This window comes from Gymnogyps californianus, chromosome Z, assembly GCF_018139145.2.
Source record: "Gymnogyps californianus isolate 813 chromosome Z, ASM1813914v2, whole genome shotgun sequence".
NCBI lineage: Eukaryota > Metazoa > Chordata > Aves > Accipitriformes > Cathartidae > Gymnogyps > Gymnogyps californianus.
This window is the reverse complement of record NC_059500.1, coordinates 32,610,614-32,682,702: the sequence shown is the minus strand read 5'-3', so window position 1 is coordinate 32,682,702 and position 72,089 is coordinate 32,610,614. Positions and strand designations below refer to the sequence as shown.

The window sequence follows — 72,089 nt, the reverse complement described above, 5'->3', positions numbered from 1 at the left end:
TATGCAATCATGTGGGTTTATTTCAAGGAATTAAGGAAAAAAAAAAGAAGTTTTAAGGGCATTTGTAAGGGACTACACCTGCCTGGACTTTCTGGGTTTTTTTGGAAGTGCTTATGGTTTTACTGTTATACGTTCTAGGTTTATTCTTTCAAGTTGAGTGAAATACTGAAACCAGCCAAAAAAACAGACTATTGAGAGGAATGGCTAGAGCATCGGTTTTCAGCCTCACAAGCAGCCCTCCATGTAGATACTTCTGTAATCATTCATATTTAACAACACAGTATTTGAGAACTGCTCAGACCAAATGGACTTTGATCTTATAAACCCTTTATTATACAGGGAAATATTATCCCCACTTTATATAAATATGGAGCCACACAGGAGGAAGAGCAAAGGCCCAATGCCCAATTATCCACTTAAAGTCCCTCCAGTTTCACTGGGAAAATAATTTTACACGTCTGGGCATAAGTGGCAGAGCTGGGGTGTCACCCTGCCCTGCTGCGTGTCAGTCTGCTCCCCAGCACCAGAGAAGCATCTCGTGAGTCACTTTCACATGTCTTAAGTACAAATCTGTTGGATGGGAGCCAATTCCTTCCTTCCTTCCTTCCTTCCTTCCTTCCTTGTTGATTTGCCTAGAGAGGAGAGGCAACCGCAGCATCAACTCTTCCTGCACGAGGAGCAGGCTGAAATGTTCTTCAGCTGGGAGACGCTGTGGACGGCAGCTGGGTAATTCAGCCTACCGAGTGCAGCCACCTGGATTTATGGATGCCTGCCCTGGCACCCACGTCCTGAAGCAATTCCGAGCTTTTCTGGAAACTGGCTAAACCTCTGGCTTTGTCCAACCACATGGAGTACCACCAAGGTTTCAGGGACTTAATGGGGACGACAGCCATGCTTGCATCACCAGGCTGGCTGCTCCCAGCCATTTTGGGTGCTGGCGGCAGGGGAGCAGGACATGTGGCCGGGGAAATCCATGACCTCTTGGCCTCCCTGGCAGGAGCAGCAAGGCTGGCCACGTAAAACCAACTCATTAGTCCACCAGGACCACTGTCACCCTCCTCCAGTGCTGGCAGGCATCCCCTGGTGAATCTTCCTCCAGGCAGTTAAGGTGTCATCAGCTTCAGGCCCCTTCCTTTCTTGCTGCCACGGGGGTAACGGGAGCTGCACAAAGTGTAGCGCACATGCCCACAACTCGCAGTCATCCCTTCATGGGATGAAGGGTTTTAGCCTTCCTGGAGGGAGAGGAACTGCCCAGATAGCCCCAGCAGATTCAGCAGATGCATCTACTTGCACGAAGGTCCACCCAGGTGACAGTGAACTATGCAGGGAAATCAGGCTTTGGAGGCACCCAGCCCTTGCACCACTGCACATTTCCATCTGCTGTAGTTTGGATAACCCACCTACCATGGTATCAGCATATTGAGCCACTTGGCATTAAACAATTTCATCCTGGGCTGCCACAATCATGTGAAGAGGATGGCAGGCGGGGATGTGTGTTTGGGTGCTGTCATGCAGCCAAATATTCTCTGCAGCAAACACAAGCCGGCAAGTTTCACATGCTTTGGAGTTTCAGAACAAAAGTTTCACACAAATTTAATTGGCCCCAGATTTTTAACACTAGTAAGTAGTTATAATGCCTCAAAAAGAGCTATTTCTTATTGACTGTTTCCCACTGATACATTTTCCAGTTGGCGCTCCCATCACACCTTTACTAAATGAACAAGAACTCCAAAACCCTCAACGCTTAAGCCATTTCTCTTTTCTTTTCTTTCACATGTAGCTTGCCATGTTGTTATAATTAAATTTCAAAGCTGAAGTCTCTGCAGTTGTTTTCTTTTTCTGGCGTTGTTTTTCATCCAGTAGCCACTACAGCCTAGCAAAAACCAAAGTCACCCATCCAGAGGTTAACAGGCCTCTCTTCTTCCCATCAGGTGTCCTGGTGTGCTGCTGAAAGATAGAAGTGGATGCTGTTGGATCATGTGAACATGAATGGCAGTGTAGCAGGGCCCTCATTTCTATTTACCCTGATACTCCATTTACCCTGATATGGTAAATATCAGGATACCTGGCTTCTCTGCAACTAATCACCTACGTAGCCTTGGTCATAACACTTAACTTCTGTGATTTGCCTTTGGCCACGTTTGCAACCATCTCCAGGCTGCAGACTCTGTGGGACAGGTCTCCCTCATGGTCTTTTTCACTCTGGGTGTGCACCAGCACAAGAGAGTCAAATCCCACGTAGGACCTTCTCTTGCCACAGCCAGCCACGATGGTTTGGAGCTGCAGTTGGCTGCCCAGCAGGGTAAGGGAGCACCCCTTGTTACCGAGTGGGGAAGCCTCTGCTCCCCCTCAGCCTTTTTTAAAGAAGCTGCATCTTGGAGAAGTCAGGTTTGTTTTACCCTACTGACACCACTGTGATTTCTCCCTTTATTGCTCCTTTCATGCTTCGAGGCAGAGCCCAGCCTCCTTAGCACCTCACCTTTAGAGAAATTAATGTTCTTTGGCATGAAAGAGCTGCTGTGCTCAGTCTCCTGTAATACTTTCCAGCTGAAGGCAGCCTGAAAACACATCTAGCCATTTCAGTGTTTCTCCCCAAAGGTGGCAAGCGAGCAGAGCAAACTCCCAGCCCTTGCACATCCATACCCTATAAGGAACTGCCTTCAACCATCATAAATAAAACAAAGGTACGGTCTTCAGCTGATCTCAATTACTGGAGCTCCATTGAATTGAACAGAGCTAGGATAATTTACACCAGATGAGCATCTGCCCTCAACATATGTTACATTATGGTTCAACAAGATGGTCTCAGTTTGCCTTAGAGGAGGAGCTGTTGGAGGGGAGAGTTAGGTTTGCTCATGTCTAGGAACGATGGGCTGCAAAATCCCCGAGAGTGAGGAGGTAAATAGGGAAAAGAAGGCATTTGGTTATTAGGCCTTCTTATTTCCAGTGATTAGGGTGGGAAAGAGCAGACTGTGTGGGAAACAGGCTTCCCTACACCAATTTTGGCAGCTTTTGATTGGCCCCTGACCAGACATTTATTAAAACAGCGTCATAAGTTGCGGTCTCACTAAAGAACAATACAAAACCAACCAAATGTTAATGTATTCAATCTGTTCCTGCTGAGATTTCTGCCTCCCCACCTCCCCGATTATTAGAGAAGAAGGGGGGGGGAAAAGGAGAAAGAGGAAAAAAAGAAAAAGAAAAAGAGTTTGTATTCCCAGCCTCAGCTGACAGATCTGCTGTAGCCTCCTGGAGTTTTTGTAATTAGAACAAAGGGTCCTCGGGACAGGAACTATAATTGGTTTTGAGTGTTTGTACATTTTAACTCAGCCCAGGTTAGGCATCCAAGCAAACTCAAAGCACTGACAGAAGGAGCTTGAGCCCTAGGAGAAAAACTCCAAGGGGGGATTAAGGGCCTTCAAATGAGGGTAGTGGATCACATCTGATACTTTAAAAAAAAAAAAAAAAATTAATGTACTCAAGATTGTTTTCCTCAGCAAGCCAGAGGAAAAGCTGTGCTGCAAACACTTGTCAACCAGAGGTCTGGGATAATCTGAACTTCAGCAACAGGAGCAAGGAACAGGGAGGAAATAAATATTTCGGCAAGCGAAAACCCCAGGGCAGGATATGTAACAGAGCTTCTGAACGCTGACGGGGAGTGGGAGGGGTTTTAACCCACCCCTCTTGCTGAAATTTATGAGAGCTGCACACCCCAAGCCCGCTGCCAGAACAGGTTTCATGGTTCAGCTTCTTCAAACGCCTGAGCCTGCTCCGGACAGCCAGCTCTGTGGTGGTAAATCAGAGAGGCTGGGACTTTCCCTCCGGCTGCAGCTCACATCCACACATCCAGCCACATCACCGTCCTCGTCCCTGCGTCCCTCGGAGAGCCCCCTCCAGACAAACTGTGCCTGGGCATTGTCTGGAGAGGGCTGGCTGGCAGCAAGCCCGCACCATGCCAGGGCATGTGCTGGCAATTAAAAAATACAGATGATCATGACAAGTGCTCAAGCCCATGCTGGGGCTCCATTGGCTTTACCGGTATAGACACATGCAGCAGCACCAGCTGCAAGCAGCCTTTCCATGGGAAAAGGATCGGACCCAGAACACACAAGGAGAAAAATGTATTTGCAGGCAGTGTCTCTGGTAACAGTCTGGGGCTCTTTTCTGTAAGGTTAATATTCACTGCTTGAGAACAACAATGCTTCTGGAGATCTGCAGGCGAGATGTGGTTGCGGTGGGTCATCCGGATCCACAAAAAACAGTCCCTTTTTGGGTGGGATTTTCACAGCTGTTCTTCTCTGCCCTAAAACCGATTTCACTGGGACAAAGCTCGGACAGCACTAGGCGCTTCAGAAAACTCTTCCATCACTTCCCAGCTCCTGCGACAGCAATGAGCTCCTTGCATGGAGAGCACATGAGTGAAGGAGAGGGTGCAGGACTGGGGCCTACCTCCATTTTGTTATGAAGAACTACTTTTTTTTAAAAAAAAAAAAAAAAGCATTTGCTGGGGCAGATATTACTGAAAACAGTTTCTGTAAACAAATCCATGTGGTGAAGGCAGAAGCTGGGCTGAAGGCAGGAGCGATGTCCGTGCTGGAAGCCATGTAGCTCTGCAGAGGGGTCTTGAGTGTTCCTCTAGCTTTTAATTGGGAAAACTTTCCCGGTTCAATCAGTCAGTCAGACGCCTCGTTTATGCCAACTTTCAGTGGGTGCTGGGGACTTTCAAGCTCATCATGTCTTATTTATTAAAAGGGTCTGATCCTGCCCACCATACATTAATAATTTTGCCCCTGCCTCTACGCCCTGGTGTGAGGCAGGGGTTCACAAGAGGAAGCAATTGGGGGCAGACTCCTTGGTGGTTCAGCCGCTTCTCCCTGGCTCCCTTGTATACCTGTTTGAAGTACTTTTTCAGCCTGAGGCAATGGTGCTTTTTGGTCAGTGAGGAACAGTACATAGAAGTAGACAGCTCACTGGTATTAGTGCGGTTGGCATTTGCTCAATCAACAGATCCCAAAACCCAGCCTCCTGAGAGAAGAGCTCATGTTAAGCATGTAGGTCCCAGTCCAACCCAGAATTTTCCCATGCTCCCAGTGGGAGCCAAGCTGAGTGGTACTTCTTCTATAGGAACAAGGCTTTTAAGAGCTATTGGGGAAGGAACAAGCTAGACGAGCTAATGTCTTTTACATGTGGATGATGGTGGAGACATGGAAATAACTGTAAACAAATGGACAAAACACACTAGTCCTTTACAACATCCTGCCAGCAGCAGGTACTAAAAAAGGAAGTGTTGCCTTCCTACAATAAAGATGGGGTAGACACAGGCAGGGACTTAGGCATGTGCATTACCTCTAAGTACTGCGAGTTATCCCCTTGATGAAAGAACAAAACTGAGAAACAAGTCTTATAGGCAACCAGTCCTTTGTAGGACCACTGCCTTATCTCCTTGCTGCCATCCCAGCCCGCATGGTAAGTACCTCCCCTGAAATCACAGGGGAGAGTTAGAACTGCTGTCTCCGGCACGGCCGTGATCCACGCTGCTCTCAAAGCAGCCGCGAGCAAAGGCTGCACATGCCTGGCCACATGCATGGGTGCCCAGTGGCCACTGACCTGGTGGTCCTCCTCCTCATGTAAGGAGTGCATGGTCTTGCACCTGTGCAGATGGGGCCCAGAACCACAGTCAAGCTTCCCTCTGCCAGGCTTTCAGAGCCGGGCAACTTTGAGCCACGGCAACTGATAGCAGGTTTTCTCCTCATCCATCCCATCAACAAGGGAAAACACAGTCATCTGGAGATGCTGCAAATATGCACTGCCATTCTTTGGTTACCAAAAAGTCAGTCAGACAGCCGTGAGGATGGTTTAAATGAGTTTATTTTCAACTGCTGCGTTTCAGGATCGCGACTGCTGGTGGATCGTAGGCCGCCATACTGTAGCATCTGGACTGCTCTCAGCTGGATGGCCCCTCCATAGATCTTGTATTAGCAGATTACAAAAAAACAATTTCTACTCACTTTCTACAAGGAAAAAATCACATGCTAGCCACCACATGTATTTTTTCCCATAGCCGAACTATCCAGTTCTCTGTTATATTTGGCAAAGAACAATGGCTCTAGACAAATATGTCTTATATAGAATAAATTTGCAAAAGTAACACCACTGAGTGCAAAAGCAACAGATCTTGACCCTAAAATGCAAATCAAGCAGATGTCAAGGTAAGAAAATGAGCTAATTAGATGTTTAAGCCTCTTGCCAATATTTTGCTAAGCACAGAGTAAAAAGCAAATCTGTTTACAATATTTTGACTGTTCCTGCATGTTCCAGCCACAGCATTTAAGTCAAAAGCCTCTTTATGTATACAATAAAGTTCTTGATGTCTCCTGAAAGTTTTGGAATAACACTCCCTATAGAAACAATTGTGTTTATATACCATAATTCCTCATTCCACCTCTTCAGTTGAAGTCATGGGATGGATGCATCTCGTTATTCTGTGGGATCAGGTGCAAACTGGCAGTAAACACACTGACTCCACGTAAGGTGGCCTGAAATGATGTAGGAAGGCAGGGCAAGAGGGAGCAGTAGACCTCCCTGAGTTGCTAGCAGCAACTCCACGCTCGCTAGGACTGGTCGTGGAGGCTGAAGGAGGGAAGTAGCTTTTCCTGTGAGCATGTTGCCCTTGCTACAGCCTGGTGGCCACACTGGTGGCCACACTGCCACATTACTTTACACTCTGCTTTGTACAGCCTAACCCCGGTCTGAAACTTCTACCTGCAGCCAGGCGTGCAATGGCAGGCAGCCTCTTAAATAAAAGGCAGGCTTTAGGAGGACCAGGCAAGCTGCCAGCTGGTCACCACAGCAAGGATGGCATCTGAAGCATTTTATAGAATTCCTCACCACTGGAGGAGTTTTAGAGCTTTAGACAGTCTTTTACTGCTAAAGTTCAAGAAGGTGGGGGGGACGGTGATATGAATCCATTGTTTGGGGGCTTCTTCCTTGGAAGTTACTGGTTTGGGCTTGGGTCAAGAATGGAAAACAAGGCAAGAAGGGCTTTGGGTTTTGCCCAGTCTCATAATTCCTTTTGAGGAAAATTTCCATTTTCCATCTGTTTTATTCTCTTCCTCCTTAGAAGAGTGCATTTTAAGATTCTTCCAGCATCCCGCAAAGTTTTGTTCAACAGCAGGAGAGAGTTCTCACTGTTTGCATTTGAGACGCGACAGGGTGCGCCAAACCCGAAAGCTGAAACAGGCCATACCAGCACCTCCAGTCATGGAGGTCTTCTCACATGGGCTGTGGAAGCATCTGACTACAGACTACAGCATCTGATTTTTGGGGCCATGTTTGCCGAATTCAACTATTTCAACCACTGGTTGCACCTCGGATGAATTTCTGAGTTATCAAGAACCAACAAATTGTTTCTCAGAAGACTGTTTTCTCCAGACTCCTCTTTTTGTTTGCCCAAGGATATTGGCCCTTCTTGAAGAACCGGACATATAATTAGAAATTAATGTCTATTTGCTTTGATGGATTTTGCCTCTTTTCTGAATCCTGAATTATCCACAAAGCTGTTACCAACAGAATAGAATGTATTTGTTCATCAAAAAAATGATTCACCCGTTTCTTCAGGGATTAATTCTCAGTTTTGTTCGTGAGTGGCTTGTTGCAAATAGTCATAAATTCTACCATGTTGGGTTCCAACCCCGGAGTGATCTTTGTCCGGACTTCAATGGGGCTTTGCATGGGGGGGGCCTGGCCACACAGATCTCATTGCAGGATTGGGCAATGGTTAGTTACATAAGTCATATGATGTTGTTTCTGTTCTCTGACTGGCTGACTTATGTAACTGCAGAACAATAGCGTGTATTTGAATATAAAGGCAAAAATAGTCCCTCATATTTGTTCTTCGTGAGAGTCTGTTCAAAGGCTGGATTCTGCTGTCCGTGCAAGCTATAAAGATATTTTCTTTGACAGTCTTTTGTTTGGTGAGGACATCTGGAGTAGGTGACACTAACAGAGCTACTGAGATGCTCTGTGTGGGTTCATCTGAGGACTATTTGCAGACACTGGGCTCACGTATTCTCCCCAGTAGCAGCTGAAATGAAAAGGAACAAAACCAAAGAGAACAACTCATGAAACTGGGCCATCCAGTGACCCAAGTCCTTGACTGCAATGCAAATGCACACATTTACACCTTATAAATGTCTAGCCGTTGAGTTTAATGTTTTCCTTATTCCATTTCAGGGGAATAAAAGGGCTTAAAAGCATGGCCAGGGTTAAAAATGGAGAGCTTAGGGCAAAACATTGTAAAGTTAATGTTTGTGTGTTTACTCTTAAACATGAATTTTTTCCCCACTTGTTATTTTTGTTAAAATCTGAACGTGATTTCTATTGAGAGAGGGAAAATAGGAATCCGCAGCTTTTGTTTTCAGCTGATGTTTTATTTTTGTTCATCTATACGATTCATCTGCAGAAGATTTTATCACAATCTCCTCGAGATTTTATCACAAGTTTTCAGTTCTGGTTTGGTTTTGGTTTTTTTCTCCTAAGGTCTCAGTTCTTGGAGTCATGTGATTACACAAACATTCCCTACTTCCAGTGTTTTAAAAGTAAGTTTCTAGCCGGCATTGTTGCAAAGAAAAGACTGAAAACATAAACCCTCAAGGCTGAGAAAAAGAACACACAATTTACAATTTTTTTTAAACCTCATGATTTCTCAATCTTATGTTTTTTGAGGATAGCCTAACTAATAAGTTTTAAAAGCCCAGGGTTGACAATATTAAAGCAGAATCAGGAGGAGACCATTGCTTAAGTTCATATGAGATGACCTGATAGGAGATGTTACCATGCAGTGAGCAAGTACTTTTCCTAAGTCGCTTATGAAAGTATAAGACCATCATAGCCTATTCAAAGTAATTTTGTTCTTTATGCATGCCGGCTTTTAGCACAGTCCCAAAGTACACATTATTTATGTGGCAAGCTTCAACAGCTCAGAAAGCATCATTGCAATCCACAGTGTAAATACCTGTTCTCATCCTTTACAGTCTCCAATGTAAACATGGGTTTTGACATGGACATTGCACACAGCAAGCCAAAATTCAAGAGGTCACAGCTGATGCTCTCATGCCATCTTCTAGCCTCTTTGAATCTGCTTTACAGATAATTTCTCACCCAGTCAGTTCCTAAGTTTTTGATTTCTAACTTGAATTCACAAAGGCATGTGCAGCAGGTTGTATCTTGCAATGTGCAGCACGGCCATGGAAGTGTCCCCCTTCATCTCCTTGGTTTTTAACATACTTGGAAACACTCTCATGTTCTGGAACTTGGAATTTGCTGAGAACTTGCTTTTTAACATATTTTATTCAGATGCCACTAACACAGATCTACTTAAGCCACTCTGCTGGTGGCAGAAAACGTAAGTCCGGTAGAAGCTCGGCACCTTCTTCATGGCTTAAGGAAGCTTGCACCAGCCAGAGTCAGAGTGAGCTGTGTACATTGTGATGGAAGGACTTCCATTGCTAAATATAAATAGGGCTATTCCTGGAGATCCCAAGTGCTGCTGAAAGCCAGGACAGGGAGCAAGCAGCAACATCTCATGGGTTACGTGCCTGCCCCTTTGAGGGTTTCTCCTGTGTAGTATCTCCCAGAAACAGTACCTCTCACCCTTGCAGAAGAGGGGAAAGCCTTTGCCAGGTGCTACAGGACCTCCATGCTAAAACCAGCCAGTGGAGACCACTATACGTTTGAAGAGAACATGGCTATGTGAATAGGTGAAGAATCAGCTAACAGCATTTCTTCACAGCTTAGACATGCAATCAAGCTACTGCATCTCTACCAGCTACCCTGATCCAGTTGACTCCATGCACATATATACTCTGCAGCAAATGAGAGGCAAAGCATGTTAGCTAAAACCTTTCATTAAGACCAAGCTCATTTTGTGGGCGTCTAAAACCATGCTCTGCTAACACGCCATTCTCCGTCAAGTCACAATAGCACATGAAGCCAAAGTCCCAAGGAAAGTGAGCTGCAACAGATGCATAGCTAATGCTGTTTAAAGGACAGTATCATGTGTTATGGGACTAGGATGAGTGTTGGTGGCAGGGGAGTTGATTGATACATCATTTCTGGACACTTGTGAGGCACCATGCAGAAGAATGAATGACTTTCCCCACCTGAATGCTATTTTAATAATTTTGAAACATCTTCCTTAGATGTCTCATCATTATTCCCGTAGTTAGAAGCTGATTAATGGCATGCCCCTCAAACACATATCTGGGCACATGTACAAAGACTTTTTAATAGTCCCTAACAATGGCCAACAGCTGGCCACAAAACCAGATGATTCTCCACCCTTGTAAACCAATGCTCGCCAACAATAAAAACCCCTTCTGGCTACTAAAAAGCCTGATGGAACAGATGAATCTTGTTATGAACTGGATTTTATAAATAAAAATTAAAAAGAGGAAAATAATTTAGGTTGTGCATTCATAGGCTGAAAACAGACATACGTTTCCCATTCTGGAGTAGCCAACTGCAGAGGTCTAGTTTTCGGAGCTAAACTTCATCGTCCAAAAACTTCTTTAAATACATTGCTGGGTTGGGTTGTTGGGGGTTTTTTGTTGGTTGATTTTTTTTTTCCCAAATTTTGCTGCAGACACTTCCTCTGTCCTCTGAGGCAGGAGTGGTGTGTCTGTGCCACTCGCAGGCAGAAATCTTGGGAATGATCTGAAAGGCTTTGTTCTCCAGGCCCTGCCATAGCATCACAGGCAGGCAGTCCGGGCACATCAGCCCAATCATACATTATGCCCACATGCTGCAGAAGGTATGTGCTGGCCACCGTGAGTGCCAGGGTTTCTCCGTGCCCCTCAGGAGACGGCAAGGTGAGTTTGGAAAGCTGCCCAACACAACGACCGAGGCATGACCCTGCAAGGCAGGAGACAGGGGAGCCAGGCCAACCCTTTTCTCCCTGCAACTTGCAATAAATCTCTCGGTTGGATCTATTAGCTTTGCATCCAACACGGCTACATGGTTTCTGGAGCGGAGCTGGCCACCCCGGGCTGGCACTGGGAGCCTGGCCACACACCTCGAGCCATCTGCACAGACATTCCCCGGCGGCGGTGGCCCAGCTTCACGCAGGAAGCTGTAGCCGCGCCAGCAACAAACACAAATCTCCACAGACGGCACCTTCTCTCCAGCACAGTCTTTCTGTCCTGCTTCCAAGGGACAGGGGGAGAGGCTTCCTTTCCCTTGTTTTTTTTCCTTTTCTTTGATTTCACCCCCACTGCCACTTCTCCTTAGCCCTGGAGCTGGTGTGCAACCCGAAGAGCGCAGAGCCAGGGAGAGGAGCAGCGGCCAAGCCATTTGAGGGTGAGCAGATTCACAAAAAAAAAAGATAAAGGGAAAAAAAAAAACCTCTAAAGAAGGTCTTTTTATTTGTTGTTAACAACTATTTAACGTCAGGGCTAATTCACAAGTTTAATAAAATCAGGCTTTGTTGAAGATTCAACACCTTCAATTATGGCATTAAGAGCTCACAATAATTACTCCTCAGACTTTCCAAAGATCCTTCAACAAAGTGTGTGTGTGAGGAGGGGGAGGCCAGTCTTCAGTCCCTAATGTCTTAAAGGTTTAAAAAAAAATAAACAAAGCAAGCAGAAAAACCCTAATTCTAATAATGATGACGACTATGATGTCAGGCTCTCATTATACAACAAAAAGCAGCAAATGAAAGAGACAAGCCTAATTCTTAGTTAGTCACCTTAAATATGACTCGTCTGTTAGTGGATTTCTGCAGGGATAAACAAGGGATTTTCACAGCCCAGGTATGCCCAAAACAAGATTTCTAGAAGTAAGGAAGTGAGGAATTTGACTGAAATCTTATAACAAGCTTTATTTTTACTGCCCTGGGCAGGATTTGGAGAAACATCAGCCCCCGCTTCATCAGGTCCTGGCATAGTTGAGCCCAGCACCTCATCACACTGAAAAGACGCTTATTGATAGAGAAAATGACTGATTATGTACATTCCTGGCAACCACGTAGGTAGTGGCTGATATGGTGAGGAGCGAAGGTTGAGGAAAAAGACTTTGCTCCTGTGGAGAAGGTTTCCTCCTCCTACAGGGACCAGCCAAATTTTCTTTAAGCAATAAAAATGGACAGGGAACAGTTCAGCTGCGTTAAGGCATAGGTAAGATTGAGCAGTGCCCCATTCCTTCTTCCCATGAACACAAGGGGAATCTTGTCCTTTGTAACTGGAGAGACTAGGTTTGGGTTCCTGTTCTGCAATGCTCAATCCAGCCCTTGTAGTTCCTTCAAAGGTATATCCAAGGCTCATTTAACAAGGGTTAAGTAAGGGATTTCCCCAGTGCAGGAATGGGACTCTTTAGCTCTCTTTAGGGTGAGTAGCATGCAATGCCATGGCTCATCTGAGCTGCACTGCACTTCAGAAAAGCCTGACATACATTAGAGCAGCCCTGGGATCACTCTGAATTACAGCAGGGACACTGTCAGCCTCTGCCAATCCCCAACAGTACCAATAATGATGTCAGATCACATTTGCTCCCTCCTGCAACGGATTGCCATTCCCAAAATTTCATTCAGTTTGTGAAAGGTACCTTAGAATGAGTTTTATATCACACAACATTTTTTACATATCGAAATGCAATTCCTCTTACACGGCAGAGGCGGATAACCCAGGGTGTTTACAGTTCCTCATTGTACTTACAATTGCCAAAGAACGAGTTTTAAGTAAAACAGTTGGCTTTTTTCCCCCAAGCAATACTACGTGGCTACACTGGTAGAATTTTGTCCAATGTTTGTTTGCTGGCATGCGCTAGCTTTTTCTAATCCCGACTCCATGCACTGCCAAAGCACCTGTGCATGCAGAGAGGGTTCCTAGAAATAGGGATTTACTCTAAAATGCCCTGGAAGGGGTTTCTCACTTGCTTCATTTACGCAGTGGGAGTAAATGCAGGATGAGCATTAAGCACACTGTGCTCCCATCCCTCGTGCACAGTTTCACACCATGCTGACAATGTCACTGAATGCAGGGCAGTTATTGCTGACTCCCTCCAGGGTAAATGAGGTGGGAAGCAGACTTCCATGGAAGCGGCATATGCTGAAGGTGAGGAAGACATCACAGGTTCCACCTGCGCCATTTGGTCAGAGGGAGACCATGTTGAGAGAGAGTCTTGCAAGGCACCTGGTAAGAAAGGGAAAGCCACCCTGCCACATGCCCTCCAGAGAGCTCCTTTCCTGCCTGCAAGAGGCTCCACATGCCCTGGAAGAAAGGGGCAGGCTTTGGGGCCAGGGGTGAGGGTGGACTGGGAGGAAGGCCCCTTTTGGTAAGGCCTCACGGAAAGTACGAGTTGGTCTCAGCAAAGCCGGATTGCTCGCCCGGGCGGGTGGCAGTCCAGGGCAGCAGTGCCATTTGGCCTCATGGAGCTGAAACAGCTGCCAGAGCCCCAAGGAAAATTCCTTACCACAGCTGGGCCAAAATCCATAGCGTGGGATTTCTGACCTCCTCAAACCTGTTTTTCGCTCCGCTGCCCTGCTGCTGCGGAGGTACTGCTTCAAGTGGTTTTCTTCTGCCGGCGCCAGCAGGCTCAAGGCTTTAGACTTTTCCCACTGCTGCTGCTCCTACACTGAGCTGTGCTTTGGCAAAGACATGGGCATTAAGAACACCACGCTTTCTATCATCAGGCTTGGGTGAGAGACTCAAGGGTTGGACAGATCAAGTGAGATCTTTTTCAATTAAGCACTGAATGGTACCTCCAGGGATTTGGCTTCATCAACCAGCTCCAACACAGGCTCCACAGTGACCTTTAAAGTGTCCCTCAGGGCAACATCCTCCTAAGTGCCTTGGTCGCTATCTCCTGTGGAAATCTCTGGGAATTAGGCACCTCAGCGGTGTTTACATGATTAAGTACCCTTGCACGTGTGATTCTCACACTCATGCAGTTTCAAACCTGAAAAATGGAGGTGGTGGTGCATTGTTTGACACTCTCATCCTCTTCACTCTTTAGTTAGATTTCCTCCAGTTAAGGACTGGTACCACACTTAGGACACGTGGTCTGCTGCTGGGTTGCTAAGAATGAGGAGAGCTTCTTTCACCTGCACCAAGTTTGCAGCATTGCAACTTCAATGTTAAGGAAGCTACCTCTGATGTCCAAAAGAGGAGGAGGAGGAGGAGGTGGCCAGGGTAATGCCTCTCTGATGCAACCTTACATGGGCTGGTTTACAGCCAAGCCATGAACACCAAAATAAAGGGTCAGCTAGCTGTACCTGCAGGTACCCTTCAAGTTCAGCCCATGCTTGTTGGACCTTTGCATCATTCTAAATTAGGTGCTGATGCATTTTATTTACACCGAATTTAACTTAATGTGCTTGCTTGCTAACTTCCTGCTTATCTGGATACCACATAAGCATATGCCCAATCCAATTATGAAAAGAATGAGAAATACAGTGAATGCTATACATTTTAAGTAAGCATAATAAATTACCAGAGTTGTGGCACATACCTGTGCATGTGAGAGAAAAAAAGAACAAAAAAAAAAAAGGAAAGAAAAAACCAACCAAACAAAAAATACAGCTGATTTCCCCAGCCATTTAGTTAGAAGTAACACCATCTCACTTGCAAGACTCACACAGGGCTTCCAAGGTGAAACTCATCCTTTAACAGCAGCTGGAAATTTCCTGCCACATTAAAAAAGGAAGAGCTGTGTTACAGAGGAGTGAGAAGAAATATGGAAATATTAGCAATAAGCAGACTTCTGTGGACTGTGCTGGGTATTGATGAACAGCTAGTTGAAAGGCACGGTAAACTATAATGAGCAACTGCAGCTCCCAGGTCTCCTGAAAGAAAAAATCCTAGTGGAGAGTTTCTCAATTTTCCACCACGTGAGTAAACTGTTTTGGATAGCAGTGAGGCAATACTACTTGTATGAGATTGGGAGTGGCGGCTGTACGTGCCTCCAGTGAAAGGAAGAGGGTAACACTCAGAGGCTTAAGTGATTCTATCGCTAAATGAATCAGACTTGGAGGGAAGAGAAAAGATAAGTGAAAAAGCATTGAAAGAGGGCCAGGGAAGGTAGACAGGGAGTATGAATAAAACAGAAGAGGAGAATGTATGATTCAAGCTGTTACTTATGACACCTTTTTTTATCCACCAGAAACAATGCGAAATATATATATATATTTCTGATATTTATATGTGTGTGTGTGTGTGTGTGTATATAAAAATCTATATATATTTCTGATATATATATAGGCATAAGCAGAATCTTTTATTCGTGAGGGGTTTATCATCCATAAGTCAATCCATTTCACAGAGGCACTGCTTGTAAGCGCCTTGCAGAGGAAGTTGCTCCGACCAGGGCACAGGGACAGGCTTTGACGGCTGCGCCCGCGAGGCTGAATTCACCAGTGAAACTGCCTGTCCTGGAGAGACTGGGCCCTGGCTTGGCGTGTTTTTCAGCCAGACTTACGGGCTGAAGACAGGCAAGGAGGGATTTCCTGCAGCCGCAGTGCCTGGCTCGCACAGGGCAGCAGCGAGGAAGCCTGGGCAGGCGGAGCAGCCTTGTTGTGACAGCCAGGGCCTTTGTGCAGATCTGTTTGCAGAGAGGTTAATAAGACACTTGTGAGAGCTAGACACCCACTGCTCACAGCAATTTCACCTCCTCCTCCCCCCCACCTCAAGATCAACACCAGTGGTGCTGCCAGCCTCTAATTACATTTTTAAAATCCTGTCAGGTCGTGAGGACCTGATGAGCTCTAATTGTGGAAGAGCGTTTAGGGAGACTTGTAATTACGCAGTCATTAAGCCGGTTAAACACACCATGGTCTCTTTTGCAATGCTGTGTCAATTGGCTCTCCCCCAGCAGTGACACAAATGCGGGATTAATTAGTAATGAGCAGGTATGAAACAATAACTCCCCACTCCGCCGACGAGTGAGACTCCTCCTGGGCCGGGGCTGGCGTTGCGGCATCCCCCGCCGAGAGGTGCCCTGGGCCCCCACGGGCAGCCGGGCGCCCGGACAGACGGGATGTTTGCTGGTGTTTCCCAACCAGAGCAGCAGCCCTTGTGTTCACGGTGCTGCCCAAAATCTGCCAGTGCACGGATGTTATTCTCCTGTTTCAGAAGTTTGGGAACGTTCTTGGCGCCCTGCGAAACCCAAAAAGCTTGCACGAGGAAAAGCAGATGATGAGAGGTACAGGGAGGTGCGAAGCCCTTCCAACTTGCTCCGCGGGAGTTACACCCAGGTGAGGGACCCCAGCATCGAGCCCCTGCTCCTCCTGACGGTGCCATTACCTGAGGTGGCAGATCCTGCGTCAGGGTAAAGCAGGGACCTGCAGGTGGTTCTCACCCCGTGCCACCTATGTGGCCTCCCGTCTCAATCCTCCTCCACCACAACCTTCCTGGCAGACTTTGTTGAAAATCGCTTGTATCCTTAAAAACACTCTAGGTTGACTAAAAATGGCTTTTTTTATTCTTTTGGTTTCTACCAGGAAACCTTCCCCAGCCATTTTTTTAATCACCTCATTTACTAACTGAAATGACTCTAGAGAAAACAAACAAAACAAAACTTCTCCTGCTGTGTGGGAGGAGTGGGGAAGAGAGGTCATTAGACCAAACTCTCCTCCGTCTACATCTCAGACCTTGTGAACCACAGCCCTTGGGTTTTATTCAGCTCTCAGTTTCTTTGAAGTCTATTTTCATAACTGTTCAGCTCATAAAGGTCAGTTGTGTATCTAGGAAACATTTTCCAGATTCAAGCTAGGATGGAGGAAGAGCTATCAGGATGCAAACCTCAAGGACAGTAAAAGCTGCATACAGAGAACCTCCAGCAATGAGCAGCTGAGGAGGCTTTTTCTGAGATAGACCAGACTATCTAATACTGTCAACTCATAAAAACTGTGATGCTTACGTAAAGAGAAGAAGTGGAATGAGACCAGCTTGGATGTCTGAATTAGCCCCGAAGATTTGGTCTAAAGGCATTCCAAGCAAATTGTTGGCTTTCAGCTTCACATCCTAGAGGAAGGGAATGCCCTGGCAGCCACTGCATCCCAAGCGCTCAGGTTGTGAAGTGAACTTAAGTCTGAGGAGTCTGCCTTTCTGCCTCCTCACAAAATTAAAGGGCAAAGCTACTGCAGCATCGTGGGCCCAGAGAGGCTTAGCAGGTGAAGCGGAATGTCCCTGAGTACCCTGAGATGCCCAGCCACGTGAGCAGGGAGGAGTTACCCAGCCACCTCTGAACAGATGATTGTGGTGCCCTTCTATCTGCACCGCAATGCAGATACTTAGGGGGGCAAGGGACGTGCCCTAGGAGGGGGACGGATCCTGGAGATCTGGGCCAGCCACTGCTCCTCTCTGCAGCCCGGCCACACAGCACTGCTCGCAGCCCTGCCTTGCTGCACACCACGGCACCTTCCCCAGGGAATGGGAGCTGCAAGGCTTGTGCGTGGGAACTGCTGCTGGGGAAATAAGTAGCAATGCCCTGCCAAAAAGGCAACATGTCTTATGCATCATGCAAAAAATCCATCTGGCCAGTCAGTCCTCAGGTAGACTGAAATTACCCTTTATCCTCACTGTTACCTGAGGTGGGAGCCCTATGTACGACTCCAGCAGTCCCGTAACACAGAAAAAGTGTCACGTCATTTTATTTGTTTACTCTGTTATCACCAGAGCTGCCTCACTGAGCCATGCCAGGAGGAAAGTCCTCTTTTGATGTAAACCTGTTATGAACAAGAGTAGAAAGCTTGTAAAAAAATGACTGGTTCCAATCCAAACTCACAGAACAGAAAGAGAAAAAAAAACCAAACCCACAGGAGATGCACATTATTCCCGCATGTGTAAGAGGGTATTAAATCGACTAGTGACAAACTTGAACCAGAACCACAGTATTACTCAGAGCAGCTTGTCCAAGCATGCAGCAATCATGGTCAGAGAGTCTCCCAATCGGTCGAGGTGGACAGGGATGCCAAGAAAGACAAGTCTTTGCTGGTCCTGCTTTATGTGGAGGATCCTCTTATGAATGGTTTTAATAAAGACTTAATTGATTGTTCTGGAGTCCATCAGGCTAATAAACGTTTATGGTCCTGACTCAGTCATCTAGAACACATTCCACAAGGCACTTAGAGGCAACTGTACAAGACAGCCAGACGCATGTTTGTCATATGCTGATGACGTCCATTAATCATGCACTAATCACGTGCAAATCAAACCTTAAGAGAAAGTGGGATCTCTGCATCTTTTTAACCAGTCGGGAGGTGGAATAATCATTTTGTCCTTGTAGCGCCATGCCAGCATTTGGGAGATGTCTGTTCAAATCCTGATTCTACAGCAAGGTTTCCATGTGTGCCCTGGAGTGAATCACTTAAGGATGTCACCACAGTGCTGATCAGACCTTTCAGCTCTCCTGTTTCCTGGGCACAGACAGAAAGAGAGGCAAATACAGGGAAGACACAACCATAAAAATACAAATTAAGATAAAGCCAGATTCTCCTGCTGCTTAATCATGTAAATGTACAAATATAGCTTGACGACAATGACTCAAGGGAAACAATGACCTTATCAGCACTCTTAGATAGACTTGAGCCATAAATGAAAAGAAATGATCTACTGACATTCCTTATCATCTCCCTAGCGTCTATTGGAGAACTCAATTTACCTCCACATATCTATTTCCTCTAGCACACTCAGCATCAGGAGAGTCTGTTGTCGCTCCATAGGCTCCCTTTGCTGCGCTGGCAGTGGTCTACAGGATTTCCAGCCATTGCACCAACCTTACCTTGGCTTTCAGATAGCAGCTCTAGCTCTGCACTACCCAGCAGAGCACAGCCAGCACAGAAAACCATCGTGCTCTGTTTTTTGCCTCCTGAGCTGCAGCCTTACCTCCATTTTCAATCACTCCAGCATTTGTTTGCACTCCCAAGAAGCAGTCCTGGTGGAGTTTTATCAGTCAGGTCCCCACGTCCACTGGGCAGTGTCTGGGAAGAGCTCCATCTCTTCACATTTAGGGCTTGGGAATTCAGGGGGGTAGAAGGAGTCACCCAAAATCTCTTTACATGCTCAGATTGGCCCCAACTCTGCTGATCCTGGCACAAGCATCTGCAGCTGGTCAGGGAACACTAATACAGTGGGAAAACCCACTGTGAAAGGGAAACTGCTGGGACAGAACGAGCTTTAGACCTCCAGCTCGTACGTGTTTGAAGTTAAGACAGAGGACTTAAGGGTCCACTTTTCCTATCAAGATAGAGCGATTTTTTCTGTTTTACGGACAGGTAGTTGTTGAAATCAATTCTTGGGGGAAAGAAAAACAGCACTTGTAATTGCTTGGCAACTTGTGCTAAACTAAACGTGGGCTTCCTAGTTCATTGGAAGTTCGAGTATTTGATATGTGCCTTCATTTTCATTCGGAATTGAGGCAAACATATTTTTTAGTTTCCTGAGAAAGGCTAATTCTAAAATTTGCTATCAAGATTCAGAAAATGTGTTTAAAAACAAAAAGCATACCTCCAGAAATCTTCCAGAATGAAAACTTCTTTTTTTCTTTCTTTCCAGGGAAGAAGTTGCTTAGAGTCAAGACATTTTAAAAATATTTTTATTTCAACAGAAACAAAAATTGACCCAGCATTTCCCGCTAGCCCTATTAATAATCATAAATGTGAGACCATGAAGACCTGCATGGGAATTTTTAAAAAGAGGCATCAGGAAGAGACTTGCTTGCTTTCTAAATGATAAACCAAGAAAAAAAAAGCCCTGGACCTTCCTTAGAAGAAAAATTTAACAGAAAGGGGGAAAAGTTCTCTGAAACAAAGCAATAATAAAAACTCCCAGTTGACTGTGTGTTCAGTCGGACTTTGTCAGTCACAGCAGACCTGAGCTGGTGAGGCTGTAAGGGTTTTAACAAGGGCCGGCTGACAAGCCTGGCTTCGTTTTATGGTGTCACATACCTCAGCTAACCACCCTCATCCCTCTGCTACGAGACATGGCTGAATGGAGCAAGCATCTTCTCCCCAACCGCTCTGGTCCAAGCATGGTCCCAGGGGATGGGGTGTTCCCCCAGCTGTTGTGCAGACACACGTCCACGTCTCCTTCCTCTGGCACAGCTTGCTAGCCTCCCACGAGCAGAGAAAACACTGGCTGCACCTTGAGCTGGCACAGCTAGGCTGAGCACAGGATGAGTTTGGTAACCTTCACAACAGTTCAGCAACACTCAAGTCACAGTAGGTGCAACGGAGTTTTTTTTCTCCGTGCCAACCTGCTGCATCCGCAGTGTTGCTGGTGCCCTGGAACCCTGGTAAACCCTGCTTTACCTTGCCGGCACAGCTGTGCATGACATACCTTACACTCGTTTAGGCATTGCACAACCCTCTGGCAGGATGGTTTATCTTCTGCAAGGATATCCACGACAACCAGAAATTCTAAGATTTTGGGTGTCTGCAGTCACTGCAGATGGCAGGCTTACTCACGCAGGGCTCGAAGCCCTTCTCCCTGTCCATGCCAAAACACACTGTACCCCAAGGGTCCCACAGATTTCAGTGGGGCTCTTCCCAGAATCGCACACTGAGTCACTGTGATAAGTGCAGCATCTGCCCCTCACTCTCCGCTGGTCCCGTGGGCCTCCTGGCTTTGCTCTTATGAGTAAGGTCTCCATCACCAGACCTGGGTCAGAGCCAGGGAGCTGGTCTGGGTACCCCAGGCACACGGCAGTGCATCCTGTGAGCTTAGCAGCCGGCGTCAGTGGGGCCAAACATCCCAGCACTAGATTTCAAGAACAGAGGAGAGGGCTGCACTCTCTGGGTCTGGCTCCTGGCGAGACACCAACAGGGGATTTCAACCAGCAAACCCCACGCCAAGCCCAGAGCGGCCAGCGGGGCGAGACTTCATCCTTCTAAAACTTGTTGTGATCTCCCGCACCTCCCCACCCTCTGCCTGGGAAGAGAAAGCGCTGAGCTGTGTTTTCCCCCCAAATTCCTTTTGTGTCCAGCAATATCAGTGCTTTGCAAGAAAGCAGCGGGAACAACGAGTTACAGAGATGGCGAGCGGCACACATCCCAGGCTGCGAGGTCAGGTTTTCCCAGGCATTTCAGCACCTCATAATACCCGAGGAAAGTTAGGCGTTTATACCTCTTCAGCCGTATAAGCCCTGGCTCCTTCTCATCAGCTGCACGCAAAGTGCCTTTTCTATAGGCAGGCAGGAAGAAGCAGTTCACCAGCACCCCTGAAAGTTTGTGTTGAAAAAAAAAGCATTTTCCCAACTGGCTACTGCTTGCAATGCACCTCTGCTGTTGCTTTATCCATGTTTTGGTGGTACCTATGGGATTTGTTCCGGCTGTGTTTGGCACCACGAGAAGCACACAAGGACAGGTGATGGTCGGAGAGCAGACTGGAAGTGAATTCACTGTTTCTTCCCGTGATTTCTTCCCCTTCCACCTCTTTTTTCTCACCTTTCCACAGAGGAAAAAGCAATGGTTGAAATATAAGTTTGATCTGGGAGAGGGACAGGGATTTTATTTTTTTTTTTAAAGATAAAGTACTCCAAAAGAGATTCCAGTCACAGAAAAAATTTCACTTTCTGTCAAAGAAGTGTTTCGGCCAGAACAGTTTTCACCAGCTGTGACCCATGTTTATCTCAGTATCTTCTTCCCCATCTCACAGTATTTTTAGCTATATTTGCCAGAGACATGTTTCAGTAGCAGCATTGCCTGTTCCAGGATTAACTCCCTGCAGACTGCCCTCCTCCCCCCATGTATTTGGCTTCATTGAACGTGATCCTAATTCGATTAGGGGCAGCTGTTTGTCAGGGTAAGCCTGGAGAGACCCCAGGGAGAATAACTGTTGCCTGAGCTCAGGGGGAGGTGAGCCCGAGCTGAGCCCTCGGGGGCGGGGGGGAAGGCAGGGGATGTGCCTTGGTGCAGAAGCAACCATGGCATCCACGCGGGATCCAGCCGAACCTGGAGCCGGCAGCCGAGTTCTGGGCAGGCACTGGTGCTGGGGACTGTCCCCGTGGCAGGGCAGGGAAGGGAAGGGAAGGGGAGGAAGAGGGTCCATCACCCCGCAGGGCATTGGTTGCTCAAGGGGGCTGGCCGGGGTGCACCCTGCCTTCCTCAGCACCCAGCTGCTGCTCGCCCACGGACCTGCAGCCGGAGCCTCTGTGACTGGCGTCAGGCACTGGCTGCCCCTGCCTACCTGGCTAACATCCATTCAGGCCCCTGACATGCTAAACAGAGAAGCTATTGTTGAATGGCTATTGTTGAATACCACCATTTGAGGCATGGGCTTACGGCTTTTGTTCGATTGGGTCTTTTGCAATGTTTGGGGCACAGATAAAGACTCGAGTGCTGCTTCCACACAAGCAGATGCAGGCAGATGAAGCCAGTGTGTACTCCTTCCTCCTCAGTGCCGCCCTGTCCCTCCGCTCACTCGTGCCCAGTTGTAGATGTCAAGGAGAAAATAAGATAAGTGGATGCATGCAAATAAAAGAAAGGGAGAGAGTAAAGAAAGGAAACACCCTGAAGACAGAAGTCTGTGTGTCTGCTGCCGATCATTATAACAATAATGGCCATCAAGCACAGACACAGATTACTCTCCCCCCTGGCTCCCTGCACGGTCAGGACTTTAGTCCAACACATCAGTTAGAAAGTCAAAGACATTGAACTTGGGACCTCAGTTTCTCTGATAAGAAGAAAGTGCTACAGCCAGACCAAGAGCTGGGAGCCAGCTACCTTTTACACACTGCGACTAAGCCCAGTTTCGTGCTGATATTTAAAAGATCTTTGCCCTTTAGCTTGAACAGGAAATCTTAAAATGGAAAATATGCAGCTTAAAGGAAGGGGTGAGGCTCACTTGAAACATAAGAATGTACATAAGGACAGGAAAGAACAGGTTGTTAAGAAGCTACAATTCAGTTGTTAAAAATCGAGGCCCAATACAGATTTTATTTCCCCTCATTAGGGATCAGCAAAAATTATTTTTCCTTGTTTTTTTTAAGGTTTTGCCATGAGCAAAGGAAACTTTCTCTTTTCCATGTTCTGAAGTGTTGCCTTATTTTGCCAGCCACTGCAGAGCTGAGGGAGTGAAAAGCCCCTTCCCCGAGCACAGGGAAAGCAGCTGGAGGGCAATGCTAAGCAAGGAGTGGAGCAACAAGCCGCTGCCAGAGGCACGGTGGATTCAGAGCTGCACAGACCACCAGCACCTCCTTTTTAGGTGATGCCTGTGCTTGTAAGCTGAGCGATGCCAAGGCACGACAAGCTCAGGGGCTTTGCTGGCTACAGCAAAAGAGTACATACAGGTCAGTCTGAGACCTCTTGAGGGATGAAGGTAGAGATTTTCAGATCCTCAAAGGCTTCCCGATTCAGGCACCCTACAGCTAAGGCCAGGGTGCTTCTAGGTACAGCAGAGGTGAAACTTTTACTGCATGCATGGCTCTGAGATTTGGTGCCTTCAGGGTTAAGTAGCAGCAAAGCAAGGTGATGTTTTAGCGGCAAGTGCTGGACTGGGGCACCTCTTCTCCTCCCAAGTCCTGCCCTGGCATCCAAAGTCTTTTCTATACAGTCAGAGCTGCTTATGTAAATCAGCAACTGCTCTCCCACACGCAAATTTCCTCCGATCACTGACTTCAGTGGGGTGGGATGCCAGCCCAAATGCCAGCCCAAGATGTATGCAGAGGTCAGTCCAAAGGATCGATCTCCTGTCATGCAGTTGCTCAGTAGCTTTAATGCCACCAATCCGCCTGTGCCCCAAACGGCATCACTGATGTCAGGTTAAACTCACCTGCCCCGCTTCCATGTTTAGTAAACATTTTCTTTCTTTATAATATCCCCAGTGCCAGATGGCAAGAGGGGAAAAAATTAACTCAGTATTATTAACAGTATTACAGCCTTACAGCCTTGCCCTTTAAGTCTAATTAGAGAGAGAGTTACTGCCAAGACATACAGTGTCCGACAGCCAGCTGGGCTCACCCCAACACATTGGCAGGACCGGACTGCTGGTGCAGTGGAAAGCCTCCTTCTCCAGTCCCCAACAATGACACTGAACTTGCAAATGACTGCTCTGAACTACCCAACCTCTCTCTTTGAAATACTGCTGATGGATAAGTGCCAGCGTACTGGTGATGCTGCTGCGCAGACCTCTCTCGCACTCACCCAGCTGCAATCTGCAACAGGCTGGCAGGATGAGTGTCCCTCTCTGCCTGCGGATATGAGTGGCTTCTGAGATGCGTGACACCTCAGTTTTCTCCCCCAGTTGTGCTGGGCCCCTCAAAAACTCACTGCCTCCTCAGAAAATGGGTGGTTTCTCTCCTTCCTCCCACCCCTGTCCAAAGCCAGATTCCCACAGGGAGCAAAGCTTGAGGGGTCCCTGAAGGCACAGAGGAGTTAGGCTGAGTCACATCAGTGTGGGGACATGGCACCTTATTTCACTCCCTCCATCCCATCGTCATGGGGGTAGAGGACCTTTCTGGCCTCCCACATACTGTCCCAGGCTTTCTCCAGGACACTGAATTTTCACAGCTTCACCAGTTCCCAGGAGGAGCCCCAGGCTTGGAGTTTGCACTGCACAAGGGCAGGCAGCTCTGACCTTTGAATCGGGGCACGAAACCCAAAACAGGGGATATGCCTTTTCCTGTGTGTCCCGTGTCTTGTATTGTGACCTGACACTATTTCCAAGTGTCCGATCCTGACATGAGATCAGCTCTTCTCTTGCTTACCCCTGATGGGCACCACTATAATTCCAACAGTGTCCAGCAAATGACTATTTTCTCACCATCATTATGGCCAAGAAAAACCCCAGCACTGAAGTGAGAGAGTTCTGGGAACTAGGTAAGGAGCTGAGCAGAGCCAGCTGTGGGTCTCTCAGCAGTGTAAGCAAACTCAGATCTTACTGTTCAAGACTGATTGCAGCTGCTCCCACTGCAATCAGAAAGGTGACAGCGTACGGGAAGAAACGGCTGCTTTTAAGGAAGGTCATCTCCACTCAGCTGCAATATTTCGCCCCCTCTCTGCACCACATCACTTGATTGCAGTCTCCATAAGCAGCCTGAAATGAGTGAAGGCAGCAGAAAGGGCACCTTTTGGCAACACAAGCAACCCACAGCCCAGGCAACACTTAATTTGCTCAGCTCTGAAGCTGGACCTGAATGCAGGTCCTTCCTTCCTCCCTTCCCATGCTAAAGGACTACTAGCTGATTCTACCAGGGGGTTTCTCCTCTCCCTCTGGCTTGGACTGGACTCTGGGCAATTGCTCAGGCTGTTCACTGCCTCTGCTGTTAAAGCAGTGGTGGTTGGGGAGAGAGCAAGGAAAGAGCAATAAAATTACATCAATGGGCTTTGGCACCTGCTGTTGCTGCAACAGCACTGCCAATGACGCTATATCAAGAGTTCATTTGCATGGGCGTAAATTGCAAGATGCTCCTCAGTCTGTCTCACCCAAGAGAGATGCAGGCAGGCAATTCCTTGTGTTGGGCAGGTACTCAGGCACGGATGGGAGGCAGGTGGATCACTCTGGAAAAATAACTGTGCAGAGACAGCCAGGTGTTCACCAGTCTTTTCTCTCTCTCTACTACTTCCATTGCCAGCAGCAGCTTCTCAGCCAAGATGGAGGAACTGTGGCGCCTGCACCCCAGTGGGCACCACCCGGGGAGAGGCAGGAAGGTGTCTCCACTCAGGCCTGTCGGGAGGCAAATCCTGCAGTTGGTTTACAATGCTTGCCCAATTTTACCAGGGAACATATATGGATCAGGGTTCTGCAAGTTCATTTGTCTTCCACAAGTTTTTTCCAGTCATTCGCTGTTATTCCTCCACGTATCCAAACAATATGCAGGGTCTGCCGGCACAAGAGGGCTGAGGCACAAAGCAGGCATCCTGAAGAGCATCCTCAGGTTGGAGAAGATTGTACTGTGGGGGAGGATGTAGTCCTGGCTGCAGGCTGCACAATACAACTGGGCCTGATTGCTCATCGGCCGTGGCACCAAGGCCAAGGTTGTAGAGCATGGCTTGTGGTAACAGCTGTTTATGGTCGACTCCCTCCAATGCCTGCAAAGCTGGGATGTGTCAGCACAGTTATTCCTTTGCCTACTAGGTCCCAGATGGCATCTCCACAGGGACATAAAATAAACAACAATGGCCTGCCTGGTGTGTCTCTCAGACTGGCACCTGGACTCTTAGGAGAAGCAGTCACAAAGCGGAGATGTCTAGCAGAGGTTGTGTGTGGAGTAATTCAAAAGCAGGTGCTTCTTGGCTGTAAGCAGAGATTACTGAAAACATTCCAGCTACCTCGCAGTAATATGTGCTCTGCTAGCTTGCACTAAGGCAAACTCTGAGCCTTTTGTCTGAAGCCAAATACTGTTTTTTCCCTCCCAGGGAAGAAGTAACCCATCTCACAGCATCATTACCCTGCAGCCTCTAGCATTCTGTTTCATTTTACAGGCTGTACAAGACAGTAGGGTGTTCTCACCCAGATTAATAGGGCACTTAGAGATGTTTGCTCAATGGGAGAAAAAAATCCCAAACTTCTTTGTATGAACATAGACTGCCTTGAGCAAAGCTACTGCTAGACTGCTGGACGCCTTAGGTCAAGGTTAGGACCTTTCTTCTACCTGCACATTGGATGATTTGCCCTCATCTTTTTAGCTTAGTTATCATCCCCATCCCTGCGGCTGTGACTCTGTCAGCACCCAGTCCTAGAACCAGATCTGGCCTTGAGCAGGTATTTTAAGCTGTTGTTGTTTGCACTAGGTGTTAGTGACATAATTCCAGAAGCCGTGGTTTGTACCAGCATACACAAGCCTTGTTCCTGTGCTTAACTCCATCGGTGCAAAGAAAATTGCTCCCTGCTTGCCTACAGGTGTGCACTGAGGAGGATGGGTCAGGAGCTAATGAGCTGCTGGGAGCAATGGGACACGCGCCCATCGCAAGGCAGGCTCCTGCCAGCTGACCTGCAGTACCTGCAGCGAGGCTCATTTTTCTAGGTAGCTGAAGGAGTAAAAACGCCTCCAGGGTAAATGACTGTGTTACCATGTGGCTGGATATTCACTATGGGATAGATTTCCAAGCGCTGATCGCGCCCTCCAACAAATTTTATTAAAGGCCAGAAATTGTATGCCACCTAGCCTCCCGTGGGACATATGTGGCTGGATTTTCCAACGTGACATCCCCGAAGTACATAGCATGGCTTGAAAATCTGGTGAAGACCTGTTGCTGGCCTCAAATAAACTGTCCTCCTTTGAAAATCTAGCTGGGCAGGTTCTGGAGGATGTCACAGAGTCACACAACGTAGAAGTGGAGTCTGAGAGGCTCAAAAATAAGTTGGCCTTTGGAAGAGAGAGGTCACCACCACTGGGCTACCAAAGAGTTGGAAGGCAGACATCCCCAGGACCCAGAGATCTCCTCTGGGTTGGGTTGTGCCTTTTTAGACCATCCAGTGTGGAGTGTCCCAACAGGTCCTGTAACACACAGATGCCTCATCCCAGGAGAGGACTGTCAAGAGAGAGAAATAAGACTTGGAGACACTGTCTGTTGGAGGGAGGAGGAAGCATGCTTCGTGCCTGTTCTCACGTGGTGATTGCCTCACACCAGACTGTGTGGTTGGCGACTTCTGGTACCCAAGACGACATCAGGAAAGGGATGGACCAGCCCAGAGCGGGCCAGCTGACCCACAGCTAAAAATTTCACGTGGTCCTTATGCCCTCACAGCCCTGAATGAGGATTTGCCTCTTGAGCAACTATTTCAAACAGGATGGTGGTTTCCAGAGGGCCCATTACTAGATGAGGGGGTGGTCTAAAAGACAGTTTTACAGTATCTGCCACGGCCAGTTATTAACCCCACACTATGTATCCTATGTTAGGAAGAACAGCCCTCTTCTCAAATAGCAAAAAAGAAAAAAACTAGCAGTGGCCATATAGCTTTCTGTAATGGTTGTTTCAATTGCAGCTTGCTGTGTGTTGAACATTTCCAGGGAATTAACTATCTTTACATTAGTTAGTCAGATTGTCTGTATCATTTCTCATAAACCCAACAAAATGTTAAAATCTGTTGCTGCTCTTCAGTCAGATAAAGAAGAGCAAATAACTTCCCCCCCCTCAATTTAATGCAAACCTAATGAACTTTTTAAAGGTGTTTTGAATACATTGTAAGCTGGGCTTGGTTTTAAGCTACATACATTTTGGCAAGCCATCTTTAAACATAAATAAGAAGGAATATAGGACTCCTAAAAACTTTTGGATCAAAGGTTTTAATTAAAGCCCTTAGATTCGTTTGGTCTACGTGATACGATAATTATAAGCACTATAAGCTAGCTGATAGATCCAACAATGATAGTGATGATGGCTGTTAAAAGTACAGCTCAAGCATTATGCAAAAGGGAAATAAACTGTAATGTAATCAACTATAATAAAGTGACTGAAGTGTAAGAGACATTCTGAGTTAGTGATTTTAAATCACTAACTTCGTAGCCAGCATCAAAGGAAAAAAATATATATACATCTCTTTCTTTCAGTCATTCTATGTTAAAGCTCAACTAACTCCATCTGTTAAAACTTATTTTCTCTGAAGGATAATCCTGCCTCTTCCTAGTACATTTTGTATTTCTGTCCAAAATTACCTGTTGCACCAAAGCTACTCAAAATTCCGCTACCAGCTGTTTGAATTAAACAATGCCTGAGCTGTTGACCTACCTTGCCTGCTGTCAGAATAAGAATGCTGATTACAATACAATAATAACTGGCTTAATTATCAATCAGCTTTTACAAATGTAGCCTGTACACACAATTTTGATGGAGTTTAACTGTATGAAAAGTATGAAGGGTGTGGTTACTACCACAGCTCTTCAGGACAAGGAAAGATCCCCTTGCAGAATGCAAACTAGGTCTAATCGCTTTGGGTTTTGACTTAGGTATGTTACGAAAAACTGTATCTTCCGAAGTACTCTCAAAATTTTGGGCAAACCGAAATTAAAAAAATATATGTTACAATTAACCCAAACCAAAATGTCTCTGTCTTTTTACTTGGGTGTTACTTTAAATTATTTTCATAAAAGAAGAGGAGATTTACAACAAAGTTCATTCACATAAATGTATCTTCTAATAAGTACAGTTTAACACAAAGAGTTCGGTGAAAATGCAACAAAGTCATAAAAAAGATCAGTTTTGTCAAGTCTGAAAAAAAAAGTCCGGAAGCAATTTCCTCAAAGGGCCCATCTTTAAGTTAACTTTAACCCCCTGGTGGTGGGATGTATCTGTAAGTTGCCCAGAAGGGCATTCACTGATTCCATAGTCATCAGTACCAGGTAACCGGTACCACAAAGTCAGTCTGGATCAGACTTGATTGCGCTCAGTCATGCCGCTGTTTCTGTAGCCAATGTACCCAACAGAAAACTTAACCCCCGCTTGAATTTTTTTGATAGTTCAACATCAGCTGCAGTGGGAAAGACCATACCTTAAACCTTTGCCTGCAACATTAACCCACCAACCCTTCCTAACAGATCTGAGCAGCAAGGTAGGTTTATGCTGGATCAACACACTGTATTGTGCAGCCACAGAACTTCTGATCTGATACTAGGACACCAAAGGAGCTGAATTTGCTGCATCAAAACGCTGCCTCAGAGATGATCTTATTAATTTGGCAGAGAGTGGATTCTTCATAATTACATTTCTCTGTCTTACAGGAGCTAAATGCGTTATCATTTCTCCCCTTGCAGATATCCCCCTCTGCTTTACAGGCAGTAGCTGACTCTTCCCTCTGCTTGTCCAACTAGTTAGCGTAATTGAATCAAATCTAGAACAACTGTTATCAGCTCATACTTAGTCTGAAGTCTGCTGCTTCAGGCCTGAAGAGCATCTTGTGTGCCTGATTTTTTTCTGGTTTTCCAGCTAATTTAGTCCAATAAAATGGATTATCTCTCACCACAAACCTTAGCTCATTTACAGCCTTAGACCGGCACAGCTATAACCCAACAGTTACTTCTTTTGAAATAGCAACTTAACCAGACCTGTGCTTTTACTGCAAAGTGTCTTAATATAAAAGAAGCCTGGTGTGCTTCATTGCTGCTGATCTTTGCATTGTGCCCTTGAGCATGCAACAGCGCCTGTACGATATCTGTGCTGCACAATACTGCTTTGATGGGCTCTTCTCACTACTTCAGACACTTTCAAGCCAAGGGAACACTCACCAAAGGATGACTGCCTCTCAGGGCAGACAAGGCATCACATGGGGCCCAGAGGAAAGCTAAGCACAAGCACTATGTAATGTGGAAATAAAAGCTGGATGGTTTCTAGAGTCATTTTAGACTCTGGAGGCTGGATGCAGGCACAGAGGATGCAGGCTGAAGGACATCCAGCCCCTTCTGGAGAAGCAGCTAGAGACCAGGTGGGACACCCTAACGTGTCTCGAACGATGCCTGACATCTCTTTTCGAACAGCTGAATTCCACTTGTCCATCACCCCTGCAGCACTCAGCAGGCGCAAGCCTGTTGTCACTGCTTGGCCTCGGCGCAGGAGAGCACTCCCAGCCCTTTCTGTTTAGCAGTGCGGCACAGTTGCCCAGGGGTGACTGAGTTCATTTCTCATTCCCGGGCAGCTGCGTGTTTATTGTTATAAAATGACTTGCAAGCAGGAGTCTGCATGTGTTTTGTTTTGCCTTGTGACTTACACCAGTATGAAACAGGCAAAAACTGTTCTCCTGTCACCCTCTTCCATTTTGCACCAGTTTACCCTAGCTGAAAGGTGGGACAGAGCTGAACCTGCTTTCTTTAATTTTAGCTTCTTGTTAAGAGTTTTATTGCCACTCCAAGTGACAAAGTTTAACAGCCTCTCACAGGAGTCTTCTAACTACATCACTGAATATTTCTGCTTATACATCCTCATTGTAATGAACCTTGCCATTTTCAGCATGTGATGTATGTTTACCAAAGGCCAGTGTACCACCTTGCTTTTCAGACTGAAAATGCCAGGTCTCATTTTCATTTTTCCCATGGAAATTAATAAGGAGCTCCCACTTGTTGCAGGCAGATATGGCACAGCACAGGAGCTTCCAGGAGCAATCGCAGAGACCACGCCAGTGCTCTGATATGCAAAAACACTGGGATGAATTGCAAGAAGGCATTCACACTTCCAAATGTGGCAATGTTACCTTCTCAGATGAGAAAGACCAGCTCTGCTTGTGCTGGAGGTGGGTAAGTCAGGTCATTCACGTTCATGCACGCTCACCTCTTACAATGCTGGGAGGTGCTATGCTCCTAGCCATGACTAGGCTCCTAGCCATGTTGTGGATAAGGAATAACGAAACAATTTAGCTAGCTGTTGTCCCACCACCTTGATTATCATCAGTCTTCTGAGGCCCGTCTATCAGCTATTAGCTTTGCAAATGGACATCTAGAGAAGCTGTAACAGAAGGGGCGTCTGGGGCGTCTGGGGACACTGCATTAAACCTGGCTACTCCCACTGTCTGGACAGGACTGGCAATGTTTAGAGCAGTCCCACTCTCTTGCCAATACCCTATTTCCACAGAGGAGAGCGATGCACAGTTTCAGCAGCCTCTCCCTCTGCCTGCTTTTCTGGATGATCCCGAGAAGTCTTTCCCTTCAGATCAGGGAATAGGACTCCACAAACAGTAGCTGCAGCCCAAGCTTGGCTTCTCAGGTGATAGCATTGCCTGTTATTTATTCAGACTTTTTGTTCCCAACTTTTATTGCTCTGTTTTTTATGGTAGGCGAGGTCAGAGCCTTTGTAATATAGGAACAGTGTCACCAAGGTGTCTCTCCAAAGAACAAGCACTACGGTGCAGAAGAATCAGGCATGCATGCCACGGAAAAGAATGCTGTGTTTTTCAGCTGGACACTTATTTCAATTATGGAGACACAAATGAAATTGAGGGTGGGTGGGAGAAAAGTTCATACTTTCAATCTTTTTCCCCATTTTTTACCTACATAAGAAGCAGCATTGTTTTGATCATAAATCACTGATCTCTAGGCTGCTATGTGGATTAGTACCAATCTGTGGTTTCTCAGAGATTAAAAGCACACAGGACAAGCAGAATTAAAAGCCATCAATGTGTATGATGGGGTTTTTTGTAAGAAGTTAGGCACTAGAAGAGCTGCTCAATTTTAACTCATTTAACCTGCTTCTACTTATACAACTCCCCTCTGGTAAGCACACTTACATCTCTTTTATTTTCAAATAAACTGGTTTGGCCCAAGGAAGCCAATACACAGATTGAATCCAAGGGCTGAACTAGAAGAAGTGCATGCTCCTGGGGGATTTGCACCAGGATCTTTTTACAATCCCTTCAGATAAGTCATAAAAACCTTTGCACTACCAGCAAGTCACTGGGGGCCTAACTTCCCTGCACCCTGGGAACTTAGATGCTGGGGAGACATAGGGGTGACAAAGGCATACAGCAAGAGGTCTTTACCGGCCAAGCTGAGTTATCCACAGACCAGGTGTCTATATGGACCCTATAAGCTCTGGCAGGTTCCTGCAGATAGGTGTCATGGATGTGTGGCTCGGCATGAGTTTCGGTTCTGGAGATGGCCTAAACTGAGAGAAGTTCAATGTGAATTCCACCTTCCCTCCCAACCCAGGAAAGTCTTGGGTTCCCCACAGAAACCATCAGGTCTCTTCTGGCCCGTACGTCCCACCAGTGGAAGCCCAGTATTGACCGGGGCTGTCGGTGAGGAGGATGCTGTCTGCCATTTGGGCTCCAAGGCTCTAAGGGCTTCGAGTCCTGACACAATGCTTTCAACTCAAATTCTCCCCTCACTTGAGTCCTGATAATAAGAAAAAGAAAAAAGAAAAAAAAAAGACCTTCTCATTTTGAAGATATCTTTCCTCTTTCTAAAACGTTACCTCCAGCCTTTACCATGTTTGAAACTGGGATCTGACCCAGAAAGGTACAGTCCTGGCGTTTCATCCCCTCCTGAGATGAAGCACATGACACCACAAATCTTTTTTAACATTTCTGTTTTGTTGTTTTCCTCTAGTACCAAGATAAAGCGGCACCAAACTCTGCCATGTTTCTGTTTTATGGAGAGACAATAAATCACTAGTAAGTCTTTATTACAAGACTAATCAATCATTGTACATTGTTGCAAAGCTCCAGAGATGAATGCATTATTTATTACCATGTCTTAAAACCGTTTACATTACCTTCTCTTGATAACATAACTTTAGTATACATGGTAACCTATATTCTATTTATGGCATGAGTTGATCTGCTAATTTACAAGCTACCTAAAATTCTGGAAATATGAAAGATGATTCATAAATTAAGGTCACAGGGAGAAGACTCGAAATACAGTGTAGGCATATAAGGTGTCATGACATACTAGTTAATGAAATCCCTTTTATTTCTGAGGGGAGGGAAATGTCAGAAACAATAGCCCCTCTTGCCTCAAAGAGAGGCCATTCTCTATGAAACACTATAGCTGTGCCATACTCAAGAACAGCCCTGCAGTAGCAAATGACTTTATTCACAACAGAAAAACAGTTTTACAAAACATTTCACATCAGAAGCCTCTGTTTTAACTCATCTTCAAAGAAAATTGACAGTGTTTCTAGCCTTTTAGTCCCACTCGCCAGGCTGTGAGTGCTACCCACCAAGCTCAAAGGTGGAGGTTTTCACTGCTGTGAGACTTCCCGAGTTTTGTGTAAGGAAAAGCTGCAGGAACAGGCTTGCAATGTTGTTCTCCCATAATTTCATATATTCAAAATGACAGGCTGTACTTGGCAACCATTCAGCATTTGACTTCAGCTGTGAGCCTTCAGTAATAAACCAGCAGCAGTGAGGTGACTTAAGGACAGAGCAACTGCTTTTACTTTGCCTCCAAGGTATGACCCAAAGCCTAACTAACTGCCCTCATCCTATTCACTGGGAGGGAACAGGGTTGAATTTCACATGTCTATGCCCCAGGCACAAGTGGCACAAGAGCTTTTACCACATCCCTGTAGGTCATACAAGCGAGTTGAATTAATCGGTCAGGATAACATATGTTCAATGGATTTTCAAGGGTCTGACCCCAGCACTTAGGTATTCAAAGAAAGTAAGTTGCCTCCCTTTGCACTAATGTTACAGGACAAGGCAGCAGAGAAACAAGATCTATCTTGTAAGAGATGTCCTATCGGCATCCTCATATGCTTTTCCTCTTGAAGGTCGAACTTTCAGAGATTAGAAATACATTACTCCATAGAAATAGGGCTGGCTTGTATCAATAAGGAAGCTGTGGGACCCCATCTTCATGGTAGCTCTCTACGGTTGTACAGCTTGAAGGTTTGCAAGGAAAAATTGCTGCTGCTGCTGCTGGAGTGCCTGTCTAACCACAGGGATGCTCTTAGGTCACTGATCACCATTCATGTGCTAGAGCTCGGCTGTATCTTTTGCTTTATAAACCATGATCTCCAATGACTTTGTGTCATAGTGGCAGCATTAAGTTGCCAGCTCAGCTGACCACAAGGGCAGGTTAATGGCTGTTCCATACAACAGCAGCACGGACATGCTTGGATTAGCGTAGGCAAAAGTAATGTAGTGCCAGAAGGGGAAAAAGACGCTCACAGTGAATTTCAGTATCTATTCTGTTCTGCCTAGGCTCTTCTGCTCCATCTAAAAAATAATCCTTTTTCTAAAAAATACTTCTAAATCTGTTGGCAGTAATGAGCATGTTAAAGACTCAAATGATATGGAATTTCCCACAAAACGTTGCACTAAGAAAGCTCAGATACCACAGTGGTGGGAGAGAGTATGAAGCTTTGCACAAGAAACCATCTCTTGAAAAGGTGAACTAGGGTTTTTTATGGCACTTAGCAGGGGAGCATTAAAGTCCAGCATTATCCTTTCCTGTCCAGCCACCAGAAATGAAAGGTTAAGTCATTTCACATAGTGTAGATGTCAGCAAGCCATTTTGCTAAACCAGTCCCAACCTAAACATGAGTACAAAGGGCAAATCATGTTCAGCCCTGTTTGTGTTTGAACATTGTGTTGCAAACATGGAACTGCCAGTACTGTGCAACTCAGTTAATGGGATTTTGAATCCTCTGCCCATGAACCACTTCATTTTGTAGGCTTAAGAGTCCCTGGGCCAGCTCTTGTATTTTGGCATTATGCTTTGGCACCTAATAGTCCTAATGGTTTTCCTCTGGTAAATAGTCAGCTAGCTGATCTAATGAGTATTTTTCAGTAAATACAATGAATTACTCTTTATTCAAAGACACTTTGGTAAGTACTATGATCTTTCAATCTGCAATAGACAGAAGAGAATGGAAAACAAGAAGTGAGTCAGACCCAGGATACATCTAGATCCGTATCTCATTTCTGAGAAGGGGCAGTATGCAACACCTGGGGAGAGAAAACAGCATGCAGACCCTTGAAATACCCTTCCCATTAGCTTTGAAAAGCTATACTTTTAAAACATATTTTGAAGCTGCTTTTTGGCAGGTGTAAAAATCATTACAATAAAAAAAAAAAAAAAAGAAATTTTTAATTTCTGGGAGAATTGGGTCTAGACCAAGTAGAACATACAGAGACTTTCTAAGATAAACAGCAGTGTGATGTACTAACCGAGATGGAAAACTGGTGCTTTGGAAACATCATTCCCAAGGAAAATGTCAGCACACAAACCAGCAGCTAGTCAGGAAATTAACAGGGATTTGCTGGTGTTAACTAACTTGCACATGTGCATGTAGTGCCTATCATAGAGGTACTTTTGCATATGTGAGAAAGCTTTGTGTGTGGTAGGTAATGAGCTGGTGCTGGTTTCTGTGCGGCAGGGAGTTTACCTCCGGGCCTTTGGTGAGCTAATGAAGGAGTTCCCTTGCTGTCCGACTGCCAAGAAGAAATGAGAGGGTGGGAAGGCAGGGACAAGGAGGGCAACGAGAGGCCCAGCCTCTTCAGGAGGTCTGTGTGAAGAACACACATTACACAACCAGAGGAAACGCTTTGCTTTTCCATGGCTGGAAAGCCCAGGGCCACCCTGCCCGAGGGAACATCCCTCAGCCCAGATCAGCCTTGGCTCTTTGCAACCTCTCCACAGAAGATCACCTGCACAGGTCACCTGGGGACAGGGAGACATGGGACCTGGGGGAATCAGCTGGTCCCGCGTGTGTTTTCTCCGGGACTCTTCCCTACAAGGGAGCCCTTCCTCACTGTAAAGGCTCCAACTGAGAAAGTTCCCTGGACCTGCACCATTAGCTCCCTTCCCCGAAATCCCTCCTTTTGTTTGAAAGAGCATATTTGGCTTGGCTCAAGCAAAGGTTCTCCATCTTATCTAAACAGTGCATTAAAATCTTCCTGGCAAATGCCAGGCATGCACCGAAGCAAAAGAAAACAAATGCTTGTTTGTTCTTCACATGGGGGTTGGGTTTTTACCGTGGTTGGCAGAATGGGAACGTCATCACGCTCAAGGCATCCACATGAGGGATGGTCACGCTCCAGGAGCAGCACAAGTCTGCCTGTCCGTGACACGTGTGCCGCTGCAACTGCTGACAGTCATCCCTCTGACATCCCCCCATGGGGGAGTGGGGTTGTCATTATCTTCCCTCTGAAGGTGGGAAACCGAGGCTCAGAGTAAGAGCAGCAGGGTTTTTCCATTTCTTGCCAGCTCAACCTGGATTCTGAAAGTCAGCCTGGGTCCACCTGTGGTGAATCAATAAAGTTTCTCCGAGAAGTTGTCAGTAAAGGCCTTCAAGCAAGTCCTCGTGCAGATGAATCAGGCTATGGGACACAGGAGATCCTGTCAGGGCTTTGCAAGGAAGACATGGGAGAAAACCATAGATGAGCTGACCGATTTCAAATGGACACAATGAATGGACAGAGGGCGGATACCCCCCCTTGCCCCTAAACGGTGCCGCTGCTACAGCGTCTTTGACCAAAGCAGAAATAGAGGAAAGAACAAAAGATGCTACATCTGAAGAAATCAGCTTCATTAATTTCCCACATCAAAAACCCACATCTATTAAAAGAAGTTCAGCCCTGTTACCATGTTCAGCAGCAGCAACAAGCCTGTGACAGTTCATCTCCAGTGCTCGTTTCGCTGCTTCATATGAAGCCAATCCAGAAATGCAGGTCCACATCAGGGACTGACATGACTCTACAGGATTCAGAGGTCTCCAGACACTGTCCTGCAAAACAGAGTTTTGAAGTGGTCTTGTCTTCATTCCTCCTGAAGCATCTTCGGAAACTAATGCCAAAAAGCTCCCTAGTTTGTTTCATTTGTTTGTTTGTATTTTTTCCAGAGGTATCTGAAGTTTTTTTCCAGTGTGGATGAATTGGAGTACTGTGAGGATTTCTCCACAGGGTTAGAGCTGGCTTCCAGAGCGCTACACAGCACAATGAGGATTATGACTCATATGGCAAATTTACGGCACTGTCCATCTCCAGCAACTCCAGAATGACGGTGGGGAGAAAGTATCTCAGAAAGGAAGATGCGGGCATGCCTGAGAAGGGGACCACTGTCTCACACACAAATCCCACTTCTAAATAAAAATGGGGTCCTGGACACAAAACTGGCATTCACCTATGCAGGCAAAGCTTCGGTCACCAGGTTTAGACAGTCATCTGAACCGCCTAGCTGTCTCTCGCAGCCAATGCAAGCTATCTCGTGCAAGAGGAACATGCTGCTGCTGGGGATGGCAGGGGAGAAGAAAAAGCTGTCAGTGCTCGTAGGAGGCTCTGTAACATCTACTCTGTTTTACTCGCACAGCTCTTGTCGTGGTAGTGCCTGGGGTCCCTGATGAGCCTGGTGTCCCTCCATGAGACACACCACATAAACATGCACGAAGAGAAAGTTTTTGGCCTTGGGCAGCTTGAAGTCTCTACTGGTGATGGACGGGAGGGACAAGAGGCACATGGGGAAGGGAAATGTGTTGCCACACAGCCAGTGGCAGAACCAAGACCTTCCCAGGGCCTCCCAGCGGCTGGTGAGGACTAGAGAACAGACCTATGTGTTTGCCCTTTTGACCAAACAGAGTGAAAAAACACATTTCCAGCCAGGAAAATGCCATTTCTGCTCTGCAGCTGAAATGTTTTGGGGCTATCAGCTTAAAGTCACTGCCTCGTCCCACCTCAGACCCCTCCGGTGGTCTCCTCCAGCCTGAGCACCCCACCAATCCCAGGCCAAATGTGTCCTGGCATCACAGCTTTCCCTCAGCAGAGGATCCCTTGGAAAATAACCAAGCCACCTGAAAATTCACTTTCGCCCAGCAGCTTCTGCCAGACTTGAATGCAATCTGGGGCTTGGAAAACACAGCTTTACTTGTTTTAATTAATACCAAATCCCTCCACCCAAACTTCCCTCTCCGTCACTCTCGCTCTCTCTCTTTCCCCAACTGTCTGACGCATTTTAGCAGACATGTCATCAGACTCCAGTTCAAGGGAGGGGAACAGCCATCTAATACAGCGTCTTGCATCAGTATCCCACCCTTCTCTGGGGGAACTGAGATGATGGACTTGGCAAGCAGGAGAAGGCCTGCCGCGTAAGTGAAGGAATACACGTACGTGTCGGCGTGTATGTGTTTCAGTGGGAAAAAAGAGGGTGCATAAATGTAAAGCCCCAGCTTCATCCACTGTTCCTGGATCAGCCAACTGCTTCCCAAGCACCAATGGGTACTAATCTAAAAGACTGGCACGGGGATGAGATAACATGCTCCTTATTGATAACATCACCAACAACACCCAACTCTTTAAGTGAAAACAAACGTGAAATCTCTAACGATGCTATAAATTGCACCGCTTATAGAATAAATCTAAATGCATCAGGATTTTAAAATTAGGAGCGGAAACGCTCCCCAGCCTAAATGCATACAGCTTCCAGTCTGCCTGAGTCCCTGTGCCTCCTCTGTCCATCAGGCTGGCTCCGCACTTTCAGGAGAGCCTTGCCAGCACTGGGAGACCCAGGTGGTACCCGGCTGTGTGAACGTGAATGCTCAGGCCTAGACCCGTGGTGGGAAATCAAGGGAATTTGGTAGTGTCTTTCAATGACGACAGAAGTGTTGAAATCTGTATTTGGTGCTCTCACCAGGCAGCTGACAGGTGTTCAGCCTTTAAAAAAGCCCAGTTTTTTATTTAGCTTTCTTTAAGACCTAATTTTAGACTCCTGCTTTCGAAAATGTACCTTGCCAACCTTACCACGTGTAACTAAACACGTATTTTGCCATTTACCTCATACTCAAGAATTTCATTTCAAAACATCACTTTTTTATTTTAAGATGTGGGAAATAATACCAATTTTTAGGCTACCCATTAATTATCAGAGAGTCATTAGTAAGGATTTAATCATTATAACAAATAATCCAAAGGCTTATATGTCTAATTAAGCATATGTGCCTAACAGTTTCCAGGGAATGACACATGCATGTGCCTTGCAATTCAAGTAGATCCGTATATCTCACTGAAGCACAAAATGAGAGTTTAACTGGGACCAAACTCATAGCAGGGCCAAACTGGCCCGGGACCAGAGACTTCAGTGGAATAACTGAATGGCCCTCACCCTGGTTTCTTCCTCAAAAGAGTTCTGGGTTTACATTTTTACATTAACAAGGCATACAGATATTTACCATTGGTCAGAGCTAATTCTATCCCAGTATAAAATACATGCTGTAATTAGTGCACGGTGCCATCTTCTTCACTGAATTCGTTTTAAGCTGTTGCTACATCTACGCAAGTTAAACAAGACATAGGTTGGACTGTAACGGGGTGATCTTCCAGCCTACGTAAGGCTCAAACTCAGTGCACCACAAGCATCCTCGCAATTCCTTGCCTGTTTTGTCTAGCTGGCAGGTATTTTGGGGCAAGAAGAATCCCTTTCTAGATGCTTGACCACCGCCTAGCATTGCAGGACCCTGCATTCAGCAGAAGCTTCTGAATGCCACCTCTGCAGTCACGGCTTATTTTATATTTTGCCGCCTTTTCTCAAGTAAAGACCACTCAAGGTTTTCGTGAGAGCAGCTCAGAATACTGTTGCTTGTCCAGGAATCATTTTGGATCAAAAGGGTTCAAGTGATTCACTGAACTGCTAAGCATTTTGAAGCTTACGCACCACTAGACATAATAAACTATCATAACACTGCTTAGTAACTAATGCAGAGAAGACCGTGTGTCACTGCATTATGGAAGGGGCACACAACCTTTTGCCAAGCATATGAGGATAGCTGGATGTCTGTGAAAGCCAAGAGCAGGCAGACTAGCCAACCCTTTGCATTGCCATAAGGAGGGTAAGTTCACACATCAGCAAGTTTATGCTGCTTGCTAAATAGCCGAGTCAAGGACTTGGCAAACCAAAACACCAGGTACTGGCATCCTATCAAATGAAAAATCTGATTGCCAGCTCACAGCCTCACCATGTCTATGCTTTCAGAGCTTGTACAGAGACATTTTCCTCTGTAAGACCATCTCTCTGCTGTGCTGTGGGCGATTTGGGCATAGATATATATGCTGAACCTGGTGCATTTCTGCCTGGATTTCAGGCCCCCATCACCATTTCACCATCTGGCATGCACACAGTGCTGCCTGGCCCACATGCAGATGATGTGCACATTTTTTTCCTCACCACAACATGGAAATCCAGAAATCTATGACAAAGAGCAATTTTTAAAATACTTCAGTTCTGCTCCAGTAAAATTTGTAAATATAAATGGAGATGGTGTCCCAGGAAACTGAGGAGTAAAGTAGACTTCGTCTGCAGCAATTCTGCCCAGTGCCGTGCAGCTCCAGCCATGGACACAATTTGATACAAGAGGCTGGAGGGCTACCGCAGGGCAGCACCATGCATGAGGCTGAAAAACCCTGCTTGGGACCCTGAGAGCTGCCAATTCAAGAGGCATGCAACCTACCACATAATCAAAGGCAAGGTCCTCTGGCTTCTTTTCAGGTGGTCTTGTCACGATCAGCCCTACTATAGACTGGGGACAAAAGGGAAACCACCTCTTCTGTATTTTGGCAGGATGAAAAGTTGCTCCTGTGGCACTTGCTCTGGGTGCATGTAGTTCAGATTATGGTACAAAGCTATTTTGCACTTCTCCCTCTGCCCCCAGCACCAAGGAAGAGCTAAGGGACTCCCTGTCCCTGGTGTCTGAGGTCCTCAGCTGTGCTTGGAGGGCATCAGGAATGAGAGGGTATGACGCTTGCAATGGGGGTGAGGCTGGCGCTTGCAAGATGACTATCCCCTTGGCTAGACCAAAGCTCACTGAAAGACTTTCCATGAAGACTGCAGGTGATTTTTTCATTTGCTTTAGTAGGAAAATTTGGAAGCAGGCCCAGAGTGAACGAGGGTTTGCAGCACAGAAGCTTGATTATCTGCTTTACTGGTCAAGACCGAGGCATAGCAAGCAAGACTTCCGATCTGAAATCTCAGTTTGTGGAAAAGAGAGAGCATAAAGAATGAAGGAAAATTTAAATAAAACATAGTCAAAAGAAAAAGGACACCGGGCAGTAGGGTCTGTCACCCTGGAGACTCCTTTGAAAATCCCAGCCAACCTTTTATTCAGGATTAGAAATGCAGACTTCAACTAGCTATTGCTGGAACTAAGGCCAGGTCTTCAAACAGCTTTAGCAGCAGCTCTAGTACTCTACCTCTAAGTATTACAGGAAATACTAGATACAGCAGAGCAACACAGAAATTAGGCCTATGTAAGCCATGGCAAAAGAATCCACTGAGCTTGCTTCAAGGGTGCAATAAAACCAAGGCATGCTGCCTCTGACGCTACAGCACTGGTCTAGCTGTGAGTGCAGTGCCTCTCCCCTTCCTTGATCCAGACGCTCATTTCACTCCCCTGTACCTCTCTTTCTCCTGTTGCAACAGGAGGAGGACAATCGTATAGAGCGGAAGACTTGGTCATCTGTAGTCCTCTAATATCAGCAGATGCACAGTGCTGCAGTAAAGACAACAGCACGATTAATAACCGAAATGACGCCTGTAACTGAATACCATGACGACAACAAGCATGCCATTGCGAAAATATTATTCATGTGCCAGGTAGATAATTACAGACATGCACCAGTCTGGGAGCATTTTATGTAGTGGTGATAAGATAGTAGCAACAATAAAGTTAACTGTGTCTCCACTAGCTGTTAAAAGGCTACTAAAGAAGAAATGGGGTTCTTTGACCTGTGGCATTCCAGATGTCTCTCAAGATGATCAGAATGGTCTCTTCCAGCCTTTAAACCTTTGTCGGACTCCACAAATCTGCCACGCATAGTAGTTGCAAGCATAAAGCTTAAGAATCCTTTCTCCTGTGTGAGAAAAGCACCCTTCTCAACCAAAACGCATAGACATATGAAGTCAACGTGACTTAAGCACGTGCCTGACAGTAAGTATGTCCTTAAAGGTTTTTCTAAGAGAGTCCTAAGCCTTTACTTAAGTGACCTGTGGTTTGCTGACCACAATAACACATAAAGGCAACAGCATTGCCCTATGCACTGAAAGCTGTTACAGCTGGGATTTGAAAATCTTGTCTGTAAAAGGCAAAGAGGCCCAGCGCAGACCTGTCAGTGCAACCACACTGCTTATTTCATGGCTTTCCCTTTGGAGACCAGGTTGGCTGGACCAATATAAAAGTGGAGCAAAAAAAAGTAATGGGCAAAAGAGAAAATAGGAGGAGAAAGCAAAACAAAACAAAAAAGAATAAGAGGTAAAAAAGAAAGAGAAACAATTAGGAAACAGTCAGATGCAGCCAAAGAAGGGTGTTGGCTTAGGAAAAGAATACAGCTGAGGGAAGTGTATATGGTGCTGTGTCGGGGTGTGGGGGGGGGGGGTGGGGGGGAAGGCAGATAGGCTGGTTCTTGTTTCAGGAAATGAAAAAAGATTGGGGAGATTTGAGTTCAGTTCCTCCTTCTTCCAGAAGCTGGACAAATTCATTGACCATGGTTAATGAGCAACTTAGATGTCTCATTACCCCTACAGCAATTGTGACTTGGATGCTTAAGCATCTGTAAGGATCTGTTCCCTCAATTCCCTCCCTGTAAGGAACGGGTACAGAGCGAAGTGTTTTTTTCACCCCAGAGGGATTTCAGGAAGATAAATGCCTACCTGTCTAATGCACAGGCAGCTTGTACAGGTACTAAGTGATGGAGGGGCAAGTGGTGGGGACATATTACAAGGGGAAATCTGGTCACAGGCTAACATGACCTGGCATCTGTGATGCTGACAAGCATCACCACCTGCACTACCATCACCAACTAGCTGTGCAGATGCAGGCACAGAACAGGGCACAGTAGCAGGGCACCTCAGCATCCCCAAATGCAAACTGCTTAAATTTATGTCAGCAAATTGAAACACATTTGTAACCACTGAAATATGCAGAGGTATCTTATGTTTGCTAAAGGACTCCTGTTCTCTTGGAGACTATTTTCTTTCACAGTTAATATCCAGCTGGAGACTTTTAGTTCTGATGTAATCAAAACATTCACGAAGTTTATCAAAGAACAGCTTCAGCCTCTATCCAAGACATTCTCAGAAACTAGCAAGAATTTGCAAAGAAATCCCAGGGAAAAATGTTATACTCAAGCAGAACATATTTCTTATTCTTCTCTTGTCATTTTCTAGGCAGGTTCTTCATTCAAAGCTGGTCTGTTTCTCATTGTTTCTGGGCTGCCCTGTGAGAATGCAAGGACAGAGGACAACGGGACAGAAGATGGGCAGAGAAGGCTGAAGGCCGTGCCATCAGGGGTGGGTGCTGAGCACTTCACAGGGGACCACTGCTGGGCCTCCAAACAAGCACGAGGATCTGGGCGCCAATGGCTGAAGTAGAATGTGAATAAGAAGCATTCCCAGATGTGCAATCTTTAGGCTGAAGTCTCATAGGTCTTTGAATCTCAGGTGCTGGTCCAGTGCCAATTGGTCAATTTTTTAAGTGGGAAACCTTCCTCAAGGAGACGCTGCTTTATGTTATTTTCTTTATTGTGCCCATCTGCTGAGGTGCATATTCCCTCCTTCCTAGCATTGACTCCAGCTCTCCCATCAGCTGCTGTTTCGTTCCTGTTCCAGACTCAAGAGACTTGTGTTTCAGGTTAGTGACATGACCCTCAACAAATCATATTTTCTCTAGTTTTATTCCAACTCTTTATCTATCTTTCCTTCAAGCCTCAAGCTTCATGTGCCAGACGACTGAATGTCAGGAGAGTGTTTCTGGGGCCCCGATGCTGATAGCGCACTACTCAGGCCAATAAGGTAAAATTTGCTCCCAGGAAGAGGTAACTCGGTCATAACTAGACTTCACAACACAACAGGCGTGCCATCCTAGTACCATTCCTCACAGGAGTCACTGCTTCTTTCTTTGGTACATCCCTTTAAAGTTGGGTGCCGAGAATGAGTGCTTTCAGCTCCCTTTCTATTGAGCTTTGCTGCAGCTAAATTTCCTGATACTGAAGTGCCTTTCTTCCTCCTGGGGCTTCTCCAGTTTTGCAAGGATCCCACAATCTTTAATTTAATTTTCTTTCTACCTGACTTTAGATGCTGACACTTGCAGTCTGGTACCCCTGAGGAATCAGTGTAAAGGATTAAGTCCTTACTCTACACCACTGTCTGGAAGCATCTGTCTCCCCTGTTGACTTCAAGCCCCCAAAATCTGCCTGGCCCAGAGCAAGAAGGTGCAAATCCCTGCCCCTGGAGTGTAGGCCAACTCTGTTTTTTCCCCTCAGCCAGATTCGGCACAGACATGGTTACATAGCTGCAGGAACAACTGCTTGCACTGCAGCTTGAGAAGCAGGCTCAGAGTCTTTGCAGAACTTCTGGGCAGAGATTTAGTCCAGGAAGCTTCTGAGCCCTATGCCAATTACATGCAAAAGACATTCTCAAATTAACCGTGCAGGAGCATTTGGCCACATCAGTAAATTTAGCATCAAGTTTCTTGTGCCCATTGCTTTTGGAGATAGATTTGCCATCAATACTCACTGCGAGGCCCAAGATAGCCTTACTGTAAACATTAACTATGTTCTAAAACTTTACATCCTGGCACTGTAATTATGCTTGAATACGTTGCTTCGTTAAGTGCATGCAGCTTGATACAGCACATTAATCAAACAGCACAAAAACGCTCCCATCACCATGTTGTGATATTGTATCATTGCTCTAGCTGTCCACAAATTTTGATATATCTCACAAGCTTATGCTTAAATTTTCTTCAAAGAGAAATTGTTCTCAAAGTCCGGGCTTTAATAACTTAGCGTTGAGGGTCAGATTGAATTTAGAGACGTGACTATCAGCACAGAGGTAAAGAGTTTTCTCTGCTATGATCTTCAATACTGCATGCAAAGATCTTCAGAAGTAAAGGTTTGATCTTCATTTCAGACTTTGCTTATTACAGAAAACACATTTGTTTCTCTATGGCAAAGTTAGCTCCAGGCCTTTAATAATGAGAGAGAAACATGAACTACACAAAGTTTCTGTGGAGAGTCCAGAGCAAAGCTGCCTAAAAATTTGGAGTTGTGCTTAAATTGTTAAAAATCAAAGCTCAGATGTGAAGGTTGCGTCCAAATCCGAATACCCCTGAAGTCCTGCAACTTTTCAACCCATTATGTGTTTGGGGGGGGATGATCTCTCACAACACTGTCAGTTTTTGAAAACAGGACCCGAGCATTTATTCAGTCCTGCAGTTTTAAAATACAGACTGGCCTTTATCCATCAAATGCACTGAAGCATGCTCACACCCTAACATGTCCTGCAGGGGCTTTTCTGAATCAGGACCAAGAAGCAACTTAGACCTCAATATAAATGAGATAGCTAATCTGTCTTGCAGCTACTTTTTTTTCTTTTGTCGTCCTGTGCATTCCTAAAACTAACAGAAAAACAGTGGTGTGTGTATATAAGCAGCCTTGAATCAGTGCTGTTCGGCTGTGTTCTTATGTTACATTCTTCTGTGCTACATACAATTTCCACTAGGACATTTTGTCCCCAGGCTTCATCAGCCAGTCTATTACATCCACCCCCCCCGCACCCCCGCCTCCCTCTGGTTGCATAACTTTAGCCAGGATGTTAAATTAACTCTCTTCCAGATGAGTTTGACATAATCTTATTTACTTTCATAGCGCATATGCCAGTATGCAAATACATTACTCAGCACTATCAACTCTGCACTTTCACCAGACTATTACTCTTTGTTTTTTTAATGATGGTTCACTAGATACCAGACAGGAACATTGCTGTGCCAAACAGCAGAATACTCTTGTCTAGCAGGAGAAATCTGGTGACATGAGACAACTAAGTCTGCTGGCACTTGTAAAGGTTTATGGCCAAGCAAGGAAAATAACTTGCTTCCCACCTCAGCATCTCACTCCTACTCCTTAAAAATCGGGTCGTGTTTTTATCTTCTGAGGCATATGTCAAAGAGCTTCTCCAGATCTCCAGGACATGGGCGGCTAGATGGTAAAGCTGTACACATTGACTTTGCATCTAGCGGTGACACAATGTCTATGTTTAAACAACTTCCCAGCTGCCTTCTGACTCTGTGGCAGGGCAAGGCCGTGCTCACACCTCACTTGTTGTGCCTGTGTTTACCACGAGAAGGAAAGCCAGGTACAGAAGCCGAAATAAGAGCTAGATAACCAGGAGCCCCATGTCCACATGAAGGTCCATCCTGGGATCAAGGGACACACATCACCCATGGTGGTGAGGTCAGTCCTTAACAGCGCTGCTGCCCACACACAGGCAGCAATGCCAAACACAGCCGTGCATGAGGAGGCAAAACCAGGCCCAGGCATTTGTCTTGCAACGGAGGTAACGTCTGGGTGAAACCTGGGTGGGCTGCACTGTCAAAACCACGGGCTCATGACTGATTCATCTGTCTACCTGAGGAGCTCAGGCTGACACAAACACGCAGCCACAACCAAGCTAAACATGAAGCGTAAGCAAACCCTCACTCTAATGCGAGGTATAAGGCTTTGTAGCCCACTGTAGCTGTCCCATTTTATGCGAGGTAAAGAAATCACAAAAAATGCTGGAGAAACCGGATCAAAGGAGACTTTCTACAGTCTTGCTTTGTATCTGCTGTGGCCTGCCATGGACTTTCAGGGTGCAAAACTGCACTTGGAGCTACACTTTGTAATTGATCCCAACACAGCTAAATGCACAAATAGGCACAAAAAGAATTGAAAACAGCATTTCCAGACTGGAAAACAAAGGCACAGCAAGTAAACACGAGGAAGTGAGAAGTTCAGCTTAAATGCCAGAGAAGCAAATTGTGCGAGTTGCCTTTCTGACTGCTGTGGTGGGTCTGGGGATGATCATGGTCCTGCTGGGCTGCCCATCTTCTTGCAGAGGCTGATGCACGCTCACGGGTTGCTGTCTGCTAGGGGAAACCAAAGCCCTGGGAACAAACTGAGACACGAAACAGAGGGCAGGTGTCCACAGGCTGCCTTCAGAGCTCCACAGGCTCAGGCAACTCTCTGGCTATCGAAGGAGAAAAAAGCTCATGTTGTCCTTATTTCTTTTGCTAACACCTCAACATGGAATGACCAATGTGCAAATAGAGAAGAGGCTCTTTGACACAGTGAGAAACACCACTCTAGCTACCCAGTAAATACTTTGATTTTAATAGGGCTCTGGCCTAACTAACCATATCTGACACCAGTCTCTTTATGGCAGAGTTAAAAATAACACAAGACCTTTCACCTGGAATTAGCATTTCTACTATTTTTAATTGTTAACAAACTTGGAACTACTAATTCTTTGATGCCGGAACTTGCTGTGTTTCTTCTTGAAGTGAGGGAGGGAAGTCTATTTTTTTCTACAGGCTCATTTTTTTCTCTCTCTTTGTTTCATGTCTGATTACGTTTAGCATGGATGTTTCTGATATACTCACATGCCAAGAAAAAGTATTACTTTCTTTTATCCTTGAACAATCCAAACTCATATTTAACAACTGAAACTTGGCATGCTGATCAGTTTTCAATAACGGCTACATATGCTTTGCCAGGGAAGTATATTTAACTAGGGCTGAACTATCTGTTCTTGAAAAACTATCAGACTTGTATGGTATGTCCTTTTCATCAAGTAAAGGGCCTTCATCTTGCAAACACCTATGCTGTGAATGACTTGAGAAAGTCAATTTAGTGTAAAAACAAATAAGCAAAAAAAAAGTGTGGTCTTACTCTATGCCAGTTATCCCAAATTGTTAATCTGGGTTAAAATAATATCTCAGTGGGAAAGGAGTGAAAAATCTTTCAGATGTAACTGAAGCATAGCTACAATGTCCCTAAGTACTGCAGCACATCATACAGACATAGGGAAGGGGGTTGATCACCTTCTCTAAGACAGCAAATATCCATAAAGAAGCTTTAGGGTGCCTTCTGTTAAGAGAACCAGGAAAAAAAAATGGTAAAGCAGAAAGCTTGAGGAAGGAAAGCAGAGACCATCTGTTTGGCCAACTGCACTGTAATGGGCTAGAAATTCCAACTCAGCTATAGCAATTTCAGAAGGGCACGGCCAAGGCATTTAATTTAGCAGGATGCCTTATTTTCAAGGCTTATAATTAGATACAGTAGCAAACTAACAAAAAAGGGCACTGCTTAAAACATGCTTCCACTTTGAGGAAACAGAAAACCAAATTCCAGCTTTCAAAGTCAGCCTTCGAGGGAAGGGAAGGGAAGGGAAGGGAAGGCAAGGCAAGGCAAGGCAAGGGAAGGCAAGGGAAGGCAAGGCAAGGGAAGGGAAGGCAAGGCAAGGCAAGGCAAGGCAAGGCAATCCAGGACTGACACATCCTGTGGCTTTGATTCTGCTCAGAACTTGCAGCTCCAGCCTGTTTCCAACCCAGAGCCGTCAGAAAATGTTGTCCTACTGGGGGTAAACAACTGATACCCACAGACTGCATCACAAAGCAACAGCCCCTAGTAGGGCTGGGAGGTACCTCAGTACCAATAGCCCCTTTTCAGAGGGAGGAATTGCTAGGCACAAGCCCTTCATAGGAAGTCGCCCTGTGAAGCAAGGACAGAGCCCAGCTCAGACTTTTGTTCCTTCAGACCCCATTACTGTTCAACTTCAGCTCTACCGTTTTCTGTTGTCGGAAGACTCAGCTATCAAGAAGCTCCCACACGTGAACCGGACTCTAACACCAACTACTAGTCAAGATCTAGAAATTGTACTGTAAGGTCCACTCAGATTTCTTTGAAACTTAACACTTATAATGTCATTTATTTTACATGCATTACTCAGTCTCCAGTAAACATTAAGAAATTATTGCAGGGAAGCATCTCCCAAAGTAATGTTTTCATTTCTGTATAGTCCCATGTACCATAACCACCTCACACTCACTCTTGCACTGGCTACCCCATTGAAAAGGTAAGGTGTGGAAACAAAATATTACGAGTTTCTCTCTGGCATCAGTTTTCATACACTGCCAATCCACAGAGAGACCAGGGAGGTCTATCACAGAACGGGGGTAAGGTTGGCAGAACCTGCCAGGATTCCTGTGGGATGCAGGAGAGGAAGAGCAACTGCTCATCTCCAGTTTTCCACTGCCCTGTTTTCAGCAAAAAAATAGCACTACCATTGAAGTCAGTATCAACCAGCCTGACCATCTTCTCTTACTAATCAGTACAGCTTCACTGATTTCAGATTATCTCAGCCAAAGATCCACCACACAAAGCACCGTCCCGTTCCCTTCTCATGTCTTTTGCTTAACCCAGTTCCTGTGGATTCCCTACAGAGCTCCAAGAAAAAACAGAGAGTAAGGCTGTGAGATAGCACATTGATAAGACCTTCCAAGACAGGATATGTGTGGGTGAAGAAAGGAGCTAGACCTTCTTCACAGCCCATTTTTTATCCTTTCCCTGCCACTGTTGGAAGCTGGCATTTGAGTAAGCTTGCTCCCTCCCACAAACGGCTCACTCCTGGAGTGAAGTCATAGGTCTGTGCTTACTCCATCGTCTATTGACATGGAGATGACTGTGACTCACAGGTTCAACACTGTGACTTGACTGCTGCATGATATGCTGGAAAGTTTTCCTTTTCTCCAGAATTTCAGTAAAAAGTACTTATTCACATCATAGGTAATATGTTCTTCATTGTCTATTTCACTCTTCTGTCTACTCACATTTAAAATTGCTCTAGGCAGTGCCATGCAATCACTTTCCTACAACAACAGAAGCTTGCTTCTTTTCCTCACAGTACTACACCTAGCACAACACCTCCTGGGACAATTAAGGTCTAGAAACGGGGTCTAAACTAACAAGCTCACTAGACCTTGGTAAATGACCACCTGTCTATCAAGCTGTGGTAACATGGTGCATGTGGTCTTTAGTCTGCCTTAACCATGAAAGGAAAAAAGAAAACACCGTCACACCGACTTAGTTCAAGACCAGGTCAGACTAATAATGCAGATTATGGTAGATTGGCAGACATTTTGTAACTCACAACAGCAGTAAATGCACGTGGGAAATGGTCATCCCTGCGCACCTGATGGGAAGGACCATACAGAGCTGCAGAAACTGGACAGCTTTCCTTCATGTGCTACTCTCTCCTGTGCACCAAAGATCTCAGACAAACGGTTTGCTGATGAATAAACCCTCCAGCAGCACGGAGGCTGCTCCTGATGGCTAAATAAATGCTTTTTGTACTAGCAAAGTTAACACAAATGTGGCAGAAGCTAACAAAATAAGCAAAATTAATTAGCACTGAACTGATAGAAGCCACATTTTAACAAATGTGGCAGCACTAAAGCATCCTCCATTCCCAAACAACATTACTAACCCAGCCCTTGCCTTAAATTAAATACGAATAGTTAAATATTTCATTGATAGTATTTACATTTTCTGTGTGACATTTTGAACTACTGAAGCTGCCTGCTTCAGGTGCTTCCAACACACTGGGGCCTTGACCACTGCTAAGCATCTGGCCAGAAAACTAAACATTTGTCCTTCAGAGTTATGTTTTCAGCCACATTTTCTGACCAGAAAACTAAACGTTTGTTCTTCACGGTCATGTTCTCAGTGTGTCCACATAACACTGTGGGACACAAAACTTAGATAAGTATCTTCCACATTCACATGGACTGTGCAGAAGGGAGTCACAGATGGCTGAGAAGACCTTCTGTGAAACACTAGTGCTTGGAAGAGAAATGAGTTAATGACTTTGATAGTCGTCTGGTGCTCCACAGCCCTGGAAGGGCCATGTGTCTACGTCCCTTTGACGGCAGCTGCGCTGAAGGCCCCAATGATGAGCACACACAGAGCAGGCACGCTAACTAGCAGCAACAAAACTGCTGTGATAAACACCTGCAGCAGCCAGAGAGCTGTGGATACCAAAACCGAGGAGAGGGCTGGAACGATGTGAAGGATATAACACAGCAACAGAGGGAAACTAAGTCAAGAAAAGTTCAGAATGACTGTCTGGAGACACCTCCTTGTCATGTCATTTATTAGGCTAAAGGAAATTTTAGCAACCCACAGCTTTTGAGTCACTGTAAAGCAGACAGTCCAAAGAACTGGGATGGGGAGGGAGCTCATGTGCCCTGATGCATCTTCTTTGTTCTGCAGTCTTTTTGCACATCACGCTTCCACTGTAACCAAGAAGACAACTGACAACTGTAACGGTGCTCCAGGCTGCTCTTAAGAAACATCATGTGCACCCATCTGGATGCCTGAAACACACTGGGTCTGTCTTGGCAGTCATACTGTAAAACTTCTCCCGGCTTCCATAGACTTGGGCACAGATGGAGATGTTGCCACTCATTTCCTGTGCACGGTAATCTGATTGCTGAGAGTCAAGCCAGTCTTTTCCAAAGGGAAAGAAATAGGAGTGAACTCAGTCAGCAGTACTTGGCAGGGTAGTTGTTAGGGTATCAGGGGCTCTGCCTGACCCACAGCTTCACCAGGCAGTTGAGGAGGCTCCTCTCACCCAAAGTATGACAGCTTTGAGATAAAAGAGGGGAAGCACTTTCTTCAAACAGATATGTTTAGCTATCAAAAGAGGAAACTGCAGAAAATTCGGGGGGGGGGGGGGTGGAAGTAAAGAAAATGTGGACCTGGGACAAGCTCGGAGAGTGAAAACAATGTAAGCAATATCTGCAAAGGAGAGGCAGTGCATAGGAGGCTCAGAGACACAAGGAAGTAGCCTGGAGAAAAAGCTCACAGAGAAACTGCATATATTGCATGGAACAGATTTGCAATGATGAGGTTTCCGCAATTTGGCAGGGCTTACTTGCAGAGGAAGGTCTCAAAGAAGGGGCTCTGGAATTAAGTGAATCTCTTCTCTCTCCAATATCAAATACACTGCATACACTAACTTCCAAGAGATCTCTACCTGTGAGCACCTCATGCCTGTTTAAAAGATGGCAGCCAGGAACTGCAGTGTTTCAAAAGCTTTCAGAAGACCTCTACCACCTGCCAGGTCTAACCTCCTGCCTCCGACAGGCCCAGACCTGCGCTACAAGTTTCCCACTCACCCCTTCCCACTTAGGCACATCATCTCTGCTCAGGCTTACGGTGATGGAGACCTGCCCAGATGCCACGGCAGGTCCAACAGCTGATTATCCACATTCCAAAAAAGAAATCTGATTTGAATTTGCATAGGTCTCACTTCCAGATGATGGGTCTTGCTAGGACCTCACCAAGTGAATTAAGACTCCACTATATTCAGAGACATCTTCCTTTCCTTTACAGTCCAGTCACCTCGTAATATTTCCTTTGTTCATGACCAAAGCAGAGTGGGAGTTTTAGGATCTCACTGTATTTCTGTGACAAAAATGCGAGCATTCAGACGAGGAGCCACAGGACTTACATGAACATCCTTTGCGATGGCCAAAGTTACAAAAAAATACAGAGCAGGACCAGCCCCTTTTTAGGTGATGAAACACGGAGCCACAGCTACACACACATGGATTTGGCCATACAGAAGGTGTCACTGTCTGGTTGAGAAGCTTTTAGTCACAGAAAAATCTAGCTTACCTTTTAAAATTACTTCTGGCACTGAAGACCAGAGCTGCCAGTATTGTGATATGTCCTGCGGCACAGGCCAGCTCCCTTTTGCATGGAATGACCATGCAAACTCGCCTAGTCCCCACCCTTAGCCCACTGGACTCCTTAAGCTCACCCTATGGTTTCTGAACACAGAGGCAATTTAGTGCTTTAAATAGGTTTCTAGGCTCACTCTTTCTCTCTCCCTCCTGGAGACAGACCTACACTCCTAATTCAGCTGGTAGGCTAGGTGCCCTCCACTGAGTCAGTACCACCTATTGTGTAAGACAATGGATTGTAAAGCAATGTAGAAGATTTTATCAATAGAAACACTCTTTGGCAATCAGACTTCTGAGGGTAAAATCATAGATTCAGCTGACAATGAGTGTGTCTTTGCTCATGGGATGCCAGCATCCAAAATTATTAACTGGTGTAAATACCCTACTATATCTCAATTGCTTACGCATTTATTCATAGCCTTGGCTGCACTGGTTCTCCTAAGTACCATAACCGTGCTACAAAGAGTTTAACTTACTCAAGGAAACTTTAAAGGAGTTCGGAAACAAATACTTCTTTTTTAAGTTTAGCTGTATCATTTCTCCACAAATAGATGGTATTATGCCTCCCATTTAAAAAAAAAAAAAAAAAGTTGTGAAAACATTAATGTTGCAAAATCAGGCACACAACATTGTGTGCTAACAAACTGGATGTGCCAGAACTAAAGTTGCCCATGCCGCCGTCTTTTGGCCCCTTTCTTATATTACAAGATCACAAGCTACTTTCCAGAGCAGCTCTGCCTCACCGATTGCTCAAGGTGGATGTTGCTCAGTGGCAGACAGATTTAGCCCTAACCTAAATTCCACCTAGGGCTTCCCATTGGCTCGGCATCCCCAAAGGCCCAGAGCCTGCCAGTAGGAAACACTTGGCACAAAGACTTAGGTGGAATTTAGACCGGCTGAATCTGGAGCCTAATGAGCAGCTATTCCTTATTTTGTTTCTTCCTCATTGTGCAGAGTGTGGCCCCGGGCCTCAATTACTGCATGCTATTCAATCCCTGCTCAGAATGCAGCATTATTAATTTCCTCATGTTTCCTCATTACTGATTTCCTATGGCACTCCTCGTCCCCACATCTCAGTGCCCTGCAAACACAATGATGTGCTTCGTGGCAGCCTGTGAAGTGAGCAGTGGATCTCCCGTTCAGCAATGATTGCAGCTAAACTGTTCTGCTGGCGTGGCGCATCCATGGTGAGGTGTTTCCCAGGGCAGGTAACATTTTGTGCCACCAGCTGTCTGTGTGCCCCTTGCCGGGCAGGGTCCCGACTGCACTGCTGTCCAAGGCAAAGCTTCCCTGGAAGCGTTGGAGCCACGAAAACTGGCCTTCAGCAATACCATCGGAGCATCGTTATGCAGCGTCTATGTCAAAAATCTGAGAGTAGTTGCCATATTGCTCTCATTAAGAGAGCCAGGGACTGTTATCATAGAGTAATGGGCTCCTGCTGGTCCATTAATGTTGAAGCAGAGCTGGAGGCATTTATGGAAACAATGTGGAAGCCTGGTATTTATTCTCAGAGCAGGCAGCACTGATCCTTTCTCCCAGTGTTCTCCTACAATGTCTTTATTCCTGTTCAAATGAGGGGAATATTTATCTAATCATTTCCTCTGCTGGATGCTGGTGCAGGGAAACAACAGATGTTCTTGACTTCAGCATGTCAAATAGTTTAGAAAGACATCTTGGGTGAATCAGCTATCCAGGTCAGTTCATCCACAACACTGTGTGGGAGGAACCATGGAAAGATGGCAGAGGTGTTGTTTACTGTCCTGTGATTACCTAGCTCATTAGCACAAATTTAATTTCAAATACTTCTGGTTAAACTCAGGAGCACGTTACTGCTAAGCTCTCTCTTACTCTCTCCTCATGCAAATTCAACATATCTTGCACCTTAATGTGTGTTTTGTTAGGAAGCACATTATCAGTTCAGATTACATTCCTTAGAAGCAGCACTTTTACTCAAACAAAAGAAACTCAGAGCTTAACCAGGGAGAAAGGGCTTGAAAATCCTCCAGCAGTGAAAGCCAGCTTCTCCTTGGTGGGTGTTGAGACCTACTTACGAATTTCTGCAGTATTAGTTAGAGCTTCCTTAGGAGCAAAATGTTGCCGGTTCTTATACGTGTAAAAGAAATACCAAAGAATGGTGCAAGTGTGTCGTCTTCCCGAGCCTGCAGGCAGGTCTGCCAAAGTCTCACTGCTGCCATCAGCTTCAGCAACCATAAGAAAACTGAAATGAGCAAGGGCAGTTATTAATGTCGCTCCATTTCAGAATTATGCAGACGAGAGAGGAATAAATTGATTTTATATTGACACTGCTTGGGAATGTTCTGGGAAGCCGAATCTTCAGTAAGATGCTTCATTTTTATTAACACAGATTATTAGTTAAAGAGTACTAATTAAAAGGTAAGGAAGACTGAAAAAGAAGAGCCTGAGATAGGGAGGACGAGGGACATCTCTTCCACATAGTTTTTCCACAGCGATCGAGGAGGCTGGGAGATGGTCAAAGAGTAAAATCCCTTCTTGCAGCAGAAAAGAAATTCCTCCAGGGAGATAGAGAAGTTAGAAGTATCTTTTCCTTTCCAGAGGCTTTTGGACAGCCGTGCCTTAAATATTTCACACAGATAATAATGAGAGAATCTGGTCCCCAAGGAGGGTGCAGGAAGGTGAATTAATTGTAATCCCAGTAGCTGGCTGCTTCTTCAGAGCCAGCTCCACAGAGCAACTTGGTCTTCTCACCCATACATCTCCCTGCATCTTCCAGTATATACCAAGTCTATCACCCATCAATGGGGACCATCCTCTGGTTAGCTAACAGCTGGTAATTTTTCAAGTTTTCTCTGTTTTTCTGCGACTCCTCCATTGGATCTGGAAAAATACAATTAAGCAGCCCCATGCATGCAAAAAATCACAAACAAACAAATAAACAAGAATTCATCCTCTTCACTGTGTGCGAGTGTCCCCACATTACATGCAGGACTTTAAAAAGGATGCTTATTGTGGAGTTCTTGTTTGCACCAGTCCCACTGTGGGAGCCACTTATATAAGTCATTGTTAAAGTTTGGGGAACATCTGAATTCAAAGATGGGGCAAACCCATTAAAACAATGACGGATGGGGCAAACCCATTAAAGCAAGGATGCCTAAGCTTGACAAAAAAGCATAAAGCTCTTTCTTTTCCATAAACAATTCAAGGTATTTTGCCTCTGAGAGAAACACAACCACCCTTGGATTGCTTAAAAGTAGAAGAGCTGCTGCATGCAAGAGATCCTGGATTGGTGCTAAATTGTACGAGGGTGCTGGCCGCCTCTGCCAGGGGCTGGTGAGGCTGAGAGAATGGTAGTCAACAGGAGGATCAGCACCTCTGGAAACAGATGCCTGAATCTCAGACAGGAGTTACCTCCCTGGGGGAAATTCAGTGGGAATCAACAACCTGAACTATTCTTGAGAATCGGACCCCTGAGGTTAAGCCCTGCTTAGTTACAAGCTCTCAAGGAAGAAACACTGGGCTGATGTGCTGTAAGTACAGTGAAAGTCATCATCAGGGCTCTCCCCTGCACACAGACCCCTTTCCTCTGGGGTGTGAAACCATGCTGGCTGCCCAGCAGAAAAAAACAGCTCGTGGTCCAGAGACCTCCTGGCATCAGCACTGATAAGAACCTCAGCAACACTGCTTCTTACAAGGGACGGAAAGACCAACAGCACAGACCTACAGCACCTCGCTACAGGATGTTTGACCTAAACCAGCCCAAGGCTCTTGGATGGTGACAATATGTTTTGCTGGGTCTTTCTGACCTCGCTCATGTAGGGAAGTAAAATAACTATCAACAAGATACGGTCGGGCTTTCAAAAAGCAGGTGAAAACAGATTTGACCACAGGCACTGCTGACATTCGCAGCATGAATGTTTACGATCTTAAGTCTGCATGTGCCATCTGCGTATGTATGCACTTGCTACTGCTTGAAATCTGCCTGGAATTGCCCACAATCTTCAGAACCGTGCCCTTTGCACTGTACTAATAATCCACAAGTATAACTGCCAATTGAGCAGGGTTTTATTTCTGTTTAACAAAAATAAAGTACCTCGTGCAAGAACAGGTAGATAGAACTTGAGCTCAGCTGCACTTTAGGAAGTGCAATCTATACAATAGATGGTAGAAAACAGATCCCCAAAAGGCAGGAGGAGCCCAGGAAGGCAGTTTGGTGGCTGTGGCTGTGGACTGTCTCACCCTCCTCGGTGTGCAGAGATCCTGTGGGAGGAGGGTGAATCCTCAGCACTGCACCCGCACCTCTCCAGAGTGTGCCTTGCACAGCAGGCGTATGCGAGACCTCTCCCACTTTCCCCCCCTCTTGGCCGCAGTGCAGTTGAGGTCGGTTAATTTGGGTTGAGGTCGGTTAATTTGGGTTGCACGGGATATAAGAAACCCTCCAGATGCCAAGTCTCTTTTCAGGAACGTACCCACCTCCACCCGCTCTCCAGCAACCTTCTTAGGGTAAAACCCAGCACAGCACCAAGGATTATGGAATCGCTGCTTTTGATTTTGAGTAGCAACAAGGATGCTATTAGATATAACCCAGCATCATGGGTTTCTTCCCAGTTCTCCTTTTGTTATTTTATGCCAGCGCTGGAGCAGGGGGCCTGGCAGCTCCTGGCCCTGTAGGCTATCTGCTACGGCATGCTGCGAAGATAACAAAGCACAATCCCAAAGATGCCACGAAAGCATCTTGTTGTCTGACCCCAACGACGCTGTGACACAATCTTTCCCGAAGTCCACAGTCCCTGATTCCATCAGGTGGCTGTTGCAGACAACCAAATCAAAGGGGATAAGCTGCACATTGTGGTTCCTGAGAGGCAGTTCGTTGAAAATCGAGTTCCAAACTCAGGCTGTAAAATAAACATATCAAGATAAACAGGTTGGTGTTTGTTTCAGGCACAATCAGCTTGACTGTTTTTTCTTGTTGATGTTCTTAATGTTTTTAATGTGGGATGCCATTTCCTGATGACTGTCTCTCCTCCAAAAACCTGTGCTCTTTCATCACCTTGGCTTTTTTCTGTCTTTTGGGGTTTATACTCCCAGGTGATCAGTTTAGCACCGGCTGAGGCTAGCCACTAAGGCTTCCTCATGAGCAGCCCTGTTAAGCAGTCATTTTACTCTGCCCTGCACTTGCAGTGAATTACCGCTTGGACTGGCCATTGATATGAGTTGCCAGCATCAGGTAATAATTCTCCTTTACCCAAAACGGGTGAACAGCACCCGTGGCAAGGCTAGGGCACCCCGCTCTCGCAACATGATGTGGCAGATGTGGAAGAAACCTCCTTCTTCCACCCAGGGAGGGAGAGAAACACACAGAGGCCACAGCAGTCCGGCACGGCGAGTGCTGCAGCAGACTTCTTTCTGACCGAGCACAGCATAATCTGGAAAAATGTCATTGCACATCCCAAGGCAAGAGGGACACAAATTCTGTGCAATTTTCTATCTGAATTAAGCAATCCCTAAAGTCAGCTTTGAACAGCACAGAAACATGCTGTGTTCTGAGTTAGTGGAAGGAAAGTTTGAGAGAAAATTGGGAAATTTGGAGAAAACTGAGACTTGGAGAAATGGTCGGCTGGCGAGAGAAGGCACATTAAAACAAATCTGTCTTAAGAAAACAGCATTTAGGTTGTTACGTAGGCTGGGAAAGCATCGGCTGTGAGCAGTTGCAAATTTAATGCATTTAGTTTCCACACTCAGGACCCTTAAATTGCATTCCCTTTCATTTAAGGGAGGAAAAGAAAACCTTTTGCCTTGTGCTTATTTAGCGAAAAAGAATGTGTTGACCTTTATGCTGGATGTTCAAAAGCAGGTGCCATTGAACTTATCGATGCCTGCAAACATACACGTTTTTAAGCACCCTGCCAACATTTACACAATTCAAAATCAAGACTCAGATGAAAGTGGGCCACATCTTTTTAACATGAACTTACACATACCTCGCACGTGTCCGTCTGAATTACCCAGAAACATTGCGGCCAAGTCTATTTTAATGAAAGATTGTGAAAGCAACCTGTATTATTTCAGCCCGCGTTACTCAAGCCTTCTCTTCCTGGAACTGGTGAAGTTCTGCCACTTATTTCAAAGAGATCAGATCACTTATCTGCTTTTGAAGCGTTCTTGTTCTCCTATTTCTAGTAAGGGGTGTAATTCTAATTTTGATGTTGGCCTCGAGTGATTCCGAGCTTGAAATTTGGACCTGGAAAATACTGCATTGCCTAGGAGATCCATAAATTAACATTTACACCAACAGGAAACAAAAGAAAAACAACTGATGGGGAAAAACTGCCCAGAGACCTGCAAGTTTCCACATCAGGGGCTTTCTCCCGAGACTAAGCTAGAGGCGAGGTTTAGACCTAAAACCGTTGCTGTTGGGTTTGGATGCTAATTCCTAAAGTGGTTGTCAAAGAGACGGAGAACATAAGCCCCGGATAAAGATCACAGTTGGGAACTGGCAGCAACGCTGTGAGCACGGCCGTCCGAGGAGGCTGTCACGCAGCAGACCGAGTAGGGAAGGTGCCTCCTCTCCCTCTACAAGAAGTCTTCGGGCATCCTCCTCCTATTTCACCAGCTTTCGCCGCTCCACACTAATCCTTTTTGTACCGGTGGCTCCCGGCACATCTTCTGCCAAGACACGGACTTTGTGCAGAAAAAACCCTATATTCTAGTGCCAAAGTTATTAATAATTAACATTTGTAACACAAAACTGGTAAAACCAGTTTGCTAAAATAAAGCCGGGCATTTTATTATTATTTTAGGGTTTAATTTAGTCCTCGTAAGTTTCTCGGGCTGATGTTTGCAAATTACGCAGGGCCGGGACTTCACCCCTCCGGCCCGACCCGTTCCTGAGCGCGGCCGGCAGCCCCAGGGGGCAGACGGAGGGGGGGCACCGCCGGAGGGGGCGGCCGCGGGGGCCGGTGCGACAGCCCGCCGGGTCTCCCCGCGGCTGGGGGAGCGGCGCCGGCTCGCCATTGCCCTCTGGAGGAGCCGGGCGGCCGCTCCCGCGCCCCGGCTCGCTCCCGTCGGCGAGCCCGGTCCTTTCTTCGAGGTTTCCGCGGGGTTTTGCTTTGTTTTGGGGTCGTTTTTTAATTTCCTTTAATTTCTCCATTTTTTTTTTCCCCGGAAGATTTCCAGCATCGCACCCACGGTGCTCCACAACCCTTCCCTCCCCACCCCCCCGCCATCCGCCCCGTCCCCTCCCGGGGCGGGGGTGTCCAGCCGGCACCCAGCCGCAGCCCCGTCCCTGCCTCCGGCCCCGCACCGTCGCCGGGCCCCGCCGCGGGGAGTCTCGACGCCGCCGGGACCGCCGCCGCCTGCAGCTGCTCCGCCGCCGTCCTGCGGGCACCGGCGCCGCTCGCCCCCTCCCCAGGAGGGGGAGGCTCCCTGCGGCGACAGAGCCCATCAGCCAGAAATAGCCCGTTAGCGGCACAACCCCAGGCGTGTGCAGGGTCCCGCCGTCGGGGCGCGCGTCTGAAAAAGGGAAAAAAAGGGAAAGGAAAAAAACATGTAAAAACGGGGGGGGGGGGGGGGGAATTTAAGAAGAGAACGAATTTAAAGAAAAAAAACCAGAAGGGAGGAGAAGAGAGAGGCAGGAGAAAATGAAAGGTAAGGAAAAGAAAGGAGAGGGCACAGCCGGCCTTCCGGGCCGCTTCGTTACTTCGCGTCGTCGGCTGCTGGCCCGCCCGGGCGCGCGCGGGGGGCAGGGCAGCAGCGCCGGTGTCAGGCCCCACGGACGCTCCGGCTCCGCGTGACGCCGCGATTCCCAAGCAAGCGGGCACGCCCGGCGGGACACGCGCAGCGGGGCGCTGCGGGGCGCGGTGACGGCTGCGGCGCCCGCCCGCCCCTCCCCCACCGCCGCCGAAGGTGCGCGAGACCCCGCGGCGCGCGGGCATCCCCGACCTTCCCCGCCCCCCCGCGCGCTGACGTCAGCGCCCCGCCTGCGTCACGCGGCGCGCGCGGCAGCAACAGGCGCGCGGGCGGGGCGGGGCGCGGCGGGGCGCGGCGGGGCGGGGCGGGGCGGGGCGGGGCACGGGGCGGGAGCCCCCCCTTTACCCACCCCACCCCCCCCCCCGCGCGCGCGCACCGCCCCCTCTCCCCACGTGTCAGTTTGTTTTCGCCGTCGCCGGGGCGACGGCGGGCGGGGCGGGCGTGAGGTGAGGTTATAAGAGGGGCGGCGGCGGCGGGCGGCGGGCAGTGCCGAGCGGGGCGCGGCGGCGGCAGCAGCGGCAGCACCAGCGGCGGCGGCAGCAGAGCGCGGGCCGGGCCGGCCCCTCCCTCCCCACTGGCACCACCGCGCCCCGTCCGTCCCGCCCGGCTCCTCCATGGCCGCGGCTCCCTGGGAAGCACCTCGCGCCGCCGCCCTGCCGGAGCCGCGTTGCCGGGCGGCGGCCGCCTCCCCGCGACGCCGCTAGCGCCCCGCGTCCCGCTCACCTTCATCCCGCTAAAGCACCGAGGAAGGGCGCTCCCGCGGCACTACCCCGGCCGCGCTGGGCCGGCTCTCCGCGGCTGGACGGCGCGTCCGTGCCACCCCTCCTCCCTCTCCTCCTCGTCGGCGCTCGGGACGACGACGGCGGCGGCGGCAGCTCGGCGTGACGCCCCGGCGCGGATGCGGTGGGTGCCGGGCGCGGCCCCCCGGCCCTCCCTCGCCGCCGCCGCCGCCGCCTGACGCCGCTGTGCTCTCCCCGCCCGCAGGCAGCCCCCCGGCGAGTGCGAGATGGCGCTCAGCGGCACGCTCCTCCCCTCCATCGCCACCTTCGCGGCGGGCGCCGCGGGCCGCGAGAAAGCGGCGCGGCCCGCGGGCCCCGGCAACGTGAGTAGCGGCGTCGCGGCGGCGCGGGCCGGCCGGGACGGGGCCGGGGCGGGGGTGGGGGGCGGCGGGGGCCGGCCGGGGCGGGAGCGGCGCGGCGGCGGGCCGGGGGCTGAGCCGTGCCCGTCTCCCCGCAGCGGTGGCGGGAGGAGCTGTCGCAGCTGAAGCGGCCGCCGCCGGCGCTGGCGGCGCGGCCCGTGGAGGCGCCGCCGTCGGAGCTGGAGGCCGCCGCCGCCCTGGGGCCCCGCCGCGACGCTGAGGAGTTCAACGAGCTGCTGGACTTCGACTTCATCCTCTCCAACTCCCTCATGCACCAGGAGCCCGCCGCCGCCGCCGTGGTGGTGGCCCCCGCCGCCGCCCCGGCCCCCACCGCCAGCTCCTGCCCCGCCGGGCCCTTCTCCTACTCGCTGCCCCGGCCCGACCCCGCCGGCCTCCTCTACGGCGGCGGCGGCGGCGGCAGCCGCGACGGGGCCCCCGCAGCCGGCCCCGCCGCCCCTTCAACCTGGCCGACATCACCGACGTGTCCCCCTCGGAGGCTTTGTGGCTGAGCTCATGCGGCCCGACCTGGACCCGGTGTACCTGCCGGCGCCGGCGGCGCTGCCGCCCCTGGGCAGCCTGCAGGGCAAGTTCGTGGTGAAGGCCGTGGGCGAGTACAGCCACCCGGGGCTCAGCCCCAAGAGCGGCCCCCCGGCTGCCGCTCCGCCGCCCGGCTCCGAGGGCCCCGGGGCCCCCTACAGCCCCCTGCCGCGGATGTGCCCCAAAATCAAGCAGGAGGCCGCCCCGCCGTGCACTCTGGCCCCACCACCACCACCTCACGGGAGCGGCCCCGAGGAGCCCCCCAGCACGACTTCTCCCTGGGCCGCCCGCTGCCTGCCCGGACTACGCCTTCGCTGGGGCCCGAGGAGATGCTGAGCGGCAGAGACTGTCTCCCCGCCGCCCCGGGGCTGAGCCACCCACCGCTGCCACTGCCTCCGGGGTACCCCCCGGCCCCCGGTTACCCCACCTTCCTGCCCGAGCAGCTGCCGCCCGGCACGCTCCAGTACCAAGGTGAGTCCCTGTGCTTCAGTGGCGGGTGCTCTGGGGCGCCCGCTTTGGCGCTGGCCGTGGCGGTGCTCACTCCTCCCTGTCCGCCTCTAGAGCTGATGCCGCCAGGGAGCTGCCTGCCTGAGGAGACCAAGCCCAAGAGGGGACGCCGGTCATGGCCTAGGAAAAGGACGGCCACGCACACCTGCGACTACGCGGGCTGCGGCAAAACCTACACCAAGAGCTCTCATCTGAAGGCGCATCTGAGAACTCACACAGGTTAGTCCCGGCACAGGGTCAGTGGGGTGCCTTGACCTGAGGGGTGTGGGGTGACCCCCTCGGACAGTGAAAAGGGGGGAGCACAGGAGGAGAGCTAAAAGTAGCAAGTCGTAATGCTTCTCTGCTGGGTTTCCGGGCTTTTTTCCCTCCCCCCTTGGCTACATGGAGTCCTGTGCAGTCTTTGCTTATTGGCTCGGCATTTTGCTTAATGGTTCAGAATGACTCAGATGTGGGAGCGGGTGGGTTTCTTGCCAAGGCAAGGTTTGTTGCTCCTCTCTTGCTATGTGGCTAGTTAATTAGCAGGTAGTTGGAAGTCAGCTGGGATTTGTTGCTCTAGATGGTGTTGGCCCACTTCTGAGAAGGGAGCAGACCTCTCTCTAAGATACTGCTTTCTTTGCTCGTGGTTAAACGCTTCGCACACGCAGTCCTCTTGTCTTGGCTTGCTCTACTGCAAGAGATCGTGCACCTCTGCAAGCTGCTGTTCCCTTTCTGAGGAAACAGTGATGGGCCCCTTGCGAGTGGGGCCTTCAGCTGTGTCGGCAGCACTGGCGGGCCGCCTCGCCTACGCGTGGGAGCACATCTTCCCCTGCACTAGCACCAAAGAGGCAGCGTTTAACGGTTGATTGGCTACTGCTAGAATTTGGATAAAATCTGCCAAAGTGTGTATCTGAGCCCGAGTTCAAACTTTAACCTTGCAGCTGAATGTGGTGTTGCAGTAACTGAGCTTGTGAAAGCAGGTACATTGTGCGCAGTTTCGCCAGTGCGGGCATTCCATAACAGTGATTAAATAACCTGGGAATTTGCATAATTTAAATCCCTGGATTGTGAGCTTGATTCAAAACTTTCTCCTGAAGAGAAGACGACAAAGGGAGAAACTACTGGTAGCGCAGTAGTTAGGCTACATCTTCAGCTAATGGCCCTGGGGGAAAAAAAATCGGTCAAGTGAACAGTATTTCCCATCTGCATTGAGCTGGTCAGCACTGTCTCCGGTGTGTGTAGGACCAGGAGTTTGTAATTGTCAGGTAAACTTGTCTTGCCATCAGCAGTGGTTTTGTTACAGGGAAGATGGTGAGATTGAGTTCTTAATCAGGCTGAGCTAATGAAAACAGTTTCCAGCTGTTTTTTAATTCTTGAGACCTACAATTATCTAAATACATTATGTCTGCTGAGCTATTTCTGGTTGCTATTTGATTGTATAACATTAGCCGGCAAAAATACACTATTATTTTCTGAACTTGTGTGCTCTGAAGCCTTGTGTGCAGGACAAACAGTGGAAATGAGCATTTTAGTGAAGATTTCAGTGACGCCAATGTTTTACAGTACCTGCGTATCTTGAAAAGACAGTCTTACTCTGTTAGTCTTTGTAGTTTGCTTGCAATTGCTTCAAGAAATTCATTGCATTTTCCTTGACATTGCCCTTTTTCTTACCCAGGACAAATGTGTTTTAGTGCTTCTTGAAAGAAAGGTGTTAGAAGGGGTAGCCACAAAAAACCCCTAACAGACGTGTTTTATTTTCTATTTTTTTAAAGGTGAGAAACCTTATCACTGTGACTGGGAAGGCTGCGGATGGAAGTTTGCCCGATCCGATGAACTTACTCGTCACTACAGAAAACACACAGGCCACCGCCCTTTCCAGTGCCAGCGGTGTGACAGAGCGTTTTCCAGGTCGGACCACCTCGCCTTACACATGAAGAGGCACTTTTAATTGGAAGCAGTGGATCTTTCCCCAACTGCCGTAGAGATTCAGTATTTACAGCACAAGGACTGTCTTCCGCAAGATGGGGAGAACACAGTTTAAGCACTACAGATGATCAAGGTGAAGTCTTCCTAAGAGTGGAAAAGAGGGATAACTGCATACAGACATTGCAACTTATTTTTTTTATATATATACACATTTAAAAGAAAAGAGAACCAAAAACATTGGGGTCAATGACTGGATCTTCTATCATTCCATTTGTAAATCCAACTTGAATTATTTCCGGACTACAAAATGCCAAGGAGTGACTGGAAGTCACGGATATCAGGGTTAAACAGACTGTGTGTAGTTCGGAGGGTGGGGATATTACACAGGGAAATGACATTCCCTTAATTTTCTTTCAATGCAATATTGGATGTAAATGTCATCTTGTACTTTCCTTTTTTTCCTTCTAAAAGCCATTACGATGTTAAAAGAGGAGGAAAAATTCAGGTACAGAATTATATTTTAAAAGCCTATTTCATGGTGCTTAGTGACTGTTGGTTCTAGAGGTACCAAAAACAGGAAGCCAAAGTTCTCAAACTGCTGCATATCTGACAAGGAAATATTTTTGTCTTCCGATCGCCGATTATGACCTAAATCAGGTAAATAAACCTGGTTTATCTTTTTTTAAAGAAAATAACTTTATGCAGACAGTCTGTAATGCACTGTGGTTTCGATGTGCAATAGTTTGTACAATGGTTTATTCCCAAATATGCCTTAAGCAGAACAAATGTTTTCTATATAGTTCTTTACATAATAAATATGTAATATAAATTTAAGCAAACTTCTATTTTGTATATTTGTAAACTACAAAGTAAAAATGAACATTTTGTTGGAATTTGTATTTTGCATATTCAAGTGGAAAATAAGTTTTAAATAAACCTATAATATTTTATCTGAATGGTTGCTCTCATTCTTCTGTGCATGGATATGTCCAAAGAAAGTTTATTAAGTATTTGTTAGTGGTTGAGTTTCCCAAGGCAAGGGGGGGTGGCAGCGAAGGCTTGTAGTCTTAAGACTCTGAAAGATAGGATTGTCTAAGTGCAGTGCTGATGTAACACATCTTTTCAGGGAGAAAGGTGTGCTGAAAATTTTTGCTCTGAATATCAAATTGCCCGTTATCTCACCTGCGTGATGAAACTGTAATTTACCATTTTTAAGGTAATTCAGTTTGAATTATTTGTTAGAGGAAATATATCTGTTGGACATTAGACTTTGCATATTCAAAGATAAATTCTAGAAATTTTTTCGTAGTGGTCTTTTCAGCACGAAAACCTTCTAGCTGCATTTTCTTGGGCTTCTCAGATAAGCTGGTGTAACCACTTTCGTGCGAATGAAGGAAAAGCGTTACATGAGTAATGTCACAAAGAAACTTGACTCAAGGAATAAAGAGTGCGTGCATAAAACACCTTTTAACAATAAACTGCATGGAGTTTCTTCTGAAGCCTGCTCTGTCCTGGGAATTCAGTAATTTGACAGTATCTGAAGAGCCAAAATTCCTGTAGGAATCCTGGTATGCATACATAACTTGGGAGGGCTGACCATGCAGAGTCTACAAACAGTATAGCTGTACACTCAAGATGTGTAGCTCTAAGGTCCCCAGTAGCACCTTCCATTGCATGCGCTGTGCTGCAGGTAAATGCAGTGAGCCTGCTGCATGCCTCGGGTCGTTTTTGTTGTAGTTGTCCTTAGGGACCTCATTGCTCTAGTTTTTTTACAAATGGGTAGCAATAAGATTATTTCAACATGAATGCTCGATGAATAGGACCTGGTTTTCTCGCTACTCTTTGTAAAGAGAAGAAAGAAATTATTCCTCTTCCACTGGTTTAAAATGTCAGTCAGCTAGGAATTTGGATATATGTAACGTTCAGTAAAGCTAAGCATGGAAAACAAATTACAGGCAAGAGCCATTCATATTTTTGCAGTAGTTAAAACAAGAGTGGCAGTATCAGCTTTTTGTTCCCAAATGTGCCTCAGTAATGCTATTAAATTTCACGTTTCGATGTGTTCTTTGTGTGGCGACTGGTGCCATTTCTTTCTAAGTCTATGTAAGTAACATAATGATGCAGAAAATATTTCTCACCCCTTATCTCCTAGGCATGCTTTGTTCAACTGAAAGCTATCTTTGTTGGTTTGGTTTATAGGTAACATGGGGAGTGGGGAATGTCTTGTTTGGTTTGCAAATAGCAAGTATTTAAAGCTAAATTAAAGTTATGAGTCATCTTTTATCTGAAGTTTTTTTCATGTGAAAACTTTTTACAATTAAGCCAGTCATTTTTTACCTCCTCCATTGCTCTGCCTGTGGATTCTGGATGAGAGATCCAAGGTCAGTGTTGCAACTGGCACGTACTGCGTGCCTGAAGCGTGTTGTCCCGTCTCAATAACACTGGAGCATGCTTTGGTAGCTGCAGGATCACCTCTGTCTGTACGGCTGCCATTCAGGACCTTTTACATCTGTGCAAGGTCTACCTCCTAACACACCTGTAAGTACTGAAATCAGAAGATTTCATCTGAGAAACCTGTTTCTTTTGCTTTTCAAGTGTTCTGTCATTATGCAGCCTTAAGAATTTTATAAGATGCTCTAGCATTTAGTAATGCATTATCTGCTTCAGCCAACTTCAGTGTCTGCTTGATGGTTTTATAGACCCTAGGTTTATAGTTGCACGAACAATGACATTCTTGAAACAGGGCTTTGTTCTCTTCTCCCACTTGATTTTTTTTTTTCTTTTTTTCCTGATCCTAACCAAGCTGTCCTCATGTATGACTTTCTTTCCAGACCTAAATGGGCACAGTTCTAGCTTAATATTTAAAAAGAAATGCTGCTGTTCCTTTAACCATTTCCAAAATGCTACTCCTATACTTTTGGGACAGGAGCCAACACTCGATTTTTGCTGTACAGCATGCAGCCCATGAGAGGCAGTCCTTGTTCTTAAGGAGTCTCGGGGGGAAATACTGAAATGAGCAGTTGCACCAGTTGTGCTCTGGTAAGTTAGGTAGAGCTAGAAACAGCACGTTGTGTTCACCACCTGTTTCATTGTGTCTAGCGTCCTGGAGTTGCACTTAGGTGCAAGATTGTACACGGATGCAGTGGAACAACACGTATTAAAAAGCATATCTCGTAAAACATATGTAAAACACTAAGCAATCTCGTAAGGGTGTCTGGAAAAACGAGATTTGTTTAGCGTTACTAAAGCTATATTCATGTGCTACTTTGCTCAGGCTGGGGCACCTAAAAACAGGGTTTGAGGTTATTAGGGGTGGCCTCTCTGACATGGGGTGAGCACCTCCAGAGCTGCCCCAGAGCACTATTTTAGCTACTGAAGGGAAAAGCTCTATGGCAGAGAATGATCTCTGCAGTCAAACTACAGCCATCCTTAATCCTGCTCACCCCTAGCCCAAATCTCTCTCGAGCACACTTAACATGTGAAGATGGAGCTGTTTAAAACAAGATGGCACATGTCTGCCTACGAAGTGCCAAGTATTCAAAAGTGGCATCGGAATAAAAATATTCTCAGAGCCGCAGCGCTTCTGTGCACTTGTCTGCTGCACACCCCAGGCTGGAAGTTTGCACACTTCAGACTTGGTCGATGATTGTAATCCAGTACAAATGCCGTCAGCTTTCCCCTGTCACAAGAAGGTGTACTTGCAAGAGAGTTGCTCTTCCCCCATGGAGGTTACCAGATCCTGCCACTGCTGAAGTCAACTGTGAATCTCACAAGGATTTATATTAGGCTGATATGAATCAGTGAATCTCATTCTCCTTCTCTTTAATAAGGGGAGATCAGAGACTCCTGCGGTTAATCACCCCGAGTGCTAACGGTTCAACCGAATTAGTTTACACAGGTTTCCTATGGGAGTGTGCTAGACTTTAGAGCTAGCCTGCCTCCACTGAAGTCCCTGGCAAACACTTTAACGGTGTTTGAGTGCAAGAATTACCAAATTAACCCAGTTACAAACTGTGTTCCACCGTGGGCTTTCCTCCTTCCTGAGTGTGATTGGGTTGTGTGCTCTAAGGCAGCAGGAGAATAGGAACGGGTTGCAAATGTGGACAGACAGACCAGTAGTTACACTGTAGGGCTCTGGCAAGGGTCTGGATGCGGTAGGAGTGCCGGTTGGAGGAAGTAAACCCAACATGGTGAGCAAAACTCACATGGAGAGGAAGGGGAACACCCCTGCCGCCACCGCATGTTGACTCGTACTTGCCAGGAGAGTTCCCCAGATTAAATAGCTGTGTGTAGGCTTAATGGATATATCTTTGGAGACCAAGGAGATGAGTACGTACATAAAAGAGGAGAAGGCCCATCGTTCACCGAAATTTAATTGAGGTCACATTGGCTTGGAGCCACAGGGTAACACACCCACATTCCCCTGTCTGCCATGCACCCGGATGACTCATGTTTCGTCTGCCCTTCGCTCCTGCTGTGACTTACCAGGGGACGTTTTCATTACTGCTGAGGGCATTGCCACCAAGTGCAGAAGTCGTCTCTGCAGCATGGCAGTGGGTGGTGGTGGTGTTTCTGCAGCCTTGTTCTCCACCCTGGCTGCATATAGGTATCTGTTAGTCTCCTTTTCACCTTTGGATGCTTACCTGTGAGCCCTCAAGGCTAGAACCTTAATGGTGTGAAAGATAGGAGGGGAAAAAGTGGCTTGTGCTTTATTGATGTTTATTCTATATTTAGAGCATCTGTGCCCAGAGTTTTACCGAAGACGAGTGGCCTTAGTAGCTGCTCACAAGAGATATTAGGCAGTTAGACCTTTTCCCTTCGGTGATGCTTTCCAGATTCTTGGAGCTGTGACTCCTTTTGTAACCAAGATGGTGATTTTCACATGGACCTGGTCAGCTCTGGGTCAGCCTTATGACATGCTTATTAACAAGAAGTTTTAGGGAACACACCAAGCTCCTTTCACTCTGAAGCTTGGGTGAGCAGAAGGGTAATCCTGTGCTGCTATCACCGCAGCCATCTTGCTGCAACTCTGAAAAGTTTTGCATGGTTTTGCTTTGGGTACAGCGCGCTTGTTTATCAAGCACAAGCTAAGGCTTGCTTAAATCTTGCCATTCAAGTTCTCCGCTATTAAACTTTCAGGCTTTATTCAACAAAATGATACAGCTTCCCTGTGTTGGTTGGCTGAAGACCCTTAATTTTAGAAACAGATATCCCGCAGTTATTCAGAGTGATTTCCCCCGCTGCCACAGCAGTTAGGAATGGTCTGATGAGCAACGTTGCACCACTGGCATGCAGGGGTTTATTTACTGGGAGCCTCCTCGATGGTGTTCAGTGTGTGTTTGTGCATGTCCTAGTGTTGCTGCCTTCATGGTTGGCAGGAGCGGAGTGTCAGGTCTGCTTTGTCCTTCCACCCCTAGAAAGGTGTGGGAAGGCTATCTGATTTTGCTGGCCTGGGGAAGCGGGCTTGCAGTTGCCACATGGAAAAACTCGCCTCCCCAGGCTTTTGCCACTGGCCTCCCTGAGTCCACCATGAGCTTCCTGCTGTGTAGAGATACTGCAGAGAGGGCTTTGCTCACACGTATGAAAAACTGCTTCTCGAGGCTCTTGTGTGAGTTTGATTTGCACATCGGGCCTCTGGGAGGGCGCCACGGCATCAGTGCCATTTGGTGTCCAGATCTCAGCTGGAGTCTTCCAGCACAAGGGATCTCCTGGGGACTTACTGTCCATCGTCATTATGTTCCTCTTTTCTGATAAAAATTAATATTGTACGTTAATATGTTGATAAACTACTAGGGGCAACATTGACGGTGATTACTGAAGCATGGTGGAATTTACTTTCTAAGCTCTGGACGAGGTTTTATTCTGTGTTTAGGCTCCAAACATACTGAGTCAATAATGCTGTTGGCTACTCAAACAGGCTACCCAAAGGGATGCGTTTGTCTTTGCACTGGGATGTACTAGGTTTGGCTGTCCTTTCTCAGTTCCCGCATCACACTATTTCAGCAACAGGCTCCCCTGCCTGACAAGGGATGGCTGAATTTGTTGGCCGTGCCACAGATTATTATTTGTGTTTCAAAATATCAAAACGCTTTCCAGTGGAAAGCAAAATATTTCACTGCTTTCAGCCTTCCTGCCTCCCCAATAACTGTTCATGCTCTCTTCAGCCTTAGAGAATATTATAATGCTGCTGTCACCTGTACAAGATGTTTGACTACCTTCCTTCTGTGAACACTTTCTAACCAGCATTTGCTTTGACAAAGTTCCCATGTTCACAATGTAAAACTTACTGGCAAGGCTTCATATGCAAAGAGACCAGCTTGTTATGGTTGGGGCAACTGGATTTCCTCTCTCTGCTGTGGAGGAGCAGAGGAGCACAGGGCAGAACGGTGGCCAGTTTAGTCCAGCTGCTGGTATTCTGCCTCAGCCACTGGCCATAAACGTAACCATAAGGCACAAGTAGCCCTGTGATGGTCATCTCTGGGGTGATCCCACCTTGCTCTCCCTGGAAAACTCCCTCCCGAGCCCTGATGATTACCGGTTTGTTCAAGTTCAGAAGCCTGAGGAGCACAGATGCCTTTCCAACCTGTGTTTATTTTATGCTGTAGCTCTACAGATTCCACTTACTCAGTAAATATTTGATCCTCTTTGGTGCCTTCCTGAGCTTCTGGCTTCAGAGAGATCTTGTGGCAAGGAGTTCCGCGGTTAATTATGAACTAGGCTAAAAATAGAGGTGGGGGGAGAGGAGAAGAAAGTATTTCCTTTCTGTAGTTTCTGAGGCTGCTGCCTTCCACATTCCTGCCGTTTCCTCTTTCCTACATACTGCAGAGAAGGGAAGGATCTAACCTCCTGCTCTAAATCAGCCTTGATTTTGTTGTTTACTGCCAAAGGCTGGAAAGATTCAACTTCGGTTGTATTTTTTAATGAATTTGGGAAGAGAAAGTAAATATGAGCTTTATACATATGTGCATTTTTACATATGGATGAGTTCATCTAGTCTACTGTACACTGGAAGAATGCCAGGAGAATTTAGCATAATACGCTATTTCAGTCAATATTTAAAAGATGTTTTGGCTTACTGTTTTTTTAATTGCTGGAACATCTGAGAAGCCCTCACCTATCAATGGTTTTTGTTTAAGGATGAGTGTTTCTTCACGTTTTATTCAAAACACAAAAAACCCTACTTTTCAGAGTTTTCTTTCAATTCATGAATCTTAGCAAGATGTAACACTGTTGGTTAAAACGTCTTGCACCTCATGTACCCAAACATCTACATGGGTTGGAATTACTCATTCTTTATTTGTACACATTTATTACTAAGGCATTGTTAATAATTGTTGGGTTCGTGTATTTGCTATTGTTACATTTATTGTT

At 46.9% G+C, this 72,089-nt stretch overlaps 1 protein-coding gene across 1 annotated transcript; it reads left to right on the top strand.

The window, feature by feature from the left end:
- The first annotated feature begins 61,159 nt into the window (after nt 1–61,159).
- KLF4 (KLF transcription factor 4) lies at nt 61,160–65,674 on the top strand. The gene is given in 8 exon segments (XM_050913525.1): nt 61,160–61,537; nt 61,619–61,736; nt 61,871–62,215; nt 62,218–62,260; nt 62,263–62,556; nt 62,559–62,780; nt 62,871–63,035; nt 64,565–65,674. Coding segments are annotated over 8 exon segments (1,368 nt in total). The 5' UTR covers nt 61,160–61,532; the 3' UTR covers nt 64,741–65,674.
- Nucleotides 65,675–72,089: the final 6,415 nt, after the last annotated feature.